Consider the following 72,089-nt stretch of genomic DNA (forward strand, 5'->3'; position numbering starts at 1 on the left):
GAAAACATTGCCTTCTCAAAGGAAGCAAGTTTAAAGGGACAGATCTGAGCTACTTCCTGAGTAAGGCCCCACTGGAAAGGAAGTGCGCTGGCCGGAACCCGTGGAAACATCTCCCTGCGTCTCCATCCTCGTCAGAGACATTGCGATGAGTCTGGTATCATCTGCCATAATGTCTTGGAGGGGTTAAGGGAAATACTGAGTGGAAGCCCAACACTAAGAGAAAGTTCTCAGCCACAAACCCCCAAAAGTTCAAATATGACATTTGTATTTTTAATTTTTTTTTTTTTGTATGTGAGAAGTTCATCCTATGCCACTTAACCGTGCCAGGTCACTGCAGGAAATCAATAAATCATATGTGTTGAATAAATGGGTATATGTTCTGCTGGACTATGGCACTAATATTATCTACAGAAGAATAATTGGGGGAATTCTCTGGTTACGGACACCATCACCACCAATGCCATCCCATAGCTAACAGTCGCTGGCTGTGTGCCACCCTGTGCCAGGCACTTTAACACATTATCTCATTAGCTGTCTACATCAGACATATTAAGTTGGTTTTATCATCATCATTATTATTATTATTATTATTATTAGCCCTATTTCAGAGATAAGGAAACAGGCTTAAAGAGCTAAGTGGGTTGGCCAAAGTCACATTACAAGTTAATGGTAGAGTCCAGAGTAAAGCCCGGGCAGAAAGTTTCAAAGTTTATCCTCTCAACCTCCTCTAAAACATAACTATTTAAAGTTTACAAAATTCTTGGAGACCAAAGAGCCTAGATAGGACTGTATTTTTTCTTCTAGAGTTTCATTTCATTGGTAACTGCTTGGAGACATCAGGAAAATGAATATTAGAGTTCTATACATTAAACAATGCGACTAAAACCTACGTATAGGCTCCCCTCTCACCTAGCAGCTAGAGCTCTACATTTTAATTGTTCTTTCTAAAGATGACCTTCAAGATTTCTCATTGAACAGTTTGGGAGCCTGATTTTCATGAGATGATGCTATATTTCTATAATTTGATATTATTTCTGCCATCCAGAGAATATTGCATGTTACTCTCAGCAGTCAATGTTTTATTGTAGTTCTCTTTTTAACTGAATGTGTCTTTATCTGTGTGTGTGTGTGTGTGTGTGTACAATGTGAGAGACAGAGATAGAAAGGGAAGACTTGGTAAACACATAGAGATGCAAATTTACTCACAATTAGGAGTCTTGGTTCACAGAAGCTCTTCGGTCATCTGGGCCTCTTGAGTCAGTTGCTTAGGGTTTCTGAGTTCAGTTTCCTCATCTAAACAAAAATATTTATTTCTCAGGGTTATTGTAAAAATGAAGATAATATTTAAAAAAGTATCTGCTTTATCAGGCACATTTTAAATACTCAATGAATATTAATTCCCTACTCTATTTTCTTCCTCTTACCTTGTGGTTTTTTTTTTTTTTAATTTGTTTGTGTTTTCTTTGCTATTTGTAAAAGGAAACACTGTTAGTAGCCTTGGTTCACAAGCAAGAAAAGGAGAAGTAATGGTATATTTATATAAAACTCCTTGGAGAAAGGTCCCCTGAAAATTAACTTGTATTCATGTTTGGATATCATGACTTTTGTGTTATTACTTGACAAGAGACTACCAAATATAAATTTAAAAAATATCCTACAATTAAAATAATAGAGTGGCATAATGGTTACCACTTAAAGATTTTTAAAAGATTGGTTTTGCCTTTTGCCTATATCTTGGAAGCTAGCCTTTTGGAGTTCTGAAATACATGGAGTTCTGCTGTGGAGCTCTTTGCCTGGATATGCTACCACCTATTCCTTCCAACACCTTTGTGGTGAGGACATGCAGCACTGTCCTAGGTGCTGAAAGGCTGTCAGGAATTTGAAGAGCTATAGACTCAAGATAAGACTAGGTAACATGAGCAATAATTTTTAAACGCATATGTTTGTACAGATAACAGTTGTTCGAAAGAATGTCCTGTACCTCTGACAATGGAATTGAGAAATGGTATGCAAATCACTCCCTAAAATTCCAGCTTTAAAAATTGAAGAAGGTAATAAATATAAAACATATTAATTGACAGTAGACTATAAAGTTTGTGTGATTAATGCAGAGGACTGTCATTATCTTAATTTCCAGAATGATCCCCAGGAATAAGGTGAGGATCTTTGTAAGGTATGTGTTCTGTTTCTTTTCTGATGTACAATGTTAATAATAAAGAAGTTTAATATGTTCTATCAACAGTGGATTTCAAAAAGTATGAAGCATTTAGCCTTTTCTAGATAGCTGTATTCTTTTGAAAGGTCTTTTGAGGAGTGTTAATTTGTTATTCACTATTAGTCACAAAATGTGTTTTAATCTCTTTGTTGCCCAGGAATTCTGTCCTTTCAAGGATCTTGACTCTTGGTCATTTGGACTTTCTTGAATGGCAGGAAGCGGAGGGTAGCATTCACCTGTGCTGCGTGGAAAGGGAAGAGTGAGTTCCTGATATCACTTAGAAGAATCACATGTGAGGGCAGTCCCTCACATTTTTCATGGTCTAGGCCTAATATAGATGAATGGATTTACCCTTTGGTAAATGAGGATACAATAGAAGAACTGCTAGCAGGAATGTGTATCTCAGGTGGGCCTTGAGCACAGAGGCCACAAAAGGGGCAACTGGGAGACTGCAATGTGTGTGAAATTTTTCTGCAGGCTGTAATGGAAATGAGGAAATTTCCTCAGTATCCCTTGGGAACAAGTGTCTTCCTCACTCTGTGTGGATATTTAGGGAGTGTTGCAAGCTGTGAGCTTCTCTGAGCACATCTAGTCTCATGCTTTTGCCTCGCTGAGCCCCTTCCCTCTGTGGCTCCGTTCTTCCAGCTGCTTCTGTAAACTCTCTGCTGTGGCCTCTCGTCCCCCATGGCTGCTCATGTGCGCTCCCCCCAGCCTCTCTTCCTCTCCAGCTGCATCTGTTCGCCTCCCCTGCTGATCGATCCACTTCTTTAGCTCAGGGACAGCGAGAGGAAATGATTCCAGCAGCTAAACAGCTTTTATTCAGAGAGAATATTTAAATATTCTCAGTTTGCATGATTCCTCTTCACCTCATGCTATGATCAGAGGTTAATGGAGACAGTTTGGGGCTCTCTTGGCTGGTATAGACTAGAAGCCTTTCACAAATAAAGCCAAGATCTTGTCAACACTGTCCCCCTTCTGTCCTCTAAAAACATGTATTTGTTTCAGAGAATAGAAATATTTTTCATTCAAAGTCCTTATTTTTAGAGGGTGGTCCCACACTCCATTTTCATCCTAACTTTGGATAAGACTCCAGCCACATTAGAAGCTGTGATTAATATTTATCATTTCTAGTGGCTGGAACTTAAAAATGGGTACTGAATTCTAAATGTTTACATCACTAAAATTATCTTTGATATATAAAGTATATTTTATTGTGGTACTTACTAGATATTTTAATTTTTTGCTTTTTTTGAAATAGCTGAAATTTGCAAAAATAAACTTGTGAGACATTGTGCAAAATCACCTGCCAGATAGGCTTGCCTTGAGGATAAAATATAGTTATAGCTTAGCAGAATGCCTGACCCATAATGTCCAATAAATGCTAATTTATATATATGTATATATGTATATATATATATATATATGCTTATAAATCCTGCATGCATCTGTCCAATATATATTTTTATTTTCTAATTAATTATATAGTATCTCCCAATGTTGTTATGCCAGTTTCCTTATCTATTTCCATACTCTTAGGCATTTTTTAAATTTCCATTTTTCTTTTTTTAGCTCCTTCTTCTTCCCTTCCTTGCTTTCTTCTTTTCTTCCTCTCTCTTTTTCATTTAAAAATTTTTCTCCTATTTTTGTTCTTTTTTTCTGTCCTTCCAACCTTTTATCCTTTATTTATTTATTTTTTTTTATTTATTTATTTATTTTTTGTTACTCTGAGAGATATTTTTCTTTATCTTTTTGGAGTCTTCTGTTGTGATATAATCTCCTTAAGTAAAATTTCTAGGTCAAGGATCTCAACAATGTTTGTCTAGATTGCTTTTCTCCAAAGTTGAATGGCATTTTCTCAATAATGTACACTCTTATGTATGCCAGTTTCTCCCATCCCAATAACACTGTGTTTTCTTGCTTTTGCATGTTTAGTATGTTTTTTGAGGTATTTTAAAAAGATAATTTTTCTATCAGTAAGGTTATAATATTTCCAATTGATAATTTTATATTTAAATTCTCATATATGTAAAATGTCTATTCTATCTTATACTACTTACGCAATGAAATCTGGGTAATGATATATTTCTTTCAAGGTATTACATATTGTGAGTAGAAACTCAACCAGTTAATATTAACTGAGTGACTATTTTGTGCTAGACATTGTCCTGGGAACAATAGGAAACTGGGGATACAATGATAAATGACATGGTCCTTGGTTTCTAGGAGGTTTGAGAAATTTATCTAGTAAACGTCACAAGTATATAAACAAAGTGCATCATAGTGTAACAGGTGTTGTGATGGAAACTTGTACAGTGTTCACTGGAGTCAGATAGGAAATCAGGGAATAAAGAAAGCTTTCATCATGGAAGATCTTAGAGGACACTTTTATCAATTACACTTATCATTTGCTTTCTTCCTGATTCTCCTGAATCTGTGTCTCTTTTGGTTGTTCACCAAAGCAACTCTATTGCTTTCATTTGCCTGCTAATACCACTGCCTTCTATGACTCAGTGATATATAACAATATGTGTGTACATCACTGCATCAAGGCCCATCTATAATCTATAAAAATAAAAGCATAATATGCTAATTAGACCGGACAGCCAAACGACCATCCGGATGTCCTTCCAGACGACTTTCCTGATGAAGCCAGGGCTGCGAGGACTGAGCCCCTTGCACGAATTTCATGCATCGGCCTCTAGTGTTACTATAATGGGCTTAAGGTGAAAATAGAATATGATTAATGCTTTATTTATTTTTTGAGTGCCCAATTGGTGATCATTCTCAGCATCAAGTTTGAGGTTCATCATCTCATGCCTGCCCTTGTATACTCCTGCCAGGAAGCTTATGGGATGGCCTCATGGGGGAGGGTGTTTTAGGGAGCATCGTGGACTCTGAAATGTGTCCCCTCTCAACCTCCCACTCCTGAGGATTTATCCAACTGCACACACCCTGATCTTTCTGATATAGAGATTTTCAGCTCTTTCTGAATGATCAGACTTTTTTAGGTCCAGGGTTGTGGATGACAGAGTTTACTTAGTTTTGTCTTCTGCTAGTTTTAACAATTGTTTTTTAGGTAGATCTATCACAGGTACTCAAGGACTAATTCAATGGTTGCTTGACTGGTTGGTTTTAGTATTATTTTTTTAAAAAGATAATACTTTTTTATCTTTCTGTTTCTTTCTTTCTTACTTATTTTTCTCCATTGTGCTTATGTTACTCCATGAGCTGCTTGAGGGCAGGGTCTCTGTTCTATTCATCTTTGTATCCCACACGCACAGCACCAGTGCTGGCTCCTGAGGGGCCCTCAACAATGCTTACTGTAATGAAGCATGGCCTCCTTGTCTTTGGAATTACCTAGGTGCTGCCTTTTTTTTCTTCGCATCCAATAACAGTAAGATGTCTTGATGCACCTAGATTCCCAACTCCTGACCCCGCTTTTTGTGAGAGAATTACTTTGAGTCCAGGTGTTTGTATATCCACTAGAGGGCACTGTTTTGTCAGTGGCTGTTCCAGCCTTTTCTTCAATACCAAGTTAGATACCTTAACTTCATGGTCTACTTTCAGTTTTAAGTTCTTTCAATATGTGCTAATGGATGACTCTGAACTTTCCATCACAACTATGCTTGCAGAAATAGAATCACAATAGTAAATCTTGGTTAAAAAACAATTATAATAAGGTTACGTACAAGCTAATATTACTAACCAATATGACAAATATGTATTTAATAACAAAAGGGCATATACTAAAAAGAATGCTCATATACATTAAGGTCATTCTTCTGTTCTTCTTCTTCTCCTCCTTTTTTTAGATTTTCTTCTGACCAAAACTAGAAGGGCAAGTAAAGTTTTCATTTAGCCTTTAATTTCATTTTTCCACTTACAGAACAAAGGCATGGTATCGTGACTGGAGAAATTTCAAGCTAAACATTATGTCCAAATGTCAAAGGTAACTTCAGTGGAAATTTGTTTTTAATGTGAGTGGCAGTATTGAGTCTGACTGCTACTTTTTTAAAGTTATAAAAGCTACATTTTATGGAAAGCTTTTTCTTCCTCCATCACTTCGAATCTCATAGAACTATCTTTAGACAGAATCAAATGAGTTTCCCGGGATGTAATGGCAAACAGTTCAAGTTTGCAAATATTTTCAACTTCCACGTGAATCAACACAGGGGACACGCAAGAAGACAAAGCTGCTCTTACTGTCAGCAAGCTCCCAAACACATCATTAACCCAGTGGTGACTCGAGAGCCCCACTGGAGCTGTCTAAGGAAGCTGCAAAAGAGGGAGAAGCCAACGGGGAATGCATCTTCCCCAGGTTTAAAACCTCAACTACATTCATGTCACAGAATTGAATGAGATGGTGGGGCCCAATACCCTGTCAAATATTCAGGGGCAGAACATACATAAGAACTTTTTGAGTCAGTCTCCATAAGAATCCCTGTGCTAATATGTAAGTAAGCTCTCTTTTAAATTACGCTTAAAGGCTATTTTATGAAGTGAGCACTTTTGGTGCCAGGCTGCAAAGTCATTTTGGAAGTGTTTAATTAAGTTTACTCTGACGTAAAATGTAGGCGTAATATCTGTTGATTTTGTGACAAGCTGTAGATGTCAATTGTCCTGATTGATTTTATTTTGTATTACCAGGACAACAGGATCATATCTGCATAATCGTGGTTGGGGAAAAGGAGCAAAAATATAATTTTTAAAAAGAAACATGTATTTCTTAAGTTAGCCAGATGTTACCAAACCACATGTATGAGAAGCATCAAGCCTGAGAGAGAAATGTGAAAGAAAAGAAACTGAAATTCCCCACCCTGAGAATTTACAGAAACAGATGATAGTTTTTTTTTCGTGAACTTTATTTGAAATCTAGAGCCTGTCTAACTTTCTACTCAATAATCCTGGTATTTGGATGTTTGTAAATGACACCATTTCTCTTCAATATTATACTTCTTTTCCAAAGGGCTTTATAACTTTTAACAAGATGAGAAACTGTTTCTTTTTACCTATTTGATGTAGCAGATTATTTATGGAGCCAACATGTTGACACACTATAAACTGTAAAAAATGAGGCCTAATAAGGTTAATTGTCATCTGAACCTTCCTCTGTAGGCTGCAATCTGTGGGCTTTGATTGTTTCCCTGGGGGAAACTCTGCCCAGATGGCGAAGTCCTCAAGGCCCTGACCCACAAGAGGCCTGCAGAGATGGAGAACAAGGTGCTTCTCCACAGACTAATTAATTTACTAGGATAGCACCTGTTCCAGAATAGATAGGGCTGGGAGGGAGAGCAGTCCCTGGGCACAGTGGCGAGCTCTCGGGTAAATGGATTTCAGCTGATTATATTAAGCTGATGCTTTGATCATCTAAAGGCGTTAAAATGGAAATATGTTTTCTTCTGGCTGTTGGCCTCCGTGAGTGCAGTTTGTACCATTATTATAAATGTTGGGGAGTAGAAAAGGCTGTTTTGGATTTCAGCACATCCTGTTTAAAAAGTGTGCAGTGTATTTGTCTAATTCTTCATGTTGTCATAAAGCTGCACCTTTTAAACAATTCCACTTTCTCGCTTCCATTTTATCCCAGCCAAATTACTAGCTGGAAATCAAACACCAACACAGATTCCTTTTAGCTAGAACATTTTATTATGTACTCACACCTTTAATTCAATGCGTGTAATTAGGCTTTAATCAGCTGAATGCTATTTGTGAAAAAATATCAGACACTTGTTTAAATGAAATTCTGGTAAAGTCATGCTATTAAGCTTTGGTGACTAGTTACTGGCACGAATAAATCCTTGAGTAAACAAGGCTTGGTAGTAAATGGATTTACAATGTGAGTCTTTCTGCACTCGATTTCACTTTATTGCCTCTTTGATTCCCAAAAGGATTAGAGGTAATTTTTTCAGTCCTTAGATGCCATAAAACTGTTTCCCTTTCCAAATTAACACGATGATCTTCCATGTAATGTGTTTGGCAAACACTAGGAATTTATAAGGCCACTTGTCTTATGTTGCATAGTAATGAAGATACAAACACGGTGTCTTATATGTCATGGCCTTACAGTGGGCAGCTTTCACCAAGGTTTTGAGTGGTTAATGTTGTAAAAATAGAAAAATATTCTTGGCCATATGGAAGACGGTCTGAAGACTAATGATTTGGTAAGTAGAATGGTTTTAACCACTTTGTGTTAAAGACTGACATTGCAACAGTGAAGTGCTATTTACATCACGGGTCCTTTTTTAGGAAGATATCACTCAGAATATGAAAACAGAGCAAGCACACAAATTTAGCATATAATCCAAGGGCTTATTTCTAGATTGTCCTGTCCGGTTATATCCTTATAATCCTTGGAGCTGTCTGTTATGTGGAAGAAATTGGAAATTTCATGGCTGCTTTGCCATGATTTTCTCTTCTAGAACTCTTAAAGCATCTTTAAAACTTTTGTGTTAGTAGATTTATTTTTTAATATACATTCTTTTTTAAAAGTAAGAAGGAACAAATATATACATATATACATATATATACATATATATGTATGTGTGTGTATATATATATATATATATATAGAGAGAGAGAGAGAGAGAGAGAGAGAGAGAGAGAATAATTAATTCACCAGTCCATTCTTGCCCCTGATTCCCCCTCCTACTCCCACCACTGGTCAGTTCTTCGTGTGGCCCTCCAGAGGGACTTTAATGGTGCTCAGTATGAACTGAGGGGCATTTGGGTTGTTTCCAGGGATTTGCCTCTATAAATAATGCTGCCGTAATATCTCTGAGCACGTATATCTGGGCCAATGGTACAAATGCACTTTGTTGTATATATTCCTAGAAGAAGTAAAGTTATTATGTCATAGATTGCATGCATTTTGAATTTGGATAAATATTAAGTTGTGCTCCAAATATGATTTATGACTATAACTATTTCCCCAGAACCAATTTTGTTCCCCTCCACCCCTGAAGCCTGAAAGTTAAGTATTGTATCTTATTATTTTAATTTGCATTTATTTAATTATGACTGAGATTGAGTATCTTTTCAAATGATTAACTAACACTTCATTTTCTTTTGATGTGAACAGCCTGTTCAGGTTCTTTGCCAATCTCTCTGTTGGGTCATCAATGTTATTCTTTTGGGTTTGAAGAGCTCTTTATGGAATAAGGAAATCAGCCGTCTGTCTGCCAATGTGTAGCATTTGTCATTTCACTGGCATTTTCCTTTCTGTCATTTCTCATTTACCATGCCTTCTATTCCTCTTCTCTCATCATTGGAAGTCTGGGTTTAAGGTTTCTTAATAACCCCTGGAAACTAGAAATGATAATGTCATGGGAAAGGGGTTAATTTAGGTGGTTTTCTAACTTTGACTTTTGATGAAGTAGGAGGAGAAGGACTGAACGGGCAAAATTAAAAAGGGGGTGAAGTGACTAGTGATTGGAAGAGAGGCTTTTATACTGACAAGACCTTGAAAAAAATAATGTTTATATAAAAAAAGCAATTTATTTTACCCATAATTTTCTTTCTTTTTCCATTATTACTGGTTTTTGTGTTAGAGTAAGAATTATTTTTCTAGATATTTTGGATATAAAGTCATATGTCTGTGTTTTGGACATCACAATTTGTGGTCATGAAATGGAAGTGATTGTAGGACCACAAATTCAGCACAATGACCTTGATCCTGGATGAAGTGGAGAAGGGAAGGAGAGAATAGCAAGACTGACAGCTTTTAAGCACAAGTAACTTTTTATGTTCCGCTCCACATGATAACAAAGTAAATACAAAGACATGTTTTAGACATTTATGGCTTTATGTAAAAATAAAATATACTTGTGATATCCCAAAGTTTTCAGCATCATTATCTTCAGAACAATGGATAAAAGCATGGGCTTTGGAATCCAACAGCTTGGGTTCAAATGGTAAGTCTTTCACATCTTAACTGCTTGACCTTGATTAAGTTCCCCTCTTTAAAACTGGGATAATGAGAGAAATGACTTCATATATTGTTATAAGGATAAAATGACGTAATGCATGTGCCTGGCACAAACTCAATCAATGCGAGCTCTTATTGTTAGCTTTACTAATTATCAAAGAGTACTTATAAAATATTATCTATTTCCTTTCTATTGAATTTGTTGGGGTGACATTAGTTAATAAAATTATATAAGTTTCAGGAGTACACTTCTATATACATTATCTGTATATTGTACTGTGTGTTCACCACCCCAAGTCAAGTTTCCTTCCATCACCATTTATCTCTCCTCACCCTTTACCCTCTCCTACTCTAAAATGTTATCTAAATTGTGCTACACCCAATCTGACTTAAAGTGAGTGGACATCTGTGAAATACGTGTTAAAATAGGCCGCAATCTTCATTAAAACACACATTTGAATAGTTTCTGAGTAAAGTTACTTTATGGTATTTCTTCTCTCTTTGAAATTCTTACTGAAACCTGGTTTAAAGGTATCATAGTGGTAGTTATCAGAATGACATTAGCCATGGCCAAGGGTCGCATGTACCCCTCACTGGTCTTGCAGTGATGATTGGCTGGCTTCCTCCACCTCAGTCCCCATTACATTCATGTGTTTGCTCATGCTGTGCCTTCTGTTTGAAATGCTATTTCTGCCTTTACCATTCATGTAGAAACACACACACACACACACACACACACACACACACACACACGTACTTATATATGTATATGAGTATATATATTCCTGTATTTGTCAAGGAAATTGGTAGCTAAATTTTATTCCAAGTCACTTCTGCTAATGAACAAGAATAATGCAGAGGAACACTGCTAAATTAAGGATGACTCTTCAGTATTATAAGGGAGACGAGTGTGTTTATTTATTAGTTTTAAGTGAATGACTTTCAATCACTCCAGTCAACATTTCTGATATGAATATTTCACGTGAAATGATTGCTATTGTGTTGCTCAGTTTTGCAAATCAGAACCTATTTGCAGAGCACCATTAGGCCAATATGTCTTATCATAATATTTGCCAGTATCGCAGGTTTTACAAATTAGTTATTGTGACTCTAGTTTTCTATTAACATGAATTTACTGATTAACTAATTTGTTTACTTTATGAGAATTCATATAGCATAGCACCAATGTTCCATGACTAAGAGTGAGTACATGGATTCTTGGTATTAAAAACAATTATCACCCATTGTACTTTTTTTTTTTTCTGGATCCATATGCCCACAAAGTACCTTGTGGAAAAGATTATAAAATAGTCCCTTAGAAATTAATTGGTAACATTTACAGGCAAGGTCCTGAATCAAACCTAGTCCCCTTATGAGGGTTCTTTTAGGAGGGAACTGCAACTTTATCAGAGGAAGAATGCTGGAATTGTAGTTTCTAAACCTTATTTTCCCCCCAGATAAACAAATGAAAACAATAATCCAATACCATTTCCATCTATCAAATAGGTAAACATTCCAAAAATTATAGTCAGTTCTGCAGAATATAGTGAGATGGGCAGCCTCATGGATGGTTGGTGAAGCTGTGTACTGGTGCAACTTTCCTGGAAGGTAACTTGGCAATGCATATAAGAACCTTAAAATGGGCTTCTTGGCAAAATGGTTAATGGAGCACATGCACATAGGCTCCTTTCTCTTCAGGGTTTGTCATTTTATATTATGATAAAATATAAAAATAGGGAAATATCAATAGCTGGACTATACTACTACTACAACTGCCACTCCTAGAAATAATAATCTGAACCCAAAATTCCAGATTGCAAAAGATTTGGAAGTGGGTAAGAGAAGAAGTAAAATGTTCTTTTTCTCATCTATTTCAGGAGCCATTAGATAATATTTCAGCATGGGAAAAATTGTGTGTATGTGTGTGTGTGTGTGTGTGTGCACACAAAACTTACAGGTAATCACTAGTAAAATAAAAACAAGATAAATGTTTTTCAGATTACTAGAGAAACAAATCTAGGACCTCACAGACATGATTCCAGATGTAAAAAAGATAAAATAAATAATATGTAATAAACAATAATAGAGAAAATAATAAAGCAGATATTTCAACGTTGAATTCAGGGATGTGGGCTATATAAACAATAAGGTCAATTAAATTCTATAATTAAATTTTAAATGGTAGCTGTAAAAGGGGGTGTAGTCTGGCAGCCAGGACAGTGGAGGCCATTCAGGATGCCCACAGGCATTTCATGGCCCTCATGCCAAGCCAGGAGCTCTGGCTATAAGTCAGCTTAGTCACCCATAATTAGTGGTTTCATACCTTTAAGTCGAGAAAAATTTAGAATTAAGTAACCTCAGTTAATTGGCATGGAAATTGTTATTCTTTAGTAACCCCAGGAAAATTTAAAATTAAGTATGAAAAGGTAAAGAGAATCAGACCATTATATACTAGTATATCTATGTGGAGGTTTAAGGGTAAGAAATGTGGGTTGTTTTTGTCACTGCTGTAGACTCAGCATCTAGAGTGGTGTCTGGATGTAGTAGGTGCTCAATAAATACTTCTTGAATGATTAAGTGGAAATTTGCCAAAGTGTATGTACATAGTGATAGTCTCTGAGTGGTAGGATTATGGGTGTTCTTTGCTTTCTTTTGTTGTTAATCCTCACCTGAAGATATTTTTCCATTGATTCTTTTTTTTTTTTTTACAGCTTGTAGTATTTATTATTATTTTTTCACATTATTTATTTATTTAACTTATTTTCTTTATTGATTAAGGTATTACATATGTGTCCATATTGCCCCATTGCCACCCCCCCCCCCACTGCCCCACTCATACCCTCACACCCCTAGTGTCTGTGTCTATTGGTTAGGCTTATATGCATGCATACAAGTCCTTTGGTTGATCTCTCCCCCTTCCCTCCACCCTCCCCTGCCTTCCCTCTGAGGTTTGACGGTCTGATCAATGCTTCTCTGTCTCTGAATCTGTTTTTGTTCACCAGTTTATATTGTTCATTATATTCCACAAATGAGTGAGATCATGTGATATTTGACTGACTTATTTCACTTAGCATATTCTCTCCAGGTCCATCCATGCTGTTGCAAATGGTAGGAGTTCCTTCCTTTTTACAACAGCATAGTATTCCATTGTGTAGATGTATCATAGTTTTCTGATCCACTCATCTGCTGATGGGCACTTAGGCTGTTTCCAAATCTTAGCTCTGGTGAATTGTGCTGCTATGAACATAGGGGTGCATATTTCCTTTCTGATTGGTGTTTCTAGTTTCTTGGGATATATTCCTAGACGTGGGATCACTGGGTCAAATGCAAGTTCCATTTTTAGTTTTTGGAGGAAACTCCATACTGTTCTCCACAGAGGCTGCACCAGTCTGCATTCCTACCAACAGTGCATGAGGGTTCCTTTTTCTCTGCATCCTCACCAGCACTTGTTGTTTGTTGATTTGTTGATGATAGCCATACTGACAGGTGTGAGATGGTACCTCATTGTCGTTTTGTTTTGCATCTCTCGAATGATTAGTGACTTTGAGCATGTTTTCATATGTCTCTTGGCCTTCTGTCTGTCCTCTTTTGAAAAGTATCTATTTAGGTCCGTTGCCCATTTTTGGATTGGGTTGTTTATCTTCCTTTTGTTAAGTTGTATGAGATCCCTGTAAATGTTGGAGATTAAACCCTATTGGAGATAACATTGGCAAATATGTTCTCCCATGCAGTGGGCTTTCTTGTTGTTATGTTGATGGTTTTTTGTTGTTGTTTTTTTTTGCTGTGCAGAAGCTTTTTATTTTGATGTAGTCCCATTTGTTTATTTTCTCTTTAGTTTCCATTGCCCTAGGTCAGTGGTCGGCAAACTGCGGCTCGCGAGCCACATGCGGCTTTCGGCCCCTTGAGTGTGGCTCTTCCACAAAATATCACGTGCGGGTGCACACGTACAGTGCGATTGAAACTTTGTGGCCCATGCGCAGAAGTCGGTTTTCGGCTCTCAAAAGAAATTTCAATCGTTGTACTGTTGATATTTGGCTCTGTTGACTAATGAGTTTGACGACCACTGCCCTAGGTGATCAGTGAAGATATTTCTTTGGCATATGTCTGAGATTTTGCTGCCTGTGGATTCTTCTAAGATTGTTATGGTTTCCCATCTTACATTTAAGCCTTTTATCCATTTTGAGAGTGGAAGGGAGGGGGAGAGACACAGAGAGAGAGAAACATCAATGTGAGAAAGACACATTGATTGGTTGCCTCCCTCCCAAGCACTGGCCAAGCCGTGGATCAAGCCTGCAATCGAGGTTCATGCCCTTGACTGGAATCGAACCCGGGACCCTTCAATCCACAGGCCGACATTCTATCCATTGAGCCAAACAGGCAAGGGCTGCTTTCTTTTCTTTTCTTTCCTTTTTTTAATCTTTATTGTTGTATTACAGATGTCCCACTTTTTTTCCCCATTGACACTCTACCCATTGAGCCAAACCGGCTAGGGCTGCTTTCCTTAAAAAACAAAAAACAAAACAAAACTTTATTGTTGAAAGTATTACAGATGTCTCACCTTTTCCCCCCACATTGATCCCTTCCTCCCCACTTCCACCCCCCTCCCCAGGTTATGGATATATGTCTACAAGTTCTTTGGTTAATCTCTCCCCGCACCTCCTCACTCCCCCAACCCCTCACCCCCTGCCTTCCCTCTGAGAATCTTCAGTCTGTTGCATGCTTCCATGTCTCTAGATCTGTTTTGTTTGTCAGTTTATTTTGTTCATTAGCTTCCACATATAAGTGATATCATATGATACTTATCTTTCTCTGACTGGCTTATGCTTTTTTTATACTGCATTTTCCAAACCTTTTTTATTATGTGCATTTATTTTATTTCATATGACATAAAATATATCTTTTAAAAACTGGGTCAGGACTTCCTCTATTGCTAATCTTTATTCTAAGGAGAAACCATTTTTTTCTTGCCCTAAGAGTCCTTTTCCTGAGGGGGGCAACTGTGGTACAGTCTTGGCCATCTGAGGTAAATCATATCACTCGGCTGCTTAGAAGTAGTGAATATTTGTAAGCCAAATTTCACATTTAAAGTCTAAAATCTGCTCCCATCATACCTTTTCTTTTTTTTCAATATATTTTTTATTGCTGATAGTATTACAGAGATTTCCTGTTCCCCCCACTTTACTCCCCTCTTCCCAGCCCCTCCCCTCCCCCCTGACAGATCTTTACTACCCTATTGCCCATGTCCATGGGCTATTCATATCTATATATATAAAAGGCTAAGCAACCATCTGACTGTCCAACCAGTAGCTATAACGCACAATGACCACCAGGGGGCAGACGCTCAACACAGGAGCTGCCGAGCTGCAGTGACTTGGTGGTGCTGGTTCTCAGGTGATGCACCCCAGAACCAGAGAGGAGGGAGCCCAATTCCAGGGTGCATCACCCGAAAATCACCCTCTCGTAATCTGGGACCCCTTGGAGGATGTCAGAGAGCCGGTTTTGGCCCGGTCCCCGCAGGCCAGCCTGAGGGACCCCACCTGCCAGAGGGACCCTGCTCACTCTACAGATGCTCTTCAAGCCACAGCCCTGCACCAGGTGCGGCCTGCCAGGGAGGGACTGCGGGAGATTGGCTCTAGGGCATGTCCAGCCCGTCTCCCCCAGTCCTGTCCAGCCAGCCACCTTCTAATTAATTTCCTTTCAATGTGCTCGAATCCATGCACCTGGACAATAGTACGTATATAAGTTCTTTGGTACCTTTTCAACTGAATCTCCAGCTCTTATACGTTAGAAAATGCCATTACCATGTTCATTCTCTGTTCTCAGTCTCTGCTTCCAGGGCGTTGCGAGGACTATCCCCACCAGATGGTCATCTGGCTCTATTTCTATCCTGACCTTCAAAATCCTGCTTATCCTCACACTCTCTCATGCTGTCTGACTGTCCCTCCCCAGACTTCAATGTCCTGAAGCACCTATTGCGTCTACTGATTCTTTCAACTCTACCCTACATCCTTACTGTTCTTCTGAAATGTTTTATAAGTGTATGTCTTGACTTCCCCAAGCTGCTAGTGAACCTCATGGGGTGGGGGAGAATGATGCTTACTTCCTTGTATTTCTTAGCAAGCCTGGCATAGTGCATTGAACATAGTAAGCAACAAACACATATTTACTGAAATGGCTCCGTGTTCTTCAGTTCTGATACTGGTCAGAATATTTTTAAAAGGAGAACTTGGGAGTCAAACAAACAAAGTAGGGTTCAAGTCCCACCTCTGTTGGTTACTATTTAACTTTGTGAGCTTACATTAGTCAATTTCTTGGAGCCTTTAATGGCAGTGTTTTGCCAGGATTATAAGCTCTTACTCTGTCTTCTAGATTCTATCACTTAATAACTATTTGATCTTGGGCAAATTCTTCTGCCTCTCTAAGTCTCAGTTTCCTCATTTATTAAACAGGAACAATAATGCCAACAAGTTCATAAGGTTATCAAGAGGGTTAAAGGAAATCATCTTGGGAGTGCCCTTCACATAGTTCAGAGTATGTGAGTAAGGCTTGCTCAAAGATAGCAATTATTTTGGTATTTGGGAGGACAACAAGAGCAAAAAAAAAATTCTGAATCTTCTTACTAGACTTCCTATAAATGTTAAATGAGTGAATGCATAGAGAAGTGCTTAGCAGGATTCGGGTGTTGGTGATTATTATTTTAATTTCCGGTAAAATGGATTAGTAATACCTACTTTGCAGAGTTGTTGGTTGGATTCCATGTGAAACTAGCATAATACATGTGATTAATAGATTATAATTTTCCTCTTTATCCTTCCTTATTTCTCTTCCTTCAGCCCCTATACCTCACTATAATTCTTGGACACCTTGTGACATAATAATGAACATCTGAAGAACTGTTGGGGTTCCCTAATCATATGTGAATGTAGAAATGGTTTGTGGAGAATTGCCAGTCTGCACCGAGTTTCTCTCTGTGTTGGTTGTCCTCAGTGGCATTTACTTTGCATGCATTATGACTGAAGTGAAGATTATATTTGGACTGTAGCAGCAATGAGACCAAACAGAATCACAATTCGGTATTTTACAGATCTAGAAAGTGAGGCCCCGTGAGGCTCTGTGCTTTCCCCCAGGTCACACAGCGTCTTGTCTGAGTAAGCCCATGCATTGTGCAGATCTACATTGCCTTTTCTCCCCTGGGCTTGGTGAATGCCTCTTATAACCCGCAGGACCTACATGAGACCTGCACAGCCTTCTGCAGAGAGCTGGGGACCGCCTCATTGCCTGTTGGCTCTCCCAGAAAATACATTTAAATAAAAGTTTTCAGTTCTTATTTTTCTCCCAAACTCATGGGATTCATTAAATGGCTATTTAATATAAAGAAACAAATTAAACAGGGGAGGGGAAGGAGAGCATTTCTTTAATTTTTTTCCTCAGTTGCTTCTTGTGCAGGTGGATTGCTGCAGGAGTCCCCTCTTCCGAAGCCCATCTGGGGTGTTAGTTTAGCTCTATTGATGTTTAAGACTCCGTCTTTCATCATAACCACATGCCAAGACAATAAGTAATTGAACCACATGTTTTGCCATTTTAAAAAGGTGTAATCTCCTTCTGAAGTGTAGAGATGTTTAGCAGGATTTTTCTAATTTATCTGTCATCGCACCACGCAGGCTAGGCTCCAAGCCCCGACTGCAGTGTCTGTTTATCACCGTCTTTTGATGAACACCTGTTTCCAGCATACAAATATATCTGCTGAGATGCAAAATTAAAATAATTTCAACAGTATAAGAATAATTAGGAACCTTTTTTTGAAAGGTCCACCTGTTCCAAATATCAAAATATCATATTTAGTTGCATGTGCATCTTTTTTATCACCATATATTCTCCATAGTAGGTATGTATGTATTTGATAATAATTCTCCTCTAATATTCCATTAAATAAAAAAATAAATATTTTTATTTTTAAATATTCAATTGTAAACCATTTAAAAAAACAACAAACGAGTTCTCTATGTCCATCGAGAGAAAGAAGGAATTTACTCCAAAATTTATTTTTATTTTAATTAAACATTTAAAAAAATTAAATTTAGTGGGGTGACACCGATGAATAGGGGCATATAGATTTCAAGTGTACATTCTATGATACATGATCTGTATACTGCATTGTGTGCCCACCACCCAAAGTCAAATAATCTTCCATCATTATATATTTGACCCCCTTTACTCTTTACTACCCCTAAACCCCCTTCCCTCTGGTAAATATCATACTATTATCTGTGCCCATGAGTTTCAGTTATATATCCCATATATGAGTAAAATCATATGGTTCTTATCTTTTTCTGCCTGACTTATTTCATCTAGCATAAATTGGAAACTTTTAAAATGTTCTGTTCTTTTTGATTAATTGTGCCTTTTATTAAGGAATGGCTTCTTAAAAAATACAATAATGGTTATCTGAGACTTTAGTTATAATGGATATTATATTTTAATGGAAAAGATATAAGGGCCCTTATCATAGGAGGTTTTTTGTTCAAGTTTGGTACATGAAAACACTTAAATCAATATATTTAATATGAAGAACTATTCTTTTTATAGTTGCTATTATTGTTAATTTATATGTAAGGCTTTATCCATCATGCTTCCTTTTGGCTTTCCTTCTCATAAACTGTGAGCGTGGTGGTTGGAGTCTTCAAGGTGAAATTACTTAGTAACTGTAATACCCCACTTCCTGGTATCCCTGTTCTAATGCAGGAGAGAAAAATATTCCCATTTGCAAGAATTCGTATAAATGGAAAAAACAAAGATAAGCTCACACAGATTTTTTAAACATATGAAGTTAAGAGACCTTGACATACAACAATCTATATAATGATTTTCATTTAACATTGGCCAAGTGCGTTCACACTGGATAAGAAGTAGCTCCATATTTACCCAGACACACAATAAAGCAAATTCACTGGTGAAAACCAGTTTAATGCAAGAATGTATTAGAATTTGCTCTCGTTTTTAGAATGTGAAATCTGAAGTGCCAGATTTGTTGGTTGTTTTTCCGACAACCTTGCAAAAAAGTAAACCACCAGTTGCCTGGCCCTTACATGCAAAGTTTGTCCACAAGGCGTTATGTGGCTGGCTGCTTTTGAGCTGTCGGGGACCTTTTGGGCAGTGGTTATATACACACAAGACTAATTACACTAATTAATCCACACCAACGTGTGAGCAATAAGCATGTTTTTACAATTAGGATGTAATTTTTTTTTTTAATCCTTTACTGGGAACATTTAGAGACACAGCAGTTTCAGATTTGCCATACAATAGGAGCGGGAGTTGTCCAAATTGAATAAATGTATAGTTGAGCTTGGGCAACTACGTATTAATATATGGCAAATGAAGCCCACCCTTGTGTCACAAATACACACCTCCACAAAAATGATTTTTATAAGCAGGTGTATGGATTGTGGTGTTTGCAGTCATTACATTATAGGGATTTCAAACCACTTTGCTTAATTTGATGTAGCCACTTCACATGACTTCTATAGCTTTTACTTCTCATGTGAATGGACAGAATGCTGGCCTCTCAAAGATGTCTGCATTCTAATCCCAAAACCTTGTGAATATGTAACCTCACACAGTAAAAAGAAACACACACACACACACACACACACACACACACACACACACCAATGACAACCCTTGCAAATGTAATTGAGAAATGTGAGATGAGGAGTTTATCTTGGGTTATCTTGGCAAGCCCAAGGTATTCACCAGGGTCTTTCTAAGTCGGAGGGGAGGCAGGAGAGTCAGTGTCAATGTGATGTGATGTGATAAAGACTCAGCCTGATGTTTCTAGCTTTGAAGGCTGAGGAAGAGGCCATGAGCCAAAGAATGTAGGTAGTATCTAGAAGCTGGAAAAGGCAAGGAAACAGGTTCTTCCCTGAGCCTCCAGAATGGAACCAGAGCCTTACCACACCTCCATTGTAGCCCACTGAAACCTCCAGAATTATAATATAATAAATCTGTGTTTTTCTAAGTCACTAGGTTTCTTATAACTTCTTACAACAGCAATAGGAAATGAATACAGTGTTTTCCTGACTTCAGATTCCTCATCTAGAAAGTGACAATATTATTTGCTTGTTATTTTTTTGGTAAGAATTAATAAGATAATGCATGTGAAATTGCTTTAAAATGTTCAAAACTAAAGATCTTTTATAAAAGCAGTAAAACTATTTCTAAATTTTATAGCCACTAGAAGACTACTAATTTAAGACTTAACCTTTTAAACGGTTAAGTCTTTTAAAAGTCTTCCCCAAATCCCTATCAATTAAGAACTAGTGGCTAGAAAACATGGAATCTGTCTAGCTTCATTAGAAAGCATCTGTCAGAATGTATCCAGGCAGCGAGAGAAAGGGACTGAGGAAATGACCTGGACAGTGTAAAAAGCCAAGACCATAACCGATGTCAACAGGGCACCAGAGATTCAATGGACAGAAATGATCTCTGCAGGACTGAGGAAAACAAAAATACTGGGACTCATTAAAAGACTAAACTAGATGATTTACAGCAAAAAAAAAAAAAAAATAGCTTATATACCTCTTAAACACTATTTTCTGAAAACATGCATAAAAAAACCACCTCTTTTTTGCTCAGAGGTATTCAAAACTGAATTATTTAAAATAGAAAAAAATTGAAAACCATCTTAAGTGTCCAACAATTAGGGAATGATTAAATAAAATATGGTTTAACAATAGGCTTAGGTACTGTAATTAAAAGTACTTAGAAAAGCTTTTAATAACCTTTGGGGGAAAACAGATTCATCTATGGAGTAGCTATAATAATAACTATGTAAAAATCCTTTCTAAAAAAAATAGGAGGAAATTTATAAAGTAAAATGTTATCAGTGGTTGTCTCTGAATGATGGAGTAATGGTGATGTTTTCCTTTCAATTTTTCCTTTTCTAGTTTTATAAAATCCACGTGTATTATTTTATATAATTCTCTCCAAATAACTGAGCAAATTTATTCACCCTTGCCATTTCCTAATTAATGACTGTCTCAACTTCTGATTTAATCCAGAGACATTTATTGGATGGCTACTTTGTTTCAGGCACTTTGGTAGGCTGTGTAAAAAATATAAGTGAATAAAATATATTAATTGACCTCTGAGAATTTATAAGCTAGTGGGCAGGAAATAAAATAAACATTACAGGTTAAAGGTATAAAGACAAGACTACAGAAGATCAGGGGAAGGTGAGAGTAGGTGACTCGTGGAACAGGTAGGGTCTCAGCAGGGCCTTTATAGATGACAGGCTAGGAAGGAAGAGATCGGGGAGCAGGTGTGGATAGAGATGCCATTGGCACCAGCATAGAAAGAAGAAAGGACAAGCGCATGTTTGGAGAACAGAAAATATTCCCAGTTCCAGTTCAGGGGAATCATAAGGGACTGGAATAGAGGGAGGACAGAGTTGGAAAGGAAGCCAAAGGCCTGGCTGTGAAGAGCCCCGGAGGCTGGGCTGGTAAGTCTGGATATCAGCTCTGTCCACTCTAGCTTCTTGACACTAAGCCACCTAGACAGAAACACTAGGGAGAAAAGGCCGAATCATCTGAATGCTTGACAGCCAAGGGGTTGACTAGCTGTTTACCCTTCCTTCAAATGTTTTCCGCTGTTGAAGACACACCCAGAGGACAAGTGGATTTTCCCATTGATCCTATCTACTGGGGCAGGATTTTATTTTTTAAAAATATATTTTTATTGATTTTAGAGAGGAAGGTGAGAAGGAGAGAGAGAGAGAAAACATCAATGATGAGAGAGAATCCTTGATTGGCTGCCTCCTGCAAGTCCCATACTGGGGATGGAGCCTGCAACCTGGGCATGTGCCCTGACCTGGAATCGAACCCATGACCTTCTGGTTCATGGATCAACACTCAACCACTGAGCCACATGGGGCAGGATTTTAAAGAGGCCTGCTCACTTGCCCCAGTCAGACCCCTGGAATAAATTTTAAAGCATCATTGTAACTAGAATTCCAATTCAGAACCTTGAGACTGACTTCTTCCATATTCAGCAAGTCTTCTCTTCCCCCAACTTCTCTTTTATTTGGTATTTGTATACATGCTGTCTCCTCTCCAAAACAACAGTTCTTCAGTGGGTAAAAATGGTGTCTTTGTTTGTTTGTTCTCCTTTCTTCCATATTTGGGCAAGAAAGATAAAGATCAAGTTAAAAAAAAATAGAGTGACATTCTATCCATTTGTGCCAGAGCAACACCTACTCAGCAGTTAGATTTAACAGATTTGGTAGATTCAGAAGCCATTGCATGAGATATTTAGAAGGACCATGGTGGCATGAGCCCTTTAATATTATCTTACCATTTTCCCCATTTCTACATTTTCTAATTCACCATATTTTTATGTATAATGTGTTTTGCATGGCTTATAATTTAATTCTCCTTCTTAAAACACTACTACTATAAGTGTCTGGACTGAGAAAAAATAATCCCTTTTTCTTTTAAGAGATTTCTTGACTACATTGGCTTTAAAATAATTTTTTTGTATTGTCTAAAGTTTTACTTATGTCTCCTTTTCCCCCATACATTGGCTTTTTAAATCTTTTCTGCCTCCATCAGTTATCTGATCTTTTGGCAGTTCATGCTCTATTCTCTTACACTCTTTTTAATGGCATGTTTTCCAAGCCTTTCTTTTGTCATTATTACTACCCTTTGGATTCTTTCCAAATTAGCAATGTTTTTTATATCTATAGAAAGAGCCAAAAATTGCATGCAGTTTTCCAGACAGAGATTTAGGAGTGTGGTGAATAATGGGATAATTACTTCCTACATGAGCTTCGGTAACACCCAAATGGATCCGTAGGCGTTCTCTTTTCCCTTTTTTATACCAAAGGATGATATTCACTAAGAAACGATCAGATCTTTCATTGAGGAAAATCTAATGAGGAAAAGTTTTGCTAAGTAACAAATTAGGTGATGCCAAAATACTGATAACTAAACTATGGCCATTTCTGCTGGGAAGTATTAGATTTGGTGGAAATTTTAAGCTCCAACTAAGTAGTGTATGTTGTGTTTGGTGAAGTAGTAGAGAGAGAGTAGAGAACTCGCAGGGAGTGTTTTGGGGTGTGTGTGGGGGGGAACACCTCATTAACACCACCTTTAACCATGCAGCATCGGAACTTAGGTGAAAAGTGGCCAACAACATAAGCAGAAGTGAAACTGACATCATTTAAGATTGCATAGGCCTACAGATTTTTTTATATGCTTATTAGGCAACCATTCTGTTTTGGGCACTGTTCTATAAGCTATGGCTGTAAATGTGGACAGAACTGTTTCTGACTATAAATCAGATTATTTCACTTCTCTGCTCAAAATTCTCTCCTAGCTTTTCTCACTTAGAGTGGAATCCACATTCCTGCCTCTGGCTTACAAAGCACCATGTAATCTGGGCCCTGCTCCCTTTTTGACCATATTACCTGCCCTGTCCTCAGCTCACCCTGTCTTGGTCACATGAGGCCTTGGCGCCTCTGACAGAAGATCTGGGGCCCTGGGCGGAGCACTGAGAAGCATTATCTATGAACCCTAGCTCTATGCCAGGCACTATGCTAAATGCTTTACAGATGTTGTTGCATCCAGGGTTTACATCCAAACAGAAAGGGTTAATATCCAAAACAGAGAAGAGACTCAAATGACCCAATGGCAAGAAAACAAATTAACCAATTTATAAAATGGGCAAGGGGCTTGAATTGACAGTTCACAAAAGATGACATTCAAATGGCCAGCAGGTACATGAAAAGAGGCTCAGCATAACCAATCATCACATATATACAAAGTATACGACATGGTGGTTTGATATATAATACTGAGTCACTTAACAACAGGGATATGTTCTAAGAAATGCATGTTTAGGCGATTTGGTTATTGTGCAAATATCATAGAGTGCACTTACACAAACTTAGATGGTATAGCCTACTACATTCCTAGGCTATAGCCTATTGTGTATAGGCTACAAACCTATACAGCATGTTACAATACTGAATACTGTAGGCAACTGATGACTTGATAAAGCTACAACGTTATTAGTGATAGGAATTTTCAGTTCCATTACAACCTTAGGAAACCACCATTGTATATGCTGTCCATTGTTGACCCAAAGGTCCTTATGAAGTCCATGACTATACATATCCATAGTGAAGTTACTACTACAGTTAAGCTAATTAACATATCTCCTCACATAGTTACTATTTTTTTTGTGTGATGAGTGCATCTGAAGTCTACTCTCTTAGCAATACTGTTCAATACAGTATTATTAAATAAAGCCATCATGCCTTGCACATTAGGTCTCTATACTTAGTCATCCTACATAACTGCAAATTTGTACATATTTTTTTTTATTTAAGACTAGAGGCCCGGTGCATGGATTCATGCACTGGTGGGGTCCCTTGGACTGGCCTGCAAGGATCAGGCTGAAACTGGCTCACCGACATCCCCTGAGGGGTCCCTGATTGTGAGAGGGTGCAGGCCAGGCCGAGGGATCCCACTGGTGCACGATTGGGCCAGGGAGGTACCACGAAAGGGCTCCAGGGCATGTCCGGCCCATCTTGCCCAGTCCCGATCAGCCAAACCCCAGCAGCAAGCTAACATACCAGTTGGAGTGTCTGCCCCCTGGTGGTCAGTGTGCATCATAGCGACTGGTCAAACGGTCAGACACTTAGCATATTAGGCTTTTATTATATAGGATTCCACATATACATTAGATCACATAGTGTTTGCCTTTCTCTGTTTGGCTTATTTCACTTAGCTTAGTGTCCTTCAATTTCATCCATGTTGTCACAAATGGCAGGTTTCCTTCTTTCTCATAGCTGAATAATATTCCAATGTGTGTGTGTACATCTATGACTAAAGAAGATCACACACACACACACACACACACACACACACACACACACACAAAGTCAAAGTCATAATGGCAAAGAGCAGAGAGTAGAACAGTAGTGACCAGGAACTGGGAGTGGGGGCAGGAGGTGGAGGAAATAGGGAGATGTTGGTTAAATGGTACAAATTTGCAGTTATGTAGGATGATTAAATCTAGAGACCTAATGTGCAAGGCATGATAACTTTATTTAATAATGAAAAGAGAATGCCCAATGAAAAGAGAAATTATTTAAATTGTCTAAAGAAGAGTGAATATGGAATTTTTATTTACAATTTTTGAATTTACATTCATATGTAGTCATTTTTAGTATTAGGATTAGTTCACTGATAACTTTTTTTTTATTTTTCTCTATATTTTTTTCTGTTTCTATTGATTATTAGTATGATAGAAGTTTTTAAAAATCTGTGTATTGGCCATTTTATGTTTTTTGTGAATTTTCTTCTTTTTTTGCTTTTAAAAAATATTTTATAGAGAGAAATTTTTCTTCTAACTTTTTAAAACATTTATAGGTTAAACTTTAGCACTGATCAACTTAATAGATTCTAATCATATGACTCTTGGAGGGAATCAACAGGAAAGAATAATTTAGTATATACATTGAAGGGTATAAACAGAAAGGTGAGATAATCAGGCCTTAAAGATTTTCTGGAGAAAAAATTTAAGTAAAGTATAGAACTTAGAGTACTTTTAAAACTAAATGAAAATAACATATCTCTAACTTTCCCCTCTAGTAGTAAGTCTCTCAGGTGTTTAGCAGGGTTGGGGTAAATGTTGCAGAAACTGATTGCCAGTTCCTCTGTGAACAACCTGTGAGAGTAGAGCTTTGGGCATAAATGATCTCTGTTTATGAATCAGTGGATATGCCTACACAAGAATTTTATTCTATGAAAGATGAAGGTCCTGATCATGTTCTCCCTGAATGAAGTTTCTGTTTACATCAGCAGTGGACCAACATGGTAGTTAGATTAGATCCATTTTTTAAATTATTTTTTAAATTTTTTGTGCTTTTTAAATATTTATTTATTAAATTGATTGGGGTGACATTGGTCATCATGAACATACAGGTTTCAGATGTGGGTTCCTATGTTACAAGATCTATATATTGCACCATGTGCCCACCACCCAAAGTCAAATCTTCTCCTGTCACATGTTTTGAAGTCTGTATATACAGAAACCCTTCCCTTTACATCATTTTCTTGATATTGCCTCTGCCCTCTCTGAGTGCTTACTCTATGCTAAGCACTTTGTTTTTTGTTTGTTTGTTTTTTTGCTAAGCACTTTGTAATCATAATCTCAGCAAATTCCCACAAAGACTGGTCGGTATTATTATCAATCTCATGTTTTAGATGAGGTACTGATCCTAGTCACATAGCTAATCAATAGTGGAACTAAGATTTTTATTTGTATTTGCACTAGAGGCCCAGTGCATGAAATACATGCACTCAGGGGGGGGGGGTCCCTCAGCTCAGCCTGCGTCCTCTCTCACAGTCCGGGAAACCCTTGGGGGATGTCTGACTGATGGCTTAGGCCACAGGGAGTGGGCCTAAGCTGGCAATCAGATATCCTCAGCGCTGCCATGGCAGTGGGAGAGGCTCCCGCCACCACCGCTGTGCTTGCCAGCCATGAGCCTGGCTTCTGGCTGAGTGGTGCTCCCCCTGTGGGAGCGCACTGACCACCATGGGGCAGCTCCTGCCTTGAGTGGGATCAGGCCGAAACTGGCTCTCCAACATTCCCTGAGGGGTTCTGGATTGTGAGAGGGTGCAGGCCAGGCTAAGGGACCCCACCGGTACACGGTGCCAGGGAGGAATATGGGAGGTTGGCCAGCTGGAGAGGGACTGTGGGAGGGCTCCAGGACATGTCCGACCCATCTTGCTCAGTCCTGATTGGCCAGACCTCACCAGCAAGCTAACCTACTGGCACAGCGTCTGCCCCCTGGTGGTCATTGCACGTCATAGCAACTGGTCAACTGGTCGACTATCTGCCCCCTGGTGGTCAGTGCATGTCATAGTGAATGGTTGAGCGGCCTTAGCATATTACACTTTGGTTGGTTGAATGGGAGACCAGACGACCGGACACTTAGCATATTAGGCTTTTATTATATAGGATGACAGCCAAGCTTGTAATCCTAACCACTACCCCACATCACTTAAATGGATCAATATTTTTATGATCCAGCATTAGTGTCAATAGTGTTCATCCTTATACAAAGAAGACATTAAAATGAGACAGAAGGCTTTGTCTACTCAGTTCTAATACATGAATTTTTTCATTTTACAGTTAAATAAAAAGTATTTGGCTTGTTTTTAATTCTTCCAGGGATTCAAGAGTTTTGGCTAGAGTAATGCGTCTTAAACTTTACTGTGCATACACCTGAATATATTGTTGAATTGCAGATTCTATTTCAGTAAATCTGGTATGGGGCTGAGAGTCTGAATTTCTAACAACTTCCCAGATGATGCTGATGCTGCGGTTCCACAAACCACACTTTGAGTAACTGATGATAATAAAGGATTATCACCAATTTATAATTCTCTACATTCTAGGCAGTTATGAGGTATTAGATAGGAGGATGAATGAGAGAAGCCTCCAACATGATGCACTGCTTTCTGGCAGAAGAAACTAGGTGTATAGACTAGTTTTAAAGGTCTTTATCATTATGTTTTCCCAGGGGATCTTGGCCAAAATTAGGTCACAATTGAAGGAGAACAAGAACAAATATTTACTAAGTGATCAGGGCTAACCCCCGTGCTAGATACTTATGTTACCTTTTTAATCCTCAGCAGATCCTTATGGAGAATGTCTGTCTGCCCACCCTGCTTCACTACACATGATGGAAATAGCACAATGTGCAGGACGCTGGAAGATAAGTGTAGAGAGGGGAGGGGAAACAGCTTGTAAGCACCACCATGTTCCTTGTACTGTACCAGGCACTTTCATTTATGCCACCTAATTGCATCCTCATGACTACATGAAATGTGTTCATACCTCTAGTTTTTCTAAATGAGGAAACTGAAGCTCAGAGCTGTTAATGAACTTGTCTGAAGTTATTAAGTTCTTAGGTGGCAAGGGTAGGGTTGAAATCTAGAATGGCCTGACTTCCCAGTTCCTGTTTTCTATCACACCCTACTGTATTATGACCCCCTCCCCCACTTTTTGGAGATGTGGATGATAACACATTTGATTATAATCAGGGGCCATGATTATGGTTTGCTGCACACCTATTCTAACTCGTAAACACAGATTTAAAACAAGTCAACATGAGTGCGGTCAGCCTTGTTTTCTCATTTTGCAGAAATCTGGGCTCAAAGCCTTTCATTATCCAGAGGTTAGAAAAAGGAGGCTGCTATTGCAGCAATAAAGCATGATTCATTGTCCAAGTTGGGTCATATCCAGTAATGGATTCTTAAACACTGCAGTACTTTCCTCCTTACATTGTCCTCCTTGGGTTTTATTCTCTTTATCCTGAGGGTGTTTATGGCATCTTCACTTTGTTGAGCTCTAGGGAGGAAAGGGCTCATCTCAGCACCTCATTGGACAGGTCCAAAGGATATCAACAAAGGAATGAAAAATTGAGGTGGCATTATCACCCCATTCTCTCCTTTGGAGACATTACTATAGTGACTTCTTTTTCACTTCCTGGACCTTTGGCCCTCTCCCATACACTCTGATTTTCTCCTGAGACACAGCAATGAAATCAAGATAACTTCCCCTGGCAGCCCGGTTCAGAGTGGTCTTATGGGTCATGAATTAGCTAATCTGGGGAGAGCACATCGAGAGTAAAAATATAAGTCTAGAATTAGCTAGTAACTTAAAAGTTCTAAACATTGAGGGTGCCCATATGTGTATTATGTTATAGGGTGCCTCTGATATCTAATCTGAGTCTTATGTTGCTGTATTTGTTTAGAAATAGGCCAGAGAAAAACAAGATAGGGAAGCAAAGTTGAAAGTTGTTGCTACAGATAGCTACTGATGTGTGATCATGTTTTCTGTATCGATTCAAATGATGAATGGGATTGGAGATGAGGGAGGCAGAGGAAAAGGGGGAAAAGAAAAGAAAAGCAACAGCCTTCTACTAGCCCTTCAGAAAGAGAAAGGTTGATTATTTTCTGGGAAATAGTAGAGAAAGGCTGAGCTGGAGGTGAATGTATGAGGGAATCTGAAAATGAAGAAGGGAAAATTATTTTTCTGGAAAAGCAAATAGAGTGCAGACATATGAGTGCCATGGAGAAAAAACTTTGTCAAGAACAGGTTTGATGTTTTGCTAACATTCTGAACATAAGTGAACCAAGTGAGATACATTTCTGACTGCTGCAGGTAACTTTCTTTCAGGAGCCCCTCACATATGGTTCAGATTTTGTTTAGTTTTGAATTTTGTATGTCATCTTGTAAAACATTCCTGTAAAAGCTTAGGCAGGGTATGGAAGGTGAGCATGCTCAGTAGAGGGATATAGCAGGAACACAGGTGGAGAGAGTGAGAAAAGGGAATTAGAATTTGAAGAAAACAGGGAGGAGTTCTGTTTCACTAGAGTATAGGATTCGTGTGTGTGTGTGTGTGTGTGTGTGTGTGTGTGTGTGTGTGTATGTGTGTGTGTGTGTCTGTGTGTGGCTTCTTTATTTAAGATCAAAGTGATGGGTATAGGATTCTTGATGTGGAATAGAACAGGGATTGGTTGGAAATTGGATTACAATAGGATCAATCACAGAGGTCTTAAACTTTAGGATGAGGAGTGAAGTTTGGAAGTTGTTCCATAAATAGTTTTGTCCTGAGAACTTGCTATGTGAATGCCACATCTATTTGCAGCTAGGGTTCAGGATCTGGAAAAGGGGCTGTACACAAACGAATACACTAGACAAGAAATATGAATTTAGAAGGATGGGGGACCAGGCGGAAAACGCTTCTCTAGTGGAAAGGCTTCACTGGGGCCCAGGCCCTGTTTGCTTTTATTCAATTTTAGAATACACATCTTGCCTTTAGTTAGGCAGGCAATCTGGTAGCAGACAGACTATCTTAAAGGTCAGTAAATATTAGTAAAGATTTACTTTGAGACTATTACGTCAGGAAATTGCTTGAGCCACCATTGTCTCGAAAGAACAGTCGGTGCATAGCTTTTAGCCCTTGCTAAAGCTCAAGGTCCATCAGCCTTCCAAGTCCCCTGTTGTACTTTCATGATAGTGTAGACAATGGATAGCTTCTAGCATTGCTACCTTTTTTTTTTTTTTTTAGTGTATTTATGAGATACTCAAGGGTGGGTGGAAGTGTCTCATACTCTGGAGAGAGGTCAAGATTAATGACACCAATTACAATGCCTTTTATGTAGAGGTTAAATTTGTAGCCTTGGGAGAGATGATGTGGTCCAGAAGGAAAATATAGGGAAAGAAGAAATCACATAGAATGGAACCTCTAAGAATGCTTATTGCCCTTTTAGGTAATTAGGTTAAGAAAAGAAGCCATTGATGAAAACAGAAGTAGGAAAAGAATCTGAAGACACATTGCCATAGGAGCCAAGTAACAGAAAGTTTTAAGAAACAGGATGTGCTTAACCATTCTAATAGCCACAGGGGGGATTAAGATGGATTTTAAGAATTGGTGGGGCATAACAACTATAGGTCCGAAATGTGTGATGAGTACAAGGATCACAGAGAGCCATAGACTTTGATGAACCCAGGTCTTTTGCTGCTTCTGTAAGGACTGGGAAGGGGTCAATGTGTCAGTATTTTAAGCAGGAAAGGCCCTGCTTGATCTACTTATGGAGAAAAATTTTAAACATACTTATCATTTAGATTTTTTAAAAGAAAGGGTACTTAAACTGCTCAAAGTCAGTAAGAGGCAGTAGGTAAGATGACACTGGTCTAGAAGAAAACATTTGTGAGGCAGTGGGTTTGTTCTTTTGCAGCCCCCATTCTGTTTTGTTTGAATTGTGAATATATAAGTGTGCAGATTAAATATATATATTTATATAAGTGTGTAGATTAAAAGGAGAATAAGGAGAAGAAACATTCTGATTTTGATATTTTTGTCTCTTATGATCATATCCCAGCCTAAGTATGAGCCTAAAGATTAATTCCCTTGACTTCTCTGCACCTACATATTTGAAGGTGCTGAACAGTGGAAGAATCAGAAGAGCAAAAACCTTTTAGAACTGTCCCTTTCAAGGTGGTCACTCGGTTTGTGTTCAACTGATAATTTTATCTAGGTTACTTCCCACCATTTCCATCAGCTAAGCTCTTCAAGCCATCTCTCAGTTCCCTTCCCTTCAAGGAACATAGCTGTTCCTTCCTGATATGTTGACTTACAGTTGACAAATTCTAGGATGATATTTTGGGTTGGGTATGGTACTTTCTGAATATAAACTTATGAAGGATGTAGTCTTTAAAAGGCAAGGAGCCCATGTTAAATGTATCTTTCTCATTTCTCAAATCTTTTTTAAAATGTATTTTAGAACATCATTCAGTTTAGATCACATTCGGAACCTATCTCAAAGTTATGTTTTTGTTGATTAAAATTTACATTAGTTGTATATGTATGTGCATTTATTTACCTGTTCCTTTTCCAGGAGTGAGGCTTGCATGATAGTCCTCCATATTTCCATGAACATCTTATAAAGAGGTACTGTTTTCCCAGTTCCTTTGAACTTAGATTTGGCCATATGACTCACATTGGCCAACTGAATATGGGCAAAAGTAGTATAAGTCACTTCCAGACTGAAGGCTTAAGGCCTAGTGTGTAAATCATACTACTTTTCTCTACCACCACCCCTATCTCCATCATGACACCTGGTAATTCCCCCTGTTTGCCAAAAAATTTGACCAATTTTGATGAAATTTACTAAAAGACACTCTTTCTTAAGTTTAATTTGCAGTTTAATTAGAAATGGAAGCTAATCTATTTAACAGGTGGTATTCTTTCTCAAATTTGAATAAACTTGAATACATTTTAATAAAATTTGCTACAAGTGTGCATTTATTCATTTAATGTGTATAGAAGCCTGTTCTAAGACTGTAGGTATTGCAATGCTGAATCTGACATCATTCTACCTTCAATTAGAGTCATTTGGATTCATCACATCATGAAACATTGTTGGACATTACTGATTCCATAGAAACTGGTGAAGGGAGAACACTGGAGTAGGCCAGATGCTGAGAGGATAGATACAGCTGTAGGGTTTGGGGAGTCTAGGCTCCCAAAGGGAAGAGGACCTCTGGATTCAACAGTAGCAAGTAACAGACGATGGGCGAGCCAGATAAGTACAATACAAACAACAGGGATGACATAAGGAGTTAGAAGCTGTGTGACAAATTATGCAGAATAACATGCTGAAAAGGCAGCCAGTAGTTAAGTATCAGCAGGTAGCAGGTCTGGAGGCTGTGCTGGTTATCAAGAGTATGACTCAGGCATGGGGATCAAGAACACTTTTAAAGCCATAAGAACATTTCAAGTTGTTGGAAGCTGTTTTACAGGAATAAAAATCTCTGTATTTCTCTCAAACTACATGTCCATGACAGGTGGGTTGGGATCTCCACTCCCTGTGGTCCTCACTCCAGGGTCAGGCTGATAAAGCAGCCACCATCTGTTGGATATTTAGTAATATAGTAGGACATGTATAAATTCAACTTTACTAGATGATGAAAACTGTTTTCAAAGTGGTTGTACCAATTTCTATTACCAGCAGAATATGATTGCTCCACATTCTCATCAATACTTGTCAGTCTTTTAAAACTTTAGCCATTCTGGTGTGTTTGTGTAGTGATATCTCATTATAGCTTTAATTTGCATATTCCTGATTCTTAATGCAAATAAATACCTTTTCATATATGTATTGACCATTCTATTTTATAAAGTATCTGTTTAAATCTCTTGCCTATTTTTATATTTGGCCATTTTTCTTTTTCATATTAATTTCTTTATATATCTGGATACTACTCTTCTCTTGGTAAGATACAGGTGTCTTTCAATGAGAAGAAGTTCTTAGTTTTAATATAATCAATTTCTCAATTGCTTAAGAAAAGTGATTTTTATCTTCTAAGTAGTATTTCCTGTCGTAGGGTCATGAAAATACACTTCTGTATTATTTTCCAGTAACTTTGTTGTTTAGCTTGACATATTTAAATCTATAATCCACCTGGAAGTTAACTTTGAATAAACTGTTAGATAGAACACAAGTTTCCACTATTTTCCATCACGATGTATGGAAAACAATATTCTTTACCTGTCTGCAGTGCCATCTTTTCATAAATCATTCTTTACTATGCAGGAGTCTGTGCCTGAGATCTATTCTATCCCACTGCTTTGTCTATTTCTTATCAATAATATACTGTTTTAATTCATGTTGCTTTTTATTTTTAAAATATATTTTTATTGATTTTAGAGAAGAAGGGAGAGAGAGACAGAAACATCAATGATGAGAGAGAATAATTGATTGGCTGCCTCCTGCATGCCCCACACCGGGGATTGAGCCCACAAACTGGGCATGTGCCCTGCCCTGGAATCGAACCATGACCTCCTGGTTCATAGGTCAATGCTCAACCGCTGAGCCATGCTGGCCGGGCTCATATTGCTTTTTAAGTGAGTTATGACACCTGGTAAAACATGCCTTTCCATTTTGTTTTTATTCTTCAGGCATATCTTAATTACTTTGGTCAGTTCTTTTTTGCCCTTTCTATATCAATTTTAAAATAAGCTCAGTGGTGTGCTGGCCAAATGGCTCTCTAGGGGGGATAAAAGCTCTAATTTATCATGTTTGCCAATTACCATAGAGAAAATACTTCCACAATGAGTGGTTTCAAGCCACCACAAATGCCACTATAACTATTTTGATTTGATTATATTGAATCTATAGATCTGAGGAAAAAAATGACACATTTATAATAGGGAGTTGTCTATTGTGTGAATATAATATATTCCTCCATTTATTTACTAGTAGGTCTTCTTTAGTTTCTTTCTATAATTCTTTATGATTTTCTTCTTTTTCCTTTTTTTCATAGAGAGTCTACTCATCTTCTTCAGTTAAATGCATTAATTATTAGAAACTTTGTACTTTTATGATTTAAATATAATGTATTTACATATAGAATATAAAATTTAAATATGAGTAAAAATTTAACTTCTGTGGCTCGGTTGGTTAGAGCGCCATCCTGTACACCAAAAGGTTGCAGATTCAATCCTCAGTCAGGACAAGTTCTATAGGCAACCAATTGATGTCTCTCTCTCTCTCTCTCTCTCTCTCTCTCTCTCTCTCTTGCTAAAAATCAATAAAAACATATCCTTGGGTGAAGATGAAAAAAAAAGTTTATGTTTTGTGTTTTAAATGTTTGTTGCTGATATAAAGAAATGCATTTTTAAAAATGGTTATATTAATCTTGTACCCAGCAACATTCCCTAACCTATATATACATTTTAAAATTTATCTGTAATTTTTTTTTCAGTTTCTGTGTGTCTAGACATTTTTTGTGTGTGAAGGACAATTTTATTTCATCAATTTTAATCCTTATGCCTTATATTTCTTCTTCTTGCCTTGATGAATTGTATTCCAGTATAATGTTGAATAAATTAGTGGCTGTTGGCATTCTTATTTTATTTCCGATTTCAGAGTAAAAGCTTTACTGTTAAATGTGATGTTTTGATATAGGTTTTGTTTTTGTTGTTCTATTAGTTTTTTTGTTTTTTTTTGTTGTTTTTGGACATGCACTTACTAAATTATAAAAGTTTCCTCCTGGTCTCAGTTTGCTAAGGGCTTTTAATTATGGTTGCTGAATTTTATCAAAGGTCTTTCTCGATCTGCTTTTTTATGCAAATGTAATAAATTACATTAATTACCCTTTTAATATTACACCAATCTCAAATCCTAGATAAGCTAGTCAATACATTTCAGAGAGGACGGGAGAGGGGGAGAGAGAGAGATAGAAACATCAGTGATGAAAGAGAATCATTGATCGGCTGCCTCCTGCAGGCCCCACACTGGGGACCAAGCCTGCAATCCAGGCATGTCCCCTGCCTGGGAACTGAACCATGACCTCCCGGCTCAGAGGTCGAAGCCCAAACATTGAGCCACGCCAGCTGGGCAACTTTTCTTCTCTTTGAATATGTACTTTAAAACTTAAATATTCCAGTAAGTATGACTCTAGCTGTATTCCAGATATTTTGATATTTAGTAATTTTAGTATCCTTCAGTTAAAAATATTTCATAATCTTCAAAATATTCTTTTATTGAGTCATTATTTACTTAAACATATATTTTTTAATTTTGAAATCCATAGGAATATTCTAGTAAAATATTTGTTATTGATTCCTAAGTTAACAGCATTGTGACCCCAGAATATACTTTGCATAATTTTAATTCTTTGAAATTTGAAGAACCTTAGTTTGTGGCCCATAATATGGTAACTTTTTGAAATGTTCCAGGTGTGCTTAGAAAAATTGTGTATTTTAGATGTATTATTTTAGATGTATTATTCTGTGCATGTTAATTACATCAAGTTTGCTGTTTGTGCTGTTTCACTGTATGCTGATTGCTTGCTTTTATTATAAAGAGAAGTGTGTTATAATCTTACACTATGATATTGGGTTTGTTGATCTCTTTTAACTGTTAATTGCTACTTTATTTTAAAGCTATGTTATTAGATACATACAAATGTATTGTTACAAAATATCCTTACTTTTTATCTTAAATTCTACTTTTCTGATATTATGGTTATATAAACTTTCATTTGGTAAATATTTTTTCATCTTTTTACTTTCTATCTTCTTTTTATAGATTTAGGCATGTCTCTTATAAAAAGGATATAGTTTTTATACAGTCTGATAACATTTGTCTTTATATTTAAATTGAAATATTTAGTCCACCTATATTTAATGTAATTACTGATCTATATGAATTTAAATCTACCATTCTATTATGAGCTTTCTATTTGTTATGCATGCTTTGATTTTGTTCTCTTCTTTCTCACCATTTATATTGATAATTTTTTTATTATTCCATTTTCCTTCTATTTCCTCAGAAGCTATACACTCACCATTCTTTCAGTAGTTATCATAGGGATTATAACATGTTTTGACTTATCAAAATCTAATATTAATTGATTCTTTCAGACTCTATCCAGACAATGCAAGTAGACCAGACATTAGAATAATTTAATTTAATTTACCTTCATTTTCATTAGAATAGTTTAATTCCATTTATGTATAAATTCCATTATTTGCTGTATATTATATATTTGGCATATATTACATGTACATAATATAGTATGTTCCAACAAAACACTATTATGCCACTAATAATTATTTTAATTTGCTCACTTATTTAGCTATTATAGCCACTCTTCAGAAATAGGATAACTCCTCACCCCAAATTTGGTTCAGTTGTCAAGACTGATGATGGAAAAAAAGTCTTTCTGCAACATTGAGTTAATAATTTTGTGGATATTGTGGTGAAAATTAAGTACCTGTTCATTTGAACCTATGCTAAAACTATACAATAAAAAATAATCTTATTTCCATCCATTGGCTCTTCACCTTATGTAACTGATGCTGTAATCAGCCATAAAATACCACTGGAGCCCCCATGGAATCCTATTTTTGTCATGGATATATAAAAGTTACATATCTGTAGTCTAACTTTACTTTTCTCCAGGTATATACCTAGTGCTTTATTATGTTATACATACAGTTCTACAATCTTTTGCATTTTACTTTTGACTACACAATTTTTCTTAAAGACAGGAAAACAGTATATAACTTAGAATCCTAAGCCATTTGTTTATTTTGCCACCTTCACTAAAAATCTTGATGTTAGAAAATTTAGATGGAGGCTTCTGGTCAAAATAGTGACTGTAGTTAAATGTGATACTCACATCCTCCCACAACCACATCAGATTTACAACTAAATTATAGAACAACCACCATTCAGAACTGCCTGACATCTAGTTGAATGGAAGTCTTACAACTAAGGATATAAAGAAGAAGCCACATTGAGACTGGTAGGAGGGGCAAAGATGAGGAATGGACTGGTCCCACACCCTTGTATGGCAGATGAAAATCAGGAGGGATATCTTAGGTGCAGAAGTCCCCCCTAAGGAGTAAGGGGCCCCAGCCCCACCAGGCTATCCAGTGCTAGGAAGAGAAGTCCCCATAACTTCTGGTTGTAAAATCAATGGGCATTGTGGCTGAGTGAGATGGTGAGCTGTTGGAGTCCCAGGCAGTTCCGCATAAAAGGCCTGTGCATAGACTTACTCAGACTCACTCTCTCTGAGTTCCAACACTCGGGCAGCAGTCTGAAAGGCACCAGGGACATATGGTGAGGACATGAATTGTCTAGCATCAGGATGAGAGCTGAAGGGACAACTTTCTGCCAGACAGATGCATTATAAGCAAGGATCTACAATCAAGATTACACTATCCAATAAAGCTATCATTTAGAATCAAAGGAAAGATAAAGAGCTTCCCAGACAAGAAAATGCTAAAGGAGTTCATCACCACCAAACCAGTATTACATGAAATGTTAAAAGGATCTTCTTTAAGAAGAAGTAGGAAAAAAAGATAAAAAATATGAATAATAAACTGGCAATAAATAAATATCTATCAATAGTTGATCTAAAAAACAAAATAAATGAACAAGCAAAATAGAAACAGACTCATAGATGCAGAGAACATTTTCAGGGTTGCCAGATTGGGGAGAAGCAGTGATGGGTGAAAAAAGTGAAAGGATTAAGAAATACAAATTTGTAGTTATAGAATAGTCATGGGGCTGTAAAGTACAGCATAGGGAATATAGTCAATAATCTATACTAATAAAAGGGTAATATGCAAATTGGTCACGATGCCCTCACAGTAACAACCGAACAGTAGGCTGTGTGGGGCAACCAGGTTGGCGGGGGGTTAGCAAGGGACAACCAAATGACTGAGCAGCAGGCTGCATGGGGCGACCAGGCCAGCAGGAGGGACAGTGAGGGGTGACCAGGCTGGCGGGGGGAGGAGGGGCAGTGAGGGGCAACCAAGCCAGCAGAGAGGGGCAGTGAGGGATGACCAGGCTGGCAGAGGGAGGCAGTTGGGGTGACCAGGCCAGCAGGGTGGGCAGTTAGGGGCAATCAGGCTGGCAGGCAGAGGCGGTTAGAGGTGATCAGGCTGGCACGGGGGGGGCAGTTAGGGGCAATCAGGCAGGCAGGCAGGTGATCAGTTAGGAGCCAGCAGTCCCGGACATCCCCCAAGGGGTCCTGGATTGGAGAGGGTCCAGGCTGGGCTGAGGGGACCCACCACCCCCATGCACGAATTTTGTGCACCAGGCCTCTAGTATTCTAATAACTATGCATGGTGTCAGATGGGTACAAGATTTATTGGGATGATCACTTAGTAAGTTACATAATATCTAATCACTGCAGTATATTCCTGAAACTGACATATTACTTTATGCCAAATGTAATTAAAATTATTTTTATATTTCAGTGCTGGGGGTAAAGGGAGCCAAATATTTGGTGACAGAAGATGATTTGACTTTGGGTGGCAGACACACAATACAATATATAGTTCATATATAATAGAAATATACCTATATGACCCTATTAACCAATGTCATTCCAATAAATTTAATGGACAAATAAAGTTAAATATTTTTTAAATTAAAAAAAGGAATTAAAATATTTTGGCTCCAACACACCACCACTTTCTGCCATAAGTTAATCAGTAAAGTCACACAAACAGTGCAGAAGACATTGTAAAGAAAAAAAAAAGAGAAAAATTCCTCCCATCACAACATTACATATCATGCCATTCTTTATTCTTATGCCTTTTGTCATTCAGAGCTAATTTTATTTTTTGCATGTTATTTTTTACTTCATCACTACTTCACAGTTTCCTTTAGGAAATTTCTCTTACTAAAAAGCAATACTAATATGACTAGTGCTAGTGATTTACTTGTATAAAGAAAAAAAAAAAGATATTTAAATTTAAAAAATTAGACATAAGAATGAGTACTTTCTATTTTTATGCCTATAAAAGTACCTAGCAGGCCCTTTCAATACTTCTACATTTATCTCCAAATCTTTTTTTATATTAAATCTGCTTTTCCTTAACTACCATTAAAGAGAAATAAAACCTATAGCGTTCTTAAAAAATAAAAAGAAAATTTAGGTGAAGAGAACTATTGCTTTATTATTATTATTTATTATTATTATTATTAATTTATTTATTTTTATTTTATTATTATTTTTAAATTTTTTTATTGATTAAGGTATCACATATTTGTCCTCATCCCCCCATTCCCATCCCAAACCCCTCCCCACGCATGCTCCCACCCCCCTGTTGTCCGTGACCACTGATTAGGCTCATATGCATGCACACAAGTCCTTTGGTTGATCTCTCCCCCTTATCCCCACACTCCCCTACCTTCCCTCTGAGGTCCGACAGTCTGATCTATGCTTCCTTGTCTCCGGGTCTGTTCTTCTTCATCAGTCTATGTTGTTCATCATTTCCCCTAGATGAGTGAGATCATGTGCTACTAGAAATACACTTATAAGAACCGAAAATGAGACAAGCAATAATGGTTATGCTGAGAGGCAAATGAATCAGTCTGTAGTGAGTTTCTTTCTGGGCCAACAGTTCTTTTGAGTCCCAATTTCAATGTCAAACAGTTCCTTATGTGTACATGTCAGCAATGATATTTCAGTTCTGGATGGTGGACAAATGGTGGTAATGCAGGTCCGACCCTCTCTGGTTTGGTCCTGGGCAACCTGCAGTGATGCACAGCTGCTGACTGCTAGTATGGCAAGGCATCATCAGCGTCTTCCATCTCTGGACTGTTTCTCTTCTTTCTTCATGGCTGGAGCACTCCTGTCAATTCCTCTCTGTTGCAGGAATCCACATGGTCTCGGAGCTGTTTTCTGAAAATATACAAACATATTCTCTACCAAAAGTTAATAAAGGAATCTTTTCTATAAATTTGACTTGCGATCCTTTTTCATTTTTTGCCCAAATGATTTTCCTTTGGCTTGTTTTGACACCATGCATGTTTTACATGGGTGTCTTGCTGTTAGCATTACAAATGAAAGTTAATTTTCTAAAGTAAAAATTTTCTAGATGTAATTTACTTACAGGATATTTTTCCTTACATGACATTCTTCTACTATCCCCCCTTTTTTGATTTAAATATTAGGAGGCTTTTGAAAATTTTATAATGTAGTCTTGATAGCTTTTAAATTTTAATTTTTTGCACTAAAATATGACTGCTTTAGGTTCATTACTTGTTACACAATTTTACCATGAGATGAACTACCAATAAAAATTTTAGTTAACACTTTAGGAACAGCTTTTTGTCCAGCACAATTAATTTTTCTAGAATATTTGCTTATTTCAATTAGCCAATTTCAATTAGCCTGAAAACTTGACTACTATTTTACTGTCAAATTTAATACTCTAACAACCATCTTATTTTACCTTGTAAATATTAGTGGAAAGGATTATTTGCCTTCTTGAGTAGGCCCTGAGCATTCCTGGTGCTAGGCTGGATTTAGATATCAAAAACCCACTTCCCCACACCATGGGTACAAGACAACTCAAACAAGTCTTGTTGAAGTGAGAGGGCAGCTGCTGTCGGCCAAGTCTCTGTCTGTTACCTGGAGAACTATTCTTTAATCTTGAATTAGAGAGCTCTATAGGGTTCATACTCAAATTCTATGTTAAACTCAGCATTAAAAAGAGGAATCAGTAAGAAAAGTACCAAAGGGATCCAAGCCATTTGAAAAACAAGGATAAGAATTTTCTGGTCCTGAGTTATATTTTTTGTTTTGATGCAACCAAGTTGTTTTTCTTGTGACTTTGTTCACAATCAACTTTTGAAACAGTTGCATCAAAGCCTTGTCCATCCCAGAAGCTTATGAATAATTTTAATATTTAATATTTAATATTCTGTGATACATAGAAGTTGTATCATAGGAAATAACAAAACAAAACAATGACAGATGACCAAAAAAGCGCAGAGTTGATGATTTGAAAAGATGAATAAAACAGATCTGCCTCTAGGAGTATTGGTCAAGAAAAAAGAAAATGGGAAGATAATAAATAAAATATTAGAATTGAAAAGAAGACTAACTATATGAAGAAGAGCTATATCTGGATCTGATGTCAAGGTGATAAAAAAAGAAAAACACACCCTGAAATTAGAATCTGATGCTGTGATGGTACATCATTTAAGCTGTTTTTCTTGAGGATGGGGGTATATTATTATGAAGAGTGAGAAATGTCCAAGAGAGCAAACGGTGGCCAATTTTATTATTGTTTCTCAATATTCACTATCGTTTCCTGTAGGGGACTATACATCCCTGTTGTTTGCCATGTATCTTGTAGTGTCCCTCCCTGTGATATAGCCTCCTCACTGGTAACAGGTTTGTCCAGTAAAGTGTGATTCGCCCGATCTGTGCCACTTTCCAGTAGAAATTTTAAGAGCCGTCACATGGTTTTACTACTGCTCCTTTTCCTTTGCCATGAGACTGAGATAGGAGCTACTTACTCCCTTTAGCCTGAGCCCTGGAATGAGGAGGACATGGAACAGAGCCAAAGCTGTCTCACAGCCATTTTTTATTGATTTCAGGGAAGAAGGGAGAGGGAGAGAGGTAGAAACATCCATGATGAGAGAGAATCATTCATCAGCTGCCTCCCACACACCTCCTACTGGGGACCAGCCCTCAACCTGGGTATGTATCCAACTGTGACCTCCTGGTTCATAGGTCGACGCTCAACCACCAAACCACGCTTGTGGGCTTAACATTTCTTTGTCGAAGTTACTACTCAGTGCTAGTATAACTTAGAAAAGCAGACAAATATAGGATTTACACCAGTGAGAAAAACTGAAAGGAAAAACAAGAGAATTTTAAACACAAACGTTGAAATAATATTATCCTTAGTGGAGAGGCAGGAGAATACAGGGAGAATCACATGGGTATTTAGGTGGTGAGTGTGTGGGTGTTCATTTTATCATTCTTTTAGTTTGCGATTATGATTGATAAATTAATAGATAGGGCAAGCATATTACATAGTACATAGATATGTGTGTGCACATGTGCACATATATATACATATATATATATATAGTCTATAAACATTACTTTTATATGTATATGTAAATTCATATATATATATATATATATATATATATATATATATATATTCTAGTGTTCATATTAAACATTTCCTAATTATAAAATGGGAAAAGTATATTATACCTATGAAACAGGGCGGCTACAACTCCTAAAATGTGGGTATGTGGGGAATCCTCAATTCAATCATTCAAAAATGTATTTCTGGAGTAACTACTATGTGGCAAGAACTGCCCTAAGCAGAATAAATGCAAGAAAGAAATTATCTATGGAGTTTCCTCAAAAAACTGAAAATGGAACTCCCATTTGACCCAGTGATCCCACGTCTAGGAATATATCCCAAGAAACTAGAAACACCAATCAGAAAGGATATATGTACCCCTATGTTCATAGCAGCACAATTCACCATTGCTAAGATTTGGAAACAGCCTAAGTGCCCATCAGCAGATGAGTGGATTAAAAAATTGTGGTACATCTACACAATGGAATACTATGCTGTTGTAAAAAAGAAGGAACTCCTACCATTTGCAACAGCATGGATGGACCTGGAGAGCATTATGCTGAGCGAAATAAGTCAGTTGGAGTAAGATAAATAATATCACATGATCTCACTCATTTGTGGAATATAATGAACAACATAAACTGATGAACAAAAACAGATCCAGAGACAGAGACGCATTGATCAGACCATCAAACATCAGAGGGAAGGCAGGGGCGGGTGGGGGTAATGGGAAGAGATCAACCAAAGGACTTGTATGCATGCATATAAGCCTAACCAATGGACACAGACAACAGGGGGGTGAGGGCATGAGTTGGGGGGTTGAGGGGGTAATGGGGAGATAAGGACACATGTAATACCTTAATCAATAAAGAAATTAAAAAAACACACACATAAAAAGAAAAATAAATAAATACTTAAAAAAAAGAAAGAAATTATCCCTTGCTCTGCCAGGAGGTGAGTGTTGGAGGGAATAAGGAGACAGTAAACAAATACTTAAACACAAATAATTAACCATTATTATAGTAAGGGAGTCATTGGTGACCAACAATTCTGGTAAATATTTTATAGATTTTAAAAAATTAACTGCTATGGCATTAATACCAGCTTCTCAGAATGGACACCAGTGGTGAACAGTTCCAGTGCCTCTCAGCTAAATAGCATCACTAAATATAGTATATATTCATAGTACATATATTTATATTCATAATATATACATGAATAAATATAGCCTCTCACTCAAAGTTTGGATATTTCTCATTTATTATTAAAATTGGCAAAATAAAAGCAAAACTCTTAAGATGCACACTTGTCTAAAGGCCATACCCGTGATATTAAAAACAATTGAACTATAATTCCATTTTTGAGGGTCAGGTGACATGTCATTCTATTTAAACACACCTGGTTTTCCACACCTGTAGGACAAATGAGGAGCAGTAGAAATAATCATCAAATCCTGGATTATTAGATGACTACACAGCCCTCCGATGCTCACTGTGTTTTACCTGATGTTAAAATGGTTATTTTAGGGGATAAGGATGAGAGCCGTAGTCCATGAAATGTTGAATGCAGCTTTTTCAGATGGCAACTTGGAGTTATCATAGAAGTTCGTTTTCCCCCCCTCCCTTAACTGTAGGATCTGGGGTCTTAAATTTGGATTATGGAAGTCATAAAGGGTAGGAGTCTAAAGGGTTTAAAGAAATCACCTACAGAGAGGAAGTTAAAAAAGAGTCCTCTTGATGTGTTTTGAATTCTTCGAGGGTATCTATCTTGTACAAAGCAGCCTTTTTTCTTTCCTTACTCAGCTCTTTCTGCCTCCCTCGTGCGCTTTCTCTCTCCTATCCCCCATTTCAAACTTCAAGGTGACCTCCTCCCCGTGGTGGGTAAATGATGTATGGGAGAGACCACCCGGCTGGGCCGACCACACTGCAAGTGCCACCCTGGGTCCAGGAAGGTTCAGGAAGCCCCCCCATTCAGAACGCTTTGTATTTTTTTGTTACATTGTTCTCCCAGCCCTGGATAAAAAACATGGCATGAACAATAGAGCTGTGTGAGATTTAAAATATCTGAATACATAATAATTTCACCCAGCTTTCAGAGAAAACTAAAAAAGTAAATAACAAAAGCCACTCCTCAGAATGTGTGAACCTAAATTTTCAGTCACTTTGGAGGCATTCTCTTCTTTTTCTGGTTTTTCATTATCTAGGCCAGTTGGCAATAAAACAGCATTTAATTATACATAAACGTGAGAACTCTGGTGGGAGAATACGGGTTGTGATCTGGTCGTAACTAGTTTGGGGCCAGAAATTGTTCATTCTTGATGCCTTCATTTTTATCTGCTTTCCCCCTATTTATTTTGTACCTTTATTTTTCCCTGCAGCTTTCCTTTCTTGACTTCTTTGCTTTTTCTTCTTTTTATTTTTGGTATGTGGTCTTCATTTTCTGTTACCTTGCATTATTTTCTCTTTTAAAAGTCCCATCTTTGCTAAGCAGTTTCCTTGCAGGAAAACAACAACAACCTCCCCCCCCCCGCCCCCCCCAAAAAAAAGGACAGAAAACTATTTTGTTCAAAAAATAATTACCCTAAATTGGCAATTTTTTTTCAGCAATGTAAATCGCAGTCACATTAATGAGATCACATCTTACAGTGAAAGGTATTTTCAGAGAACGAATGATTAAAAAAACAAACAAAAAAAACCCAAACATGCTCCATTTAAACCTGAAGCTTCTCCTGCAAATGCATTGTGAGTTTTATTTGAATAAAATTTATCCTGTGAATCTGTTGCTTCTCCCGGATTTTGAGAAAGTACCCTGTTCTTCCTGTCAGTGCAGGCAGCATTTCTTTAATTTCCCGCCCCCCCCCCCCCCCAATAATATTGCGGTACTCCAGTACTCATTTTAAAGATAGATGGATTTTTTTTCTCTCATAAAGAAGAACATTGTGGGGGGAAAAATGCTGGATGTGATTTCAGAAAATGTCAAAATATGTCAAACGCAGATACCACTCAAGGGTTTCATTAACTGAAGCTTTGGTGATAAGTGTCATCTTGTCAAAGACCCACCCATCTCTTCCAATACATTACCAAATGTACTAATTTCCTTGCCGAGCTTGATGTTTATTGTATAGCTGAAATTGAAAATGGTCGGTAATGGAGTGAGCTTCAATCCAAGACCAATTCTGAATCTAAATTACTTGCTTCTTTCAATAGCATCGACAGAGGAGAGCTTTATGCACCTTGTACCTAATCAACCCTTACTGTGACCCTAAATTCAGCAGTCTTCAGAGATTAATAATAAAATCCTCAGTTCAAACAATTATTTGCCCTGAACAAGTTGCCCATTTCTTATGCTGAGAATGAAAGAATGTGACATTATTTTTTAAAAGCTCTGCATGTTGTGGCCCACCATTTATTTTTGATCTCTGACCCCCCCTCCCCGTTGCAGCCTGATTGCAAATCCCACATGCTTACTTGAATATTTTTTTGGGGGGTGGGAGGTAGGAGTTGCAAGGTTTCTTTGTTAGCATCTTAAAATGCCTGTTCTCATTCCATATTCCTTCCCTATTCCGTTATGGTTGTAGTTTTCACAGCATAAATGAGATACATTCTATCAATATATATTTCTAAAGCTTTTAATATAGAGCTCTATTGGTCATGGAAAGCATGGCCTAATTCTGGCTTTGTACAAAGCTCCTCAGAGCCTCCAGAAAAGAAACATAAAATCTCTGGGAAAATCAACTATATCTCTACTTTCTCAAATAAAAAATCAAATTCAGAGAATGTCTCTTGAGATTTGAAGCATAAATAATCTTTTAACAAACTGTTTTTTCTTTCTGCATTCCATTTGGCAGTATAGCTTAGCCTTAAGTGAGATAAGCTGAGCAATATAAAATTCTCGTATGCACATTTACAATAGAAAATATTCCTTCATATTCAATGCCAGAATATTTTTTTGATTTGGTGTTTTTAACTTTCTATGTCCAGTTACTCATTAGTGTGGTTATGGCAATAGGAAAACTCAATCTCTGTTCTTCATTGCGTTCAGGGGTTGGAGAAAGTTCTGAAACAAAACAGTAAAGGAAATATTTGGGCACCCTAAATGGCTCCTTTGATTCATCCGTGAGAGTCAGTCCTGTGTCCAGGAGCCTGCTGGTGGAGTGGAGAGACCCACGGTACATCGCCGCCCTAGAAACTCTGCCTGACATTTGACATTGTCAACATTTCCTCTGGCTGTCTGCATCTGGAGGAAAACCCTCCCTAAGGACTTCCCCGCCTGACAGAATGAGTGTCTCCAGAAGATTCTCCTGCCCTTTGAATGCATTTTTTTTATGCCCAACAGCAATAATGGCCATCAAGTATTGATTATATAATATGTCTGCTGAGGTGGCAAGTACATTATTGTTGCAAGAGGCCACGAGGATGAGAAACTAGGTTATTTATGAACTCTCTCAGCCATTGAGCATTTCTTCCAGCAAGTGTCAATATACAAAGCTGTCTTTGAACCTTACTTTACCTTATTCTGTGATTTCAATTGATGGATAATACAATGAGATGGCCAGTGTGTACCAAGTCCTTTGAAAATGACCTCATGTTTACCATGGAATGGACATAAGTTGTTCATCACCACAAGGGGACAGTAGTCTTATGGAGGTCTGACACACGAGGAAGGCTAGGAAAAGCCCTGTTAGGGCACCCGGATGCTAATTAGCAGCAGTGAATTGGTTAAGTAGACTTTGCAAGGCCGTCAGGGCATAATTTAATACTTTTTCTTTCATCCCAAAATATATAATAGATGGTATAGAGTAAGTTGGCTGTGTATAGTAACAGCAATAAGGGCACTGAGCTTTTATTACAAATTGAATTACATCCCTGGTGTGGGGACACTAGACAGCGTATCGTGTATTAAGAATTCAGCTGAGATCACAAGCTTGCCTCACCTAAACCTTCTGTGATGTGATGAGAATGACTTTTGGTTACCGTACATCAAAGAGGGTCTAGCCGGCTAAACAGTGATTGATCCATTCTCCTCTTTCAAGTCCTCTCTTCAAAAATAGCTTTAAAGCAATCATCTAATAAGTGTCAGAATAGAAGATAGAAAAATGTTAGTACAAGCCCTAGGCATATGCCTACACTAGCTAAATTTTCTGCAAGATGGTCAATGACTGAACAATATTTTTAGAGTAAATGCTCTTATTTCATAAGAGGCAAGAAGTACCAAATGGACTGTCAATGGCATGGAAATAATGCTGAAATTTTAAGTCATTTAAGGTAAATACTGTGATTTGCTAAACTGGTAGATAATTCTGTTAAGAAAATTTTTGAATAATTTTATTTATATCCAATATCTGGTATAGGAGTTGGATGCTTGCTTATACACACACAAGCAATAATATTTTTACAGTATTCATTCACAAAACTGCATTTATTTTGTTTCCTTCTAAGATGAACGCTGAGTAAAAGGGACCAACCATGTGAGTTACCCAGTGTGGTGGTCATTGTGAATCTTTTCCTTTTCTCTGTTTCCTTGAAGTCAGATCTGGCCATATGATTTGCTTTGGACAATAAAATGTGAGACAAAGTGGCCCCTGTCACATCTGGATGGAAGCTTTAAAAGCTAGTGGAGGATTTGCCACATCCTTGTTTGCCTGTCTTCATGACTCAAAGTGAGTCAAGAGGGAACCTCCTTTAACCTGGATCCCCGAGTCATTATTATGAGCAGACCTTCCTGCTGACCTACACTGGACATGCATCGTGAACAAGAAATAAGCCTGCATTATGTTAAGCCACAGAGATTTTAGACCTGTTTGTTACCGCACCTTAGCCCAGCCTATCCAGACAGATGCATCCAGTGACACTAAGTAATAGTTCGATTAGGCCTCTGAGTAATGTAAAATGGTGTGGAGTAAGGCATCATCATGGCTCATATGCCTTCATTCACCAGGGCAACAATGACTTATTAAGTATATATTATGTGCCAGGCATAGTTCATGTGGATGACAAATAATTGCTGAATGTAGTTTGACCTATTACCCTTTGTTACCTCTTTGCTAAATCCCTGCGGGATAGATGAGTACTAAGGCTTGAAGTGTTCACTGCTTTAATTTAAGTAATCAAGATAAAAAAAATAGCCTAAGATTTGTTAGATTTTGACATTTTTTAGTGAATGACTATTTCAGAGGACAATTTATTAGAGAAAAAAAATATGGGCTCACTTAAGAAAATCCCGAGATTTCTTACATTGGCCAAAAATTTATATTCTTAACTCCTACAATCCAGCCATTCTTCAACCACATCGGCTACTTGTCAGGGTTGCACTCTTGCTCGTTTGTACTCCTTGAACCCTCTTCTTAGCCCCTTCTCTTCATCTTAAAGATCAGCTCAAATGTCTTCCCTTCCACGAAATTTTCCTTTCTCTGTCTCCTCACAGCATCAGGTGCATACTTTTACTTAGTAGTTATTTTAGTCTGCTTTCCATTATGATTATTGTTTATATGGTATAATTTCTGACTCTAAGGCTCACCCCCCCCCCAAAGGCTATACATTCATCATAAAGGCTTTGTTTTATTTCCCTATGTGTCTCTAATCTGACTTCCCTCTTCACAGCTCAATACACATTAACTGATATTTGAATTGATTTCAAAGATTTGTTTGGGTGTGACAGTGTATTTCTTGAAACCAATTGCAACTGCCCTGGTTTGGAATATTGAAAAAAACAACAACAAAGAAACCCTTTCAGCTCTAAAAGGGGCAGTTGTGAAGCTGATACTTTTGGCTACTCTTGGGGGAATTAGTTCTCTCTTGGCCAAGGACCAAAGCCTGCCTCCTGAACACCCATCACATTTAGCTAATTTCCATTCTCCCTGGGGACCAAGACAGAAAGACAAAAGTGGAAGGAAGTAGGCATTTCAGAAGAGGAACCCACCCACAAAGAGCCAGTTGAAAGGAAGAAATGAGGAGGGGAGGAGGGAGTTGGTGTTTAAAAAAAAATTACCAAACGAATGAAGAATTTAAATTGCCCTTCTTCCCTGCATCATACCAATAACTCTCTTGACTTGCTACCTTCCCAGGATAAGTCCTGACTGCTCAGAGCTTGCTTCTACTGGAGCACTGATCAGAAACCCTCAGTGTTATTGCCAAAGATGCCAAGCCATTCAGTCCTTCTTTCCCCTTCTCATTTCTCCTTCCTCGCTCGTCCTCACCACCCACCAACCAGACACCAGCTCTTCCCTCAAAGTGTAATTCCATGAGTAATAAATATGAGAGGAGAGCATGTCGCTTTTTCTCTCCTGGTTTATCAGCCATGTTGACCTCTTCACCACTCATGCAGTTTCTAGCCTTTCATTCTTCAACGAGATTGAGAAAATCCATTACTTCGAACAGATGGAGGATTGAACCCTCATTTCCCCCACAAACTTGACTTAAATACCTAAGGCTGTTAGCCATTTAACCTGTTTCCTCATCTTATAAAATATAGTTAAGTGCACCTGTGTAAAGTGATTGTTATAAGGATGGTTGAGATAGGGTTGTAAAGGTATATAACTGGTGCTCAGTAAATCTTATAATTGTTATTACTAATAAATATTTCTCAATTATTTTTCCATCTCTCCATGATCTTTCCACCATGATGGTCTTGGTTGTGTCCCAATGATCTTATGTCTGATTCCATGCATTTCCTCCTTAGTCAGCTTTCTAAAACTAGAGAGCAGAGCATGGCACCTTCACCTACACCCCTTCCACACCTTCAAAACTATTAAAAACTTTCCCATCATTCTTGAGACTATGTAAGAAAAGAATCTTAAACTAAGTTAGCACATGAAGGCTGCAGCAATCTGGCATCTGTATTCAATCTCGTTGCTCATTGTTCTCCTAATTGTAACTGTGATAGATGATTTCCCTAAGGAATCCCAAGGAACCGCACCTCCCAGGGCCCATATAATAGTTCCCTTCCCTGTTGAAACTGGGCTTGGTCATGTGACTTGCCTTGACCACTAGGACATCAGCACATGTGACCCAAGCAGAAGTTTGTTAAGCGTTTACACATTGGGGCATCCCCTCTTAAATCTTTGCTGGCACCTTGAAGAAGTGTAGCCTAGTCCAGTCTCTTGAGAATGAATGACTTCTTAGAGAGAGATGCCCAGCCGTCCTAGATATCCCAGCTGAACCTAGCCCAAACCAACCTTTCAAATAAAGGTAGCTCCAGGTACCTGGCCAAAGCTAGAAGAAAACCTGTCTAGCCAACCCACACAATCATGGGAAATATCACAGCAGTGTTGTTTGGAGCTATGTTTCAGAATAGGTTCTTACACAGCAATAGATAAGTGATACGGTGCCTTTTGTCTCCAACTATAGTTCTATGAAAGCATCATATTGATCACACACCGCATTCCTTTGCAAATGCTGTCCTTGTGCTTGTAATGCCCTCCCCGCTTCTCTATTCCGCTTTGCATCTCGGTGTATGCCGTGGAAGCTGCCCTACACTAGTGTTCAGTCAGGGCTAAATGCATGTAAAATGTCAAAATTTGCCACAAACCCTCCAAAGATGTCCACTAAATTCACCATTGTTCTGATTGGGATTTTATTTTATTTTAAAATATATTTTTATTGATTTCAGAGAGGAGAGGAGAGGGAGAGAGAGATAGAAACATCAATGATGAGAATAATTTATCTGCTGCCTCCTGCATACCCTACACTGGGGATTGAGCCCACAACCCTGGGCATATGCCCTGACCAGGAATTAAACCGTGACCTCCTGGTTCATAGGTCGGTGCTCAACCACTGAGCCACACCCACTGGGCCTGATTGGGCTTTTAGATAGAAATGTATCCATGCTGCTGCTGCTTTTATGAAAGAAAATAATGGCTTATATGGAACTGTATACTCAGATTCAAAGCTACTAGAGAAAATGTCTTAGCTTAAAAAGAAATTTAGGTTTTAAGAAAAATGAAACAAGTTCTTTCACTTTTTAACAACTTAAAAATTATGATATCTCAAGTGAGTAAAGGTGCTATAGAGTAACATTCATTTATTGCTGGTGCCTGGGAAAATCGGGGTGGAATTTGTGAGATGAACTCTGATACATGTTTTTTTTTAAATATTTTATTGATTTTTTACACAGAGGAAGGGAGAGGGATAGAGAGTTAGAAACATCAATGAGAGAGAAACATCAATCAGCTGCCTCCTGCACACCCCCTACTGTTGATGTGCCCGCAACCAAGGTACATGCCCTTGACCGGAATCGAACCTGGGACCCTTGAGCCTATAGGCCGACACTCTATCCACCCAGCCAAACTGGCTAGGGCTGATACATGCTTTAAGAAATAAAAAATGATACAGGGTTTCTTTGATCCAGTAATTTCATTTCTGGCAGCCTAGCTCATAGAAATAATCTAAAATATTAAAAAAATAGGTACAAGAACATTGAATGTGGCATTATTTGTTTTGAAAAGTGTAAATAAGTTAGATTCCCATCACCAGGAACTTGGCTCAATTAGTTTTGGGGCATCAATTCACTGAAGTGTCATATGGCCATTTCATAGTTATGAAGTTCATCATAGAAAATATGGAAAAGCAAATATTGAGAGAGAAAATTAGGGGCATATAATCATATGCACCCAATGGTGACAGCAATAAAAAATGTAAATGTGAAAATAATTACAGAGAATTATGGGTTATTTTCTTCCCCAGATTTTATATAATCTTGTTATATTATTTTTATAATTTAAGTAGAATTTTTAGAAGACAAAAAGAAATAATATGTTCCATATAATACTATTTAAAATCATAGCATCATAAAAGTAATTTTGAGGCTGGCTTTCAATTTAATTCTCTACCTGAGACTGACCTCTTACAGTAATTGCTATTACATTACAGAATCTGGGAATCATGGTGTTCTACCATCTGGTCTATGCCATCTCTTTAATCAATATTTATGAATATGCTTTGCAGGGGTTTATGTCATTTTATCTTATAGAAGATTTTTTGTTTTCAAATTAAGTTATTTTGTGAACATTATTGGTACTTATTGCCTTTTGCAGGGATAATTTCTATTGGTGGTGGTGAAGCTCATATGCCAGAATGGATTCACATATTCCATTTAAGGAGCTGCAGTGTGGACAGGGATTTCATCCCAGTCCCAGACACATGCCCAAAGAAAATCACTGAAGCAAGACTCATGATAAGTTCCCACTGATTTCAACTCTTCCCGGGGGTTTGAAGGCTCCAAAATCTTGCTCTCGGCCATTAGGACTTGCACAAGGTCCAATCACACATTACAGTTATATTTCTGCTGGCATGATTTACTTTCATCAAAACTCAATGCGATATACAGATGATGTATCACAGAATTGGATATTTGAAACCTACATAATTTTATTAACCAATGTCATCCCAATAAATTTAATGAAAATGAAAAACCTAAACTGGCCATAACTGATTCTTCTCCTGACTTTTATATGTCTCACATTGGTATCCACTTTTGAAGTAATTTAAACTCCCAAATCAGAAAATTAATGATTTCTCGCTCTCTTTCACATAAAGCCATTCTGTTTTGATAATGCTGCTCACATCAAAACCCTCCTCTTTGCTTTTCCCTTCCTCCATGCTTATTTAGATTTTACCACTATTTCAGAAGCCTCCTAATTAGTCTCTCTGCCTCTTCTCTTCTCTGTCTAATACCACTGTTATATGAAGACTAGAGGCCCGATGCATGAAGATTCGTGCAAGAATAGGCCTTCCTTCCCCTGGCTGCGGCACCACCTTCGCTCTGGCCCAGAGCCGCCTTCCGCCTCTCGCCTTGTCACATCAATTTGCATATTCCCTCCTTATTGGCTGTGGGTGCCACCATCTTTGTCACGGAGTTGTGGTCAATTTGCATATTCTGTCTTTATTAGATAGGATGTTTAGAGTGGTCATCCAACTCCCAGGATACTTCCACAATGTTGGTACATTCCTCATTACCAACTGAGTTAAATCAGCTGCAGCATTTAAAGCTCTCCGTAATTTAGAGTCAGTCTACGTAGCTTCTCTCTCACAACTCTGAGGGCCCCATTTACAGGATAGAAGACATCTGCAGACTGTACCCCCAGAAAGGGGTAACCGTACAACACAGTGTGAAGGGTGCTCTTGGAGCTGGCAACCTGGGGCTCTGTAACCCTGTTCTTTTCTGTATCAGCTTGGCAAACACCCTTCTCTGAAAGGGCCCCTTCAGCCTCTGCATCCTTGGACCATCTTTGCCTACCAAGTCTTGCCCACTTATTAATATTCCTTCTCTTGGAAGCCTTTCTAGGTTTGCCCAACCCTTTTCCTTTCTCCTGGTATTACTCTAATTACATTTGTTAAGTTCATGTACTGAGATAGGTCAGAATCGGACAGAAATAATGTTTAATCCTTCCTCATTTGAGCACTATCTCCTTGACCTTGGACAAGTTACTTCACTTCTCTAAGCCTCATCTGCCTGTAAATTGGAGATAATATTACCCATTCCCACAAAGTGCAGAGAAGATTAAACAAGATCATAAATGTGATATAACACAATTAGCATGGTTCCCTGCACATCATCAAAGCTCCACATACACTAATTGTAGTGGTGGATGTGGAAGCTACTGCTGAGGGGATGGTCATGGTTTTTATTTATTCTCCTAGCTAGGAAAGTGTCCAGGGAGAAGGTTGTATGCCAGGCTCTGCCACTTACAAGCTGCAAAGCCTTGAACAAGTTCTGAACCTTGTTTTCCTTTCCAATAAAATGATCAAATAACACAATGGATAAGAAGATGCTTTGTAGAATAGGCAGGCTATGTAAAGGTAAGGTGGCAACATCAGCATAAGGACATGGATGGCAGGGTTTTCATTTATCTCTTATTCCCCTCAGGGCCTCATCAACTATGTGGATAAGTGTGCTCAATCTACAACTGTATATACAACCTGTATATACAATTTTGAGCATAACTTAGTATATGAATCTAAAGACTTAAGGAAGAGCACAGCTGACATGGCCCAGTGGTTGAGTGTTGACCTATGAACGAGCAGGTCACAGTTCAATTCCCAGTCAGGGCACATGCCTGGGTTGTGGGCTTGATCCCCAGGGTGGGGTGTACAGGAGGCAGTCAATCAATGATTCTCTCTTATCATTGGTGTTCCTATCTCTCTCTCTCTCCCCCTCTTCTGTTCTCTCTGAAATCAATTTTAAAAATTAAATTAAATTAAAAAAGAGTTGGGAGAGATTTTAGAGATTGTTTGTTTTAATGCCCAATCTCACCTTCACCTAAAGTCATACCCAGGGTCATAAAAAGATTCAAGAGCTAAACTCAGATCTATACCCAATTTCTCAGGCTTTTCTTCCCATCCTTCTCTGCTGATTTTTATTTCTTTATGATCTCATTAATGAAAGAAGGTACACATTTAAATATTATTAATGTTTAAGTTAATCCAAAACTTTGTAACCTAGTTAAGGAAATTGATGGAAAGTTTTCTTAAATACAGTGGAAGAAATTGAAATAATGGCTGCTGGAATTAGCACCATTTTTCTGTTAAATATTTTCATTCTTCTGCAAGGAACAGTAATCACTATGGCTTTGTGCCTGAGTGCTCTAGAGAAGAGGTGGGTATAGATTATAACTGATGAAGGGCAAACAAGTGGGATCAGACACCTGGGACTGGAGTAGAGAGAGAGAAGGGGTGGGGGCAGCCATCCTTAAACTGGGAGGGTTTGTTTGCACTTCTTGAAAGCCACTCCTGTCGTTATCATACTGACTCTATCTTCATCCTCCTTCCCCAACCCAACTGTGTAGAACAGTCATATGTACCACCACCACTAACTCCCCTCAGACACTGGGAGTTCTTTGAGGTGAGGGATTCTATCATCTACATCTTTGAATCTTCCTTGACACCCAGTCATTCTTTATACAGGCTTCATGATGATGGATGGATGACTGAATGATGAATGATAAAAAAGGGAATAAATACTGATAAAAACCCAGAGGGAGTGAGGAAGAAAAGCATAACAACTTACTCTTCTGCTGCCAGGGTTCAAGCACATTTTAGAATAACTTCTCAGAGATAGCTTGGGTTCATTTTATTTTAGCATCCTTTAAGACAGAGATTACCAACTGGTGCCCCTGAGCTAAACTCAACCTAGGCACATATTTGTTTGCCCTTTCCATATTGGCCCAATGCTAAGTAAAACAAACAAACAAACAAACAAACAAACAAACAAACAGATAAATTCACATTACAGTATATTTGGCCATTGTTTAAAAATTGGATATGTCACATTTTAAAAGAATCCAGATTTTTCTGGAAAACTCAGCAATGGTGGACTCATATTTCCATTTCCTTTCATTAGTAAGGTCAGACACTGACTTATGTGTCACAGTAATATTCACTAACTTAGGTAATAGTTGCCATTTATCAATCATGTTCAAACTTTTATTTTTTTGTTTTTAATATTTTTAATTGTGGTAAGGTACATGTAACATAAATTTTGCCATCTTAACCATTTTAAGCTTACAGTTCAGAAGTGCTAAATATATTCACATTATTGAGCAAAATCCTGGATTTTTTCACCTTGCAAAACTAAAACTCTATACCTATTAGACAACGACTCCCCACTTCTATTCCCCCAGCCCCTGGTAACTACCACTTTGTTTTCTGTTTCTATGCAATTGACTACCATACAAATAGAATCATACTGCATTCATCCTTTTTTGTGACTAGCTTATTTCACCTAATATAATGTCCTTAAGATTCATCCATGTTGTAGATGTGTCAGAATTTCCTTCCTTATTAAGGCTGAATAATATTTCATTGGATGTGTAGACCCCATTTGGTTTACCCATTCATCTGTTGATGGACATTCGAGTTGCTTCCACCTTTTAGCTACTGTGAACATGAGTGTACATGCATGTTGTTTTATAAACTGATTTCTTTTTTTTTTCCAGTTACCAGTCTCCACATTTTACAGTGACATTGTACCTTAAGGAATATTCAATCTTTATTCAATTTTTTTCCAAATGTCCCAAAAATATATTTTATAGCCGATTTGCCCAAAATTATATCCAATCTAGGATCACACTTGCATCAGGCTATTATGTTTTTTAAGTCTCTTAATTTAGCCTAGTTTCTCATTTTTAAAGATACTGGCTTGTTTTTAGGTCTATTGTTCTCATCACTCACTTCTTAACCTTGTATAATTTACCTTCTGTCTCTATCACTCCACTAAAATTACCTCCAAGTAACAAATCCAAGTATCTTTTTCTCTGTCTCCATCCTCCACAATACAACTGTCATTTGATACACTGACTCCTTAACACTCTTCTCTTGGCCTCTGTGCTATTACCCTCCCTTAATTCTGAACATTCCCAGAAACATATCCTACTTCATAGCTTTCCTCAACAGCTCGCTATTCCAGGTTAATGTTATTTTCTGTTCCTTGGCTAATGCTGTTTACTTCTAACTTAACCTTCTCTTTCTTCCATCTTTAATCTCTACCTGTTAAGATCCTAGCTATTCTTTAAGATCCAGTTTAAATACACTTAAATACTCTATTTTCCTTGAGATTTCCTCTAATAATCCCGATCAGAAATTAGTTCTTCAGCCTCTTAAATTTTTTTGTGTGTAAGTGTGGTTTGAATCTCTTTTCATATTCTCTGTGCAATGACTCATTTTATTTTGTTTGTAATTTTTATGGTGGCTGTCTTGTTCATACTGGACTTAAATTTCATGATCTTAAAAGTTAATCTTGACCCTAAATGCTTGTTCCACAGAATTTTGCACAATGCCTTCCTTACATGCCATAAAGATGAAATATTACTTAAATGGATAAATGCTCATTTTGGAGGTTTACTTTTTTATTTTTCAATTAAGTTTTATTTTTATTATTATTTTAAATATATTTTATTGATTTTTTACAGAGAGGAAGGGAGAGAGACAGAGAGTTAGAAACATCGATGAGAGAGAAACATCAATCAGCTGCCTCCTGCACACCTCCTACTGGGGATGTGCCCACAACCAAGGTACATGGCCTTGACCGGAATTGAACCCAGGACCTTTCAGTCCACAGACCAATGCTCTATCACTGAGCCAAACTTGTCAGGGCTTATTACTTTTTACTTAAAACATTTTTTATTTCTCAATTACAGATGATGTACAATATTATATCAGTTTCAGGTGTGCACCCCAGTGATTGGATATTATATAACTACTAGAGGCCCGTTGCATGAAGATTCATGCAATAGGCCTTCCTTCCCCTGGCTGCCGGCATGGTTTTCCTCCAGCACCCAGGACCCAGGCCTTTGCTTTGGCTGCCACCTTCAGTCTTCACTCTAGCCGGAGCCTTCAGTCTTTGCTCCAGCTGGAGTGACACTCCTATAGCTTCCTCTACCCCCCTCCCCCTCCATAGCAGGCATCCTGCCCCACCTGGCTGCTCCACGCCTGCATGCATGATGCCCAGAGTTCCAGAGGGGCTGGGGGGCGGGGCCACTGTCATCTTTGTCAGGTAATTTGCATACTCACTCCTGATTGGCTGGTGGGTGTCATGAAGTGATGGTCAATTTGCATGTTTCTCTTTTATTAGTGTAGAAGTGGTCAACCTGATAAATCTTGTGCCCATCTGACACGATGCATAGTTATTAGAATATTATTGACTATATTCCCTCTGCTGTATGTTACATCCCCATAACTATTCTGTAACTACTAATTTGTGCTTCAGGGCACCAGCTCTTTCCCTGATGCCAGGAAATTCACTTCCTCCCCATATATCTCTGGTGTTTTCAGCTGTTTCCCCAGTGTGGGAGCTCAGAGGGAGTGAGCTCAAGTAAGTCTATTTAAGAGGAACTATTTGGGACTCCAGAAGCCACAATGCCCATTGGTTTTTACAACTAGAAGTTATGGGGACTTGTCTACCTGGCACTGGACCCTGGGCTGGTGAGCCTGGTGAGGGGCTAGGACCCCTTACTTCTCAGTGGGGAACTCCACAGCCAAGATATCCCTCCTGATTTTTATCCACCATGCATAGGTGTGGGACCAGCTCCTCCTACCAGTCTCGGTGTGATCTTCTTTAAATTCTTAGTTGTAGACTTCCATTCAGCTAGATTTCAGGCTGTTCTGAATGATGGTTGTGCTGTAGTTTAGTTGTAATTTTGATGTGGTTGTGGGAGGATTCAATTACTGTATTTATCTATGATGACGTCTTGATGGAATCTCATGTTCAAACTTTTAAGCATCCTGACTCATACTTCTTGCCTATGTTACCTGCTTGGTCCCATTACACTTCAGAGTTTACCACTCTGGCTTCAGCCAGTACCACAACTTCTATCCCACAAGAGAAATTTTAAGAAGTAATAATAATAAAAATACTGAGCTTTAGCCATCTGTATGGACTATGCTATTTTACATATCCTTTCAGTGTACTCTGTGAATCAGAAACTAGTCTTGTCACCATATCATAGCTGAGGAAACTGTAGTTTAGATGCTGGGTAATTTGTGCAAGGCTACAGTTCACAAGTATTTATAATCCAGATATTTCTGCCTTCAAAGCCTATCGTTGGAACCATTACACTGCTTTTGTACTCTTTCTTAACATGTGAATGATGAAATCAGCACTATAATATACTTTCCCCATCTCTTAGAAAAAAAAGCAAATAAATATTGATTAACTGCACTCAAGCAATTTTAAATTAGGCAGTCAGTTTTGAAGTGCTCCAAATCTTGCTTATTTGTGTTCATACAGTGGTGGGCTGGCATTAATAATATGCCTGGGTACATTGCCTCGGCACTTGGTAGTTTGAAACATCCAGCATACAGGTGGGAGGATGTGTATAGCAAAGAAGTCACAGAAAATCTCTTTCTTTTCTTTTCAATTGAACTTATTGTGGCATGTGGGGAATTCATTCTGAAAGATGGTGGGTTTCTTAAATGGTGGCTAATTCTGAGGCATCTGCAAACACTTGACTTGTTGGGTACCCTAGCTCCTTCTGCACTTGTGTGTGCAGAAGGGGATGTTACCACTGAATTAGAGGAATTAGAGGCATCCCAGACTCATTGTGTCATATACTCCGGTCCCCGAGCAGCATGGGAAGGCTTCTTTGCACCCTCTTTCTAGTGAATAGCTCCTGTGTCTTAACCAACTACATCTCCCTGGTTCAATTTTTTCTCTAGGTACATTTTATTATTTTTTTATTTTTAATTGTGCCCTGTGAAATTTTTTTTGAGAAGTACTTATCTAAACCAAATCTCTTCCTCTACCCCCACCATTATTATGCAGCATTATAATAATAGATTTTATTGGCTGTTCCACATTGTGCTGAAGGCACCCAAGGCCTTGTCTAATTGTTCATATCAAGGCCTGTGGATGGAAAAATCTAAGCTTGTGTGGTGAGCCTGTGGTGGGTGGGAAGTTGCATCATTCAAGGGATAAACCAAGACTATCAGAAGGATTGCCGCTTTATTTTTATGGGATTGCTTTGCAAGAACATGTGCCTGTGGCTAAAACAAATGAACATGTATTAAACCTACATATTGCACAGTTCATTATCATAAACCTTCTAGGGAATCATCGCCTAGGGCAGTGGCTTGGTCAAATGGAGACAGATAATCAGTTCAATGTAATTGGAGACAATTTCTTAGATTGTATTGTTGTTGTTGTGTGGGATGGTTTGTTTGTTTTGTGTGTTTTTGTGTTTTGTGTTGTTGTGTGTTGTTTTTTTGAGAAATACTTATCTAAATCTAGAAGATATGATAAAGACTATGCCATTTGTATAAATTCAGGATACCTTTTTTCTAGAGTTATATAAAAAGTTGCAAAGATGCAATTAGGGATAATATTTAAGAGAAGTAGACATAGCTGCCTTAGAGATAGAGACTCTTTTGCATAAGTATTGCCACACTCAAGAGCCAAAAGAGGGGTCTGCAAAGTCTGAAAAAGGAATTCCAGGTCTCTGTGGAGTTAACATTAGTTATGAATGATGAGGAGATTTCGAGGTGTCCGTGTATGTTGGCAAACTCAGTCTCAACATCCCTGGAAAAAGAGCCTCAAAGAGATCCCGGGCACAGCGAGTAACTTCTCTGGTCATGGAGAGCCCTGCCCCTGGGAGAAGTAGCCCTTTAAGACCCACTGAATCTGACCCTGTAAAATTATATATTCAAGATTTCTCGGGACTTGCCATAAATTTTCCCACTTCTCTATCTCAACAAGAGACATTTGGAATGTTGTTACATCTCTTTGTCCCTTGACCAGTTGATTTTCAGAATCAAAGATGTGGCTCAAGTGTTACATTCCCCATGAAAATCACCCCCGACTGCCCCCAGCCAAAGCACTGCTTACCCATATTAATGCATATGGTGCATGTTTATGCCTTCACTAATTCATCATTAAATGGAGACTAGGAAGTTAGAAAAATGTTGAAGACAGAGAAAAAACATGGAGTTTGCCTTGGACCATGCTCTCTAGAGCAGCTTTTCTCAAAGTAAATCTCCCAAGAAGTGAGTTTAGATGATGTGTGGATTATATTTTAATTTCATTTATAACATATTTATTTTTACATACTGCCCAATGATTATGGTTTCTCAATCATGGGAGTGATATAAAGGTGTCTTTTAAAATAATTTATTTAACTAAAAAAGAAACAAGTATAATTAATGGAAAACTATTTAAATTGTAAAATGGGTGAAATACATAGATATCAGAAAGGCAAAAAAACATGAAAGGGGTACTCAGCATTTATAGACCTGAGAAGAATTGTTAAGGGAATATGTGAAAACTAAAATTTAGAAAGTTGTTTTAGGAAAAACAGATTGAAAAAATAGATAAGTGGTAATGCAACTTGGTAAGAGCTATGGTAGAGTTATGAACATCTGTCTTTAGGATCCTACCAGATGCTGGGGATGTAGCATCAGACTCAAATTGGCTTGTGTACTGCTCATCTGATCTCCCAAATCTGACCTTGTTTGAGTGTATATCTTACCTCCTTGGAAACCACATCTTGGGCCCTGAGAAGGAAGATTCCCTGTTTCATCATCCCACTACACAGTAAATGCATGTAAATTAATTGTGCCTAAAGCTAATGTCTAAGGAAAGATTTTTTTTATGAATCTAGCAGATAAAATAGAAATGTATGTGCATTTTAGATTTGCCTTTGCACATTGTCATCTTACCACTTCCTAGATTTGTAATCTTAGTATCTCTTAATTAGTAATCAGAATTCTCTCACTTTTTAATAAAGTCTTCTGATAAATGAGTTAAAGCTCTTGGAAAACACCTTACTAAAAAGGAACCTATAGAAAAGTAATCAAGATCTGGCTAAATAAGGCTCTGTGTATGGAGGTGGTAGGGGAGAGGGGTAGATGTAAATCCTGGTAACTAAAGGTTTTGTAATATCCTACGAGAGATCTCCATAAAACAGCTGCTCTGGAGACCTGAGGGACTTCACAGCCTGATGTAGGTCACACACACACCCCGCACCCCCCCCCCCCCATTCTTTTCTTTCCAACTTATTCTTTGTCTGTCCTCTGGAGTCTCATGGAAGGCAGATCCCTTAGAAATAGCATAAGGTCTGAGAAGATCCCTGGTTGGGTGTCAGACACCCTGGGTTCGAATCCCAATGCTGATACTTGTGAGCTGTATGACCTCGAGTATGTCACATAACCCCTCGGTTTCCGTATCAGGACAAGGAGATTTATAGCACTGTATTCTTACTATGTTTGTTATGAAGATACTAGAGGCCCGGTGCACGAAATCGTGCAAGGAGCTTGGCCCTCACAGCCCTGGCTGGCCCTCGCAGCCCCAGCTGGCCCTCACAGCCTCAGCCGGCCCTCACAGCCTCAGCAGGCCCTCAGAAAGTCGTTCAGATAGTCGTCTGGAAGGTTGTCCTGACGGTCATTCTGCTGCTCAGTCTAATTAGCATATTAGCTCTTTATTATATAGTATAAGATAGGAATGTAAAGCCCTTGGCGTATATGGTAGGAATCATTTTATAATTATTGTCATATGAAGGCCAGTTTCCCTGAAAACAATGTTATGACAATAAAAGCTGGGATACCCCTAATACCAAAGTTGAAGATGATCCTGGGAGTAAGAAGGAGAGGTGAGTAAGGCAGTGAAAGGGCTGCCAGATCCTAGCGCATCAGCGGAGATCAGGCCCCATCCCAGACCTGCTGTGTCATAATCTGTATTTTACCGTGATCCACAGGTGAAGCCTTTGCACATTAGAATGGAAAAGGCATTGTTGTTAGATGGTTCTTCTTCCTCTGTTCCTCTAATTCCTTCCTTTTCCACCCAAGACAAGAGGACCTTGTCAGGCAAATGCAGCTGCAAACTTCTTTTCTTGAAGCAGAACACGAGCAATGACAATACAAAAGAAAGTTTTGGTAAACATGTGCCACACTCTGTTGCAAGCACTTGACATGTATTCATTTGTCAATCCTCACAACAGTTCTATGAAATGGGTACTATTATCATCCCCATTTTACAATTGAGAAAAATTACAATTTGAAACTAGACCACCGTGGATTCCAGTATCTCCCCTCTATCACTTCTCCAAATGATGGTTGAACTAAAGCATGTGATCCAAGCAATGCTATGCTCTTCTCTTCCCTCCAGGAAAATGGTTTGCCCCCAAACTTCCTTGAAGTCATCTGGATGTGAATGTAGGAGTACAAGTTCACAAACCTGAATCCGCTCCCACTGCCTCTGTCAGAGTTCAAAGCTGAATTTCTTCTTCCTACACTTAGGTAGTAGCTTCCTCAGCTGACTTGCTGCCTGTAGTCTTTCTCCCACTCCAGGCTGTGCAAACACGATAGCCAGAATTATCTTTCTAAAGAGCAGCTCTGATTGCCCATTCCCATGTTAAAACTTCAAAAGGTTCTCCACCTGCCTCTACTTGACATTCCAATTTCTTTATTTTCTCCAAAACACGCAAACTCACAGAATGACCAAGTCCATGCTCACTTTTGGGAGCCATCCCTTTGTTTCTCTCTGGAATGCCATTTCTCATACTCCATCTGTCTCAGCCAACCTCAGGCCCCACATGGATACCACATGCTCAATAGACTTTTCTACATGTACAAAGCCAAGATTTACCTTTCTCTCCCCTCACTTCCTCTTCAGTTCTGTGACTTACAGAGAGATATTTTGCATTGATATTGGGTATGTACCTTGTACTGGACTAGTTAAATGTTCTTTGAATACAAATATTGACTACAGATAATGAATCCTACTCAATCTACTTTCAGATGTGGCTTTCTGAGGCACATGAATCCAGCTTTCTCTATGGTGTATCTGGCATTTAAGAAATTATATGATGCCCGGCCGGCATGGCTCAGTGGTTGAGCATTGACCTATGAACCAGGAGGTTTGATTCCTAGGCAGGGCACATGCCTGGGTGGTGGGCTTGATTCCCAGTGGGGGCGTGCAGGAGGAAGCTGATCGATGATTCTCTCTCATCATTGGTGTTTCTCTCTCCCTCTCCCTTCCCCTCTGAAATCAATACAAATATATTTTTAAAAAGGAAATTATACGTTGATACATTAGGGGAAGTTGACAGAAGCCCCTCTTTACCTTGCAGCAGATTGCTCTGAGAAACCTGACTCACTTATTGGCTTTCAACAGATGTGAAAAAGCAATGATTCTAGTATGAACAGCAATGAATAGCTTCATGACAATCCTACCCCTATTCATCTATTTTTCCTTTACACCTAAGTTTGTGTTTACATACCTGTATTTTTAAACATACATTTAAAAAATAGTTTGGGCTCTAACCATTGCCCAAAGGAGTTCATTTTCTAAAAATATGTGTACCCTTCAATGAGACAAATTACTTCTATAAATCCTAAGATATTGTTGTGAATTCATGCAAAGATTATGCTACAAGGATGTTCACTGCAGGATGTTTTATGTTAGCAAAAAATTTAAAAATAAGTTAAATGTCCAGAATGGTAGTGATTAAATACATCATAGTATGTCCAATCAGTGGCATGCTTTAGGTAAAATGATACTGAAATGTTTGTGGAAACAGTTTCATGATATATTTTTAGCTGAACAAAAGTGTATGAAAGAATGGAGAACCCAAAAAAAGACCCACACAAATATGCCCAACTGATTTTTGACAAAGGTGTAAAAGCAATTCAATAGAGGAAGAATGGTCTTTTCAACAAATGATGCTGGAGCAATTGAACATCCATAAGGCAAAAGATAAAATAAAATAGATAAATTTTGACATACACCTCACACTTCATGAAAAATATCTCATAATGAATTATAGATTTAAATGTAAAACAAGAAAACCATTAGGACCTAGGAATAGGCAAAGAATTCTTATATGGGCAACTGTACAGATGATCCACAAAAGGAAAAATTGATAGTTTGGACTTTTCAAAATCAAAAACTTTTGCTCAATGAAAAACCCTAATAAGAGGATTGAAAAGACAACCCACAGACTGGGAGAAAGTATTTGCAAACCACATAACTAACAAAAGACTTGAAGCTAGAATATATAAAGAATTCTAAAACTCAGCAAGAAACAAAGAATAAAAAAGACAAAAATCTAATTAGAAAATAGGCAAAAGACATGAAGAAACATTTCATTAAAGGGGAGATAGAGACGGCAAATGAGAATATGAAAAGATGTTCAACATCATCAGCCATTAAGGACATGCAAATTGAACCCACAATGAGATATTACTTCATACCTAGCAGAATGGATAAATAAAAATTGGTAATATCAAATGCTGGTGAGGTCATAAACTAAATCACTTGAACATTACTGGCTAGAATGTAAAATGGTGCAATCATTTTAAAAACTAATTTGACAGTTTCTTTAAAAAACAAAACAAAAACATAAACAGGCACTTAATGTACAACCTAGCAATTACATTTCTAGTCATTTATTCTACAGAAATGAAAACTTGTATCCATACAAAAACCTATATCCTATTGTTTATTTGTAATAGTCACAAATTGGGAATGAAAACAAATTTTCTTCAATGAATGAATGTTTAAGCAAATTATAGTACATCCATACTGGAATATTACTCAGTAATATAAAGGAATGCATTATTGATGTATGCAGCAATTGCATGAATCTCAAGGGAATTATGCTGAATGATAAAAGCCAATCTCAAGAGGTTACTCATGCTTGATTCCATTTATATACACCTCCAAAAGGACAAAATTATAGAGATGGGAATAGGTTAATGGTTGTCAGAGGTTAGAAATGGGGTGGAAGAGGGAAGGGGAATGGGTGTGACTGTTAATGAGTAATACAGGGATCCTTGTGGTGATGGAATAGTTCTGAATTTTGATTGTGGTGTTGGCCACATGAATCTACATGTGTTGTAATTACTTGGAACTGTTCACAGATACAAACACATAAATGTGAATGAGTACATGTAAAACAGGTGAAATCTGAATAAGGTCTGAGGATTGTACCAATATCAACTTACTGGTTTTGATATACTATAGTTATCTAAGATCTCACCATTGGGGAAAACTGGGTGAAAGGTATATGATACCTCTGTGTACTATTTTGTACTATTCCGTGAGTCTATCTTTATTTTTAAATAAAAAGTTTAAAAAAACAACTATTTATGTGCATGTGATAACTTGGTTGGATTTCAAGGGCATTATGCTGAGTGAAGAAATCCCATTTCAAACAGTTACATACTGTATGATTACATTTACAGAGATCTGTGTATGGATTAGTTAATGAAAATGTTACCAGAGGCTCACAGGAACTTAACTCTGAATTTCCCCTAGGAGGAATGATTCTGTATTTGGTTAATTCAGTGTTTTTAGTGACTTTATGAAATGTAAGTACTATGAATTACTATATGTAATTTTCACAAGAGCAGAATTATAGAGATAGAGAACAAAGTAGTAGTTGCCAAGGGAAAGGGACAAAGAGGGTGTGATGAAGGGGTAGACTATAAAGAATTTCCATAAGGAGATTTTGTGTAACGGAATAGTTTTATATAGAGATTGTGGTGATGGTTACCTAAATCTATAGATGGGGTCAAATTGCATGTGTGTGTATGTGTCCACGCGTGTGAGGGCGAAGGTACAACCCTATGGATTCAGAACAAGACAGAATATAGTTAGCAGTAGTGCACAATGTTAATTTCCTGCTTTTGCTACTGCACTATATTTATGTAAAATGGGAAGCTGGGGGAAGGATGAGCTGGACTCTGTACTATGTTTGCAACTTCCTGTAGTTTATAATTCTTTCAAAATTTAAAAAGTCTACAAGACAATATGTATAATACAACCACATATGTATTCTTTTAAATTGATATCTACAACTTAAAATTTCAAGCCCTGATTGCTGATCAATATAAAAGTTTAGGAAGAAATACCAAAAGCATCTGGGATGATGTCATTATGTGGGATGATAGGGGCAAAGTATATTTTAATTTAGATTTAGACTTGACTAAAATTACATTTAACCAGGATTTAGACTTAAATTTTATTAATATAGAGATAATTTTAATGCAGTATAAATTTAACCCATAGTGTTAGTGTTTTTCTATAAATCTGGGAATCAACTGTAAAAATTTGATAGTTTGCCTTCATATAATATTAGGTTAATTTGAAATATTATAAGTTTATTTACCAATTGAGTGTATCTAGAAGATTAACTTATGTTTCTAATTTAAAATATGATAGATTAAATGATTTAAAATTTTAATTTTGAGTTGAAAGTAAAATAATTTTGTTAAGATTATAAATATTATTGAAATGTATAAGAAAACTTAAGATTCATCATGTTTACATGTTTAATATAATAGATTTATAAAAGTTAACTTAAGTATTAGGGAAGATTTGTTAAACAATTAAGGTATTTAAAATATTAATTTTATCTAATGTATAACATAGTAAATTTATAAATGTATCATAAAGCTTAAGGAAATTTAATTTCATTAATTAAATACTTTTAAAAGTGATAAAGATGTATCAGTAGAATAATAAGATTTGAAGTCAAACTTAAAGGCTTAAGAAAAATTGGGTTTATGAATGTGTGACTTTAATAAATGGAATAAAAATATTTTTAAAAGTAATCCCAGAATATTTCTTTTTGTGTGTTCTCAAAAATACCCAAATCTCATGTTTATACTATGGGATATATATACTCATTTCATTAGTATGTAAGCATTTATAAAAAGAATTATGAATCTGTGTATTAACATGAAAAATAATAGTAATAAAAAGCATGAAACACAACAATATAATTTAAATTTGAATATAGCAAATTAGGTAAAACCTTATTCATTTGAACTATTCTATATATTTTTTTTTAAATTTAATTTAGTTTTCCCATCATCTTTGTTTTCCATTTATATTTATTGTTTAGAGTATTACAGATATCCCTCTTCATTCTCCCATTGATTCCCTCCCCCGCAGGCCTTCACCACACTATTGTCTGTCCATGAGTTATGTGTATATGCATATAAGTTCTTTAGTTAATCTCTTTTTATCCCCTCCATGCCCTCTTCCCCCTCCACCCCCACCCCATCCCCTGCAATCACCACACTTGTCCATGTCCATAGTTCTCTCTTTTTCTCTTTTTGCTCAACCCCTCCCCCTAATCCCCTCCCCACAGCTATCTATACTCTGTCTCTATTTTGCTTGGTATGAACTATCTGTATTGATACCAACACATCCACGGCATTGTCTAAAACCCCAAAAAGATGTCTTCTCAACTCTTTTTAATAAGAAGGTATGCAGGCCTAGAAAAACAGTTTTGAAAAGGATGCTCTGTTCCCTCCCTTCCTCCTGAAATGAAATGAGCATGAGTTTGGTGTCAGAACTGAGTTTGAAATCTGGCTCTTACTCTTACCAGCCACATCACCTTGATGGAAAGTCATCCACCTGCTCAGAACATCTGTTTCCTTTTCTGTAAAATGAAAATAATAATACCTGCCCATATAAAAGTATTTGTTACACAATAGGCACTTCATTAAAGCCCCACCCTTTTTCCCCCGTACACTTGAGGCTGTCATGAATCTCTGATCATGCTTTCCCCATGCTTGTGGCTTGGAGCAACACCCCTGGTGACGCTGGTAAAATGGTAATGCATTTCTATGTGTGCATCTCAACCTTGGTCCTACTATTCTTCAATTTTATTTTTCCTGTGCCTTACTTTCCTCTGGTAAATGTATCTCTCACATGACCAGTATATTTATGTTTGCAGCCACCTCAAATCCTTTGTGAAGAGTGTTGGGCTGGAAGATACTGAATAAGTATTGGCTTGTTCTTTTCCTCTTCACTGTGACTAGACACCAAAAGAGAGCTCCCCCCCCCCCTCTCTTGGCAGTGGGCAGATTTCTCTGGGATTATAAGAGCCCACCCTGCCCTAAGGAGACCCATAGGGTTCTTTTTAGAGTGAGTCTGGTGAAGAAGTGGCAGCCGGAATCATCAAACGTGTTCAGGACTTGATTCCTCAAGTGACTATTAACTGCCTCGTGGAAAGCTCACTGTAAATTCTTAATCCTCAACCAGACTTTACCTGTCACCCAGCTGTTTTCTGCTTAGGGAATTGAGGTTGGTGTATGTAAGTCACTAAGCAAAATATATTTAGGAAGAAAATTTGTATTTTAAAGGAGGTGTATGATGCATTTCAAAAATAGTGTTCCATTTTATAACCTGATTTTTTTTTGGTTTAATCTTAGTGGTTAACTATAATATACTAGAGGCCTGGTGCACAAATTTGTATATGGGTGGGGTCCAGTCGGCCCACCCCGAGGGGGGCCAATCCGGGCTAGGTCGCAGGGCAGACTGGGGAGAGGGACCTGGAGAAGACCCACTGAACTGGAGCTGAGCATGGGCCCTGGGCTTCCCAGGCAGGAGGACCTCAGAAGGAAACAGAAACCACCAGAAGGCTCTGCAAACAGGCCCTGCGCTCCCTTTGGTCAGGCGGACTCAGAGCTGGTGTCTCAGTGTATACATTAGACACAGCCCGGCACTTGCCTTTGTCTGTTGGTCAAATCCATGGCATCGAAAACTTGTTCCCCTTCTTCTCTTTGGGCCCTTACAACAAATACAGACCAATTCGAAGACACGAGCCCCAGTGGCAGAGCCAGGCCCCACAATCACCCGGAATTTAGGCCTAAGACAACTGGGTAGCAATATACACGGAACAGAACACACTGTTTTAGAGTCTTAATTCTCCCCTAAAATGTGCCCAGCTGCTCCACTTTAGCCGGGATAGTCTGAACTAAGGAACCAAAGACAAAGTTTCCTTTGGGGTGGGATCCACCAGGAGCCGGCTGGTGGCAAGGCCCCTCACAGGTGGCTGCCTTTCCCCCAAGCCCGGTGTGCTCTGAACAGGTCCAGTTCTGGCAGTGCCAGGTCCTGGGCTGCCAGTAGGGCAGCAGGTCCACAGGGTTTCTCTCTGCCTCCTTCCTGGCCTCCCGAGCAGTACCCTCTGGCCTGGCACATCAGGCGGCTGTCGCTAGAGCTGGGACTTGGAGAGTGAAAGAGCTGGCCCACGCAGAGAGGGACCTGCAGGTGGCCAGGCCGCACTCCCCACCCCACTTCTCAGTCTCGTTCGTGTGAATTGGGCCAAAGCCCACTGCCCGAGACTGGGGAAGGTCACAGCGGGGAGAGGGGTGCCCTGACCTGCCAGCCTTGGTGATGATCACCACGGTGCCCAGCTGATTGAATTCGTCCCACAGAGCCTTCATCTCAAGCTGCACGCTCACAGTGGCCACCTTTGCGTTCTTCTTTACTGGCACCTTGGCGATGGCCATGCAACTGGCCCCGGGGCTCTCGGGCTCGGCAGTGGCGCTGGTGGCAGCCCCTGCGGCTGGCCCATTATAGCGACTGGTCATTCTGGTTGTACTGCTTTAATGGTCTCCGGGCTTTTATATATAGATAGATTATATATACAGTATAGATTGTTAACTTATTGGTCAGATTTTTTTTTTTCCTATTGCAAAGCACTGTCATTAAGAGATAAAATTCATATTTTCTAAACTTTAAGAATGAAAAAGAAACCATATGCAAATAAGTAGAAATATTTCCTGTGGTTTTGAATGGGATCAGAATATGTGTGTACTATGTATGTTTTTAAAATATTTCCACCTGGTCAAAATGCTTTCAAAAGAGGTGGAATATCAGATGCCTCTTGTTCAGACTGGAAAGTATTGTGATTGCACTGAAAAGCATGGCCCCTCTTGAAGTTTCGTTTTTTACTTCCTTTATTTGAGTATAAAGCAAAAAGGAGGTTTCTCAAAGATGTCCTAATAGAAGCTTTTGAATGCTGTGCAGAGATGGCATTAAGGTGAATGGAGTCCATCAAGGTTTGCCACAAGTATGAAATAATTATCGAAAGGATTCCATTAGAGACGGAAGCTACCTAGAATAATAGAGACAGAAAAGGCTGACCCTTTCTGGTTCTTAACTTTCTCTAATGGATGGCCTTAAGTTGAAATCAAGACTCAACTGGATCATTGATTCTTAAAAGAAAAATATTGAATATAGTGGCATATAAGCAAAGCTGGAGAAATGGTCAGATATATTTATCTTGTAGTTAAAGCTTGAGATGGAAAGTATTATTATTTTCTGATATGTTTGTGTTTGTTTGTTTTTTTAGTTTATAGGAATGGAAGCTAAACAATTGGATATTTTCTCATGAAGTAAATATTAGTTTTAATAAAGAAAACAAAGGATGCCTCTAGTAAGTACAACATCAACTCAACACAAAGGAATCCACAGATTTTTGAAAGATTAGCTGCCCTTATACTTTACCTGCTAGGTAAAGCAGAGTGTTCTTTGGCTAGTAATGGACACATATGTCAATTTCTGCACTTTGCTCTGGTGGGATCATGAAAGTTCTCCTGCACAAAGTCTTGGAGGTATATTTTGCAATGCATACTTTAATAGCCAACATACAACACATACTAGTATATATGCACACACATACATATACACTCATGCGCACATACCTAGCTAGAGTAAAATGGGTCAAATACCTGAAATTATCTGAAATTCCCTGTGTTTGTTGAAAGCAGCAGCTGATGACTTTGCCTCTAGTTGTTGCAAAGCTCTTCATTGCAGCTGGGTAAAAGTGTTCTGACTCTCAGACTGGTAATTAACTGGTCTTTTATGGAGAGAAATTTTCTAATAATAAATAAAGGTACTGCCATAATCTGAGTGTAGGATCAGCTGGAGTCAAGGATGTCAAGGAGAGATGTGAAACTGTGGATGAGGCATTTTGGTCGTTCTTTAAGTTATTATTAGGTTGTTCCTAATAAGCAAGATGGGCTGAAGTGGCAAGTAATATAAAAGTGAATATAAAGAACTTATTTTAAAATTTCAAACATAGCACTAGGATGAATTTTAAAATGCTGTATCATTTAAGTGGAAATTTCAGTGTACTCAATATACTGGTTAAAAACTAGACCTTTAACAAATTGTATCAGTATTCAAATTAATATTCTGAGAGAATATAGGAAAACTGAGAATACAGTTCTCTTTTCTTGAGAATCATATACAATTGATGTAATTTTACACTGAGATAATAAATAATTTTATAATAATGACTCAGCAGATTCTTGATACATTCTATCAAGATTTCCTCCTTTATCTCATTGACAACTACAAATATTTTAAACTAGAGGCCCGGTGCACAAAATTTGTGCACCGGTAGGGTCCCTAGGCCTGGCCAACAATCAGGGCCGGCCGGGGCTTTCCTTCATTCCGTGCCACCCCCTGGTGGTCAGCGCATGTCATAGTGAGCAATAGAACTCCCAGTCTCCTGGTCAAACTCCCACAAGGACACTTTGAATATTAGCCTTTTATATGTATAGATTATCAAGTAAAGTTATTTAATCAGTCCATAAATATTGAATAAATCAATATACATACCAACATACATAAAATGGAGTATAATAATACAGGGTTGAAGTTTTATTAATAAAATGTTTTATGAAATATAAAATAATATCTTTAAAATATAACAGGGCCCT

Source organism: Eptesicus fuscus, chromosome 3, assembly GCF_027574615.1.
Source record: "Eptesicus fuscus isolate TK198812 chromosome 3, DD_ASM_mEF_20220401, whole genome shotgun sequence".
Classification (NCBI taxonomy): domain Eukaryota; kingdom Metazoa; phylum Chordata; class Mammalia; order Chiroptera; family Vespertilionidae; genus Eptesicus; species Eptesicus fuscus.